The sequence below is a fragment of the Macaca fascicularis genome, chromosome 2, assembly GCF_037993035.2.
Source record: "Macaca fascicularis isolate 582-1 chromosome 2, T2T-MFA8v1.1".
Lineage (NCBI taxonomy): Eukaryota > Metazoa > Chordata > Mammalia > Primates > Cercopithecidae > Macaca > Macaca fascicularis.
The window spans coordinates 184,688,641-184,760,729 of NC_088376.1; the positions used below are offsets into that span (position 1 = coordinate 184,688,641).

At 36.6% G+C, this 72,089-nt stretch overlaps 4 protein-coding genes across 4 annotated transcripts; all 4 read right to left on the bottom strand.

Annotated features, from left to right (window-relative positions):
* Positions 1-755: 755 nt before the first annotated feature.
* On the bottom strand, positions 756-1,714 carry LOC107128878 (olfactory receptor 5H8). The gene is given in 2 exon segments (XM_045385245.2): positions 756-1,460; positions 1,463-1,714. Coding segments are annotated over 2 exon segments (951 nt in total). The 5' UTR covers positions 1,709-1,714.
* A 25,802-nt stretch (positions 1,715-27,516) lies between these two features.
* LOC102122984 (olfactory receptor 5H2) lies at positions 27,517-29,082 on the bottom strand. The gene has a single exon (XM_015445475.3). The coding sequence runs from the start codon at positions 28,715-28,717 to the stop codon at positions 27,755-27,757; it is 963 nt and encodes a 320-aa protein (XP_015300961.3). The 5' UTR covers positions 28,718-29,082; the 3' UTR covers positions 27,517-27,754.
* Positions 29,083-47,601: 18,519 nt separating this feature from the next.
* Positions 47,602-48,713, bottom strand: LOC107128879 (olfactory receptor 5H14-like). Its single transcript, XM_045385244.2, has one exon. It carries the CDS (start codon positions 48,623-48,625, stop codon positions 47,696-47,698), a length of 930 nt encoding a protein of 309 aa, XP_045241179.2. The 5' UTR covers positions 48,626-48,713; the 3' UTR covers positions 47,602-47,695.
* A 16,804-nt stretch (positions 48,714-65,517) lies between these two features.
* Positions 65,518-66,461, bottom strand: LOC107129003 (olfactory receptor 5H14). The gene is given in 2 exon segments (XM_065539333.1): positions 65,518-66,144; positions 66,147-66,461. Coding segments are annotated over 2 exon segments (927 nt in total). The 5' UTR covers positions 66,447-66,461.
* Positions 66,462-72,089: the final 5,628 nt, after the last annotated feature.

Genomic DNA, 72,089 nt, shown 5'->3' on the forward strand with positions numbered 1-72,089 from the left:
TGCCACTTCTATTTTATTTATTTCTCTGCACTCATCTCAACTTAATTATTTAGTCTCATCCGTTAGCACTCCAAATTAGTAAAGGTTTTCAGATTGCCAACAAACATATAAATACAGTTGGAAAGTTTCTTAGAAGGCATCACAAACACGGAGAGGCAACTGCCTCTCCTCACAGAAGCACACTGAACTAAGAGAATCCTCTCATAGTTTCCTATTTCTGTTCATTTCCGTCTATAATATGTGAATTGAATCTCTACAAGAAAAGAAATTAACCATTTCCCAATAAAGTGGAAAAAAACACTTCATGATGGTTAGCCGAATTCGTGAGATTTGCTTGGGTTCATGCAAACACAAACTTGTTCTATGGAGGAAGTGTGCTATGAATCTCCAGTTTATAAACCTGTATTAGTAACAAAGACATCATACTCAAGTTGTTATTAGAAGACCTACTATTGTAGCACTTGATCCATTTATAAAGCCACATTGAAGAACAAGAAACATGTAAAATGCTTTTATTTTTTTCTGCTCTAATTATTCTAGTATGTCATGAACAGCTGACAAAATTTTCTTGTGTGCTTTTCAATAATATGTACAAATATCTTAAGGAATTTATTAGATACTAATGACTTGAATCATTAAAAAGTTAGGACAATTGTAATTGCAAAAAACTTTAAACATACACGAACATATACTGACATCTAGCCTGCATGATTATGTGACTTTAAATAAAAAGAGAACACATTCCAGTATGAGATCTAAACACTTCCTTTTAATGTTTTTGTCAGTGAATCTATGACTTGCTTATTTCTCAGGCTGTAGATAATGGGATTTAAGAAAGGAACTATGACAGTGTAAAATAGAGACTCCACCATATCTTGAACATCTGCTTGTGGAGATGCAGGGCCCACATACATGAAAAGAAGGGGGCCATAGTATAAACAGACAGAGAAGAGATGGGCTCCACAGGTGGAAAAGGCTTTCCTTATGCCTTTGACTGACTTTTTTTTTAAGATTGTAAAGAGGACAAATGCATAAGAGACAAGAATAGTCAAAATAGTGAATACCTGTATTGAACCAGACAAAATAAAAAGCATTAAAAAATTAATAGAAGGGTCAGTACAGGAAATTGTTAACAATGGGATGTCACAGTAAAAGTGATGTATTATGTTAGAATTACAGAAGGTTAATCTGAATAAAATGCCTTCATGAATTAAGGCATGAAGAAAGCCACCTACAAATGACAAGACTAATAGCCGGATGCACAGTCCATTGGTCATAATCACTGGATAAAGTAAAGGTTTGCATATGGCTACATAGAGATCATATGCCATTGTTGCCAAGAGAAAACATTCTGTGGTTGCACTGATTACAAAGGAAAAAAATTGTATCTTGCATTCAGAGAGAGAAATCGTAATACTCTTAGTGAAGAAGCTGATCAGCATCTTATGGGTCACTGAGGATGGGTCACTGAATGGGTCACTGAGGATGATAACCAAGCATCTGCAAAGGCTAAACTCCCAAGGAATAAGTACATTGGAATGTGAAGGTGTGAGTCTTTCCAGATGACAGCAATCAGACCAAGATTTCCCATGATGGTGATGAGATATATTATCAAGAATGCCAGGAACAGGGGTATTTTCCACTCTGATTGATAGGTAAGTCCTGTGAGAAGAAACTTTGTCAGCAATGTTGCATTTTCCTCATCCATGTCCTCATTGGATGTACCCTGAATGAACTGAAATAAACATAAGAAGAATATTCAATAAGGATTTATAAAGTGAATACTAGAGGAGAGGAGTTAAAATAAAATCATACACGCATCAGAATGTCCTCTTCGTGTATTTATTACACTGTGCTGATGAAAACCATAGTAGGGGAATTGAAGAGGTGGAAAAATGCAATTATTTGAGTTTATAGAATGTGCATGAATAAACATATTTAAGCAAAAAGAAAGGCATTCTATGGATGTGATTAATTTATGTGGACACTGGAGTACGGTACAAAATTTCTGTGTCTGAGACATGGATACAAGGTCAAAGGAAAAGATCTTTGTAAGGTCAGAAACACAAAATGAGTTAAAAGCCATGTGAAGGACTTTGAACTGTATTCTTCAGGAAATAGTCATGAATTTAAAATTTTAAGACAGATGGTGGCATGTAAGACATATTTTAAGTTAAATAATTGGTGTTATAGAAAACCGGCTGCAAGGAAGGGAACCTGCAGTCAGAGATACTAATCAGGAAACTGTTTCTGTTGCAAAGGAATCCCAAGCCAGATTACATATCAGAATTGTCTGGGGGAACTTTCTTACCAAAATACAGAATATGAGGAATTACTATTAAATTCTGTAGTTCAAGAATGAGGTCTAGGAATATGTATTGTTAAGAAAATGCTATTCATGTGATTAAAATGAATGCAAAGTACCTACTTCATGTGTGATAAGGAAGTGATGAGGAAGACAAAGAAATAGATTGAAAAGAATTCAGAATGTAGAGTCACCAGGGCTCCATGACATATTAGATGGGAAGAGTGTAGTCACTGAAATTAAGAGGAGTCATTTGGTGATTCTAAATGAGATTGAGAACTCAGGTTCGTTGGCAGATATGGGGAAGGGGCATTCTCTGAACATCCAGGTGAGATGTACTTAGAGATGTGACTCTACTAGAACTTAATAAAAATAATGATATGAGAGGCATTGGGGGTAGTTTAAGGCATAGTTATAGATGTCCTATGCATTGGAGAGTGTATCAAACATAAAAGAGGAACAGAGAGGCAATACAATTAAAATTATATTAAACAGGTTATAAAGTGTATCCACTTTACAGGTCATTTATTAGATGGCCAGCCCCTGGTCCTCTTTTCTACCACATTAATCTTGGTGGCCGAGAGAGAATACTACCCATTCTAGAGTTAGAAACTTACTTTTCCATCCTTCTTGCACCTAGAATGAGGCTACTTGACTAGGTTTGGCCAGCCAAACCCACCAACATAGATTTGGAATTTGGAAGGTGGAAAACAAAGGAACAGTGATCAAAGAGAACTTTTGATGCAAAAGCAGCCAAAGCAGCAATATCAAGACCCTTACAAAAGCATCCACACACAACAATGGAACTGACAGTGTGAGCTGTGACATTTGAAATTTCAACCATGACAGCAGGAGCTTTTGTTGAGCTAGTGTTGGGACATGATTTGGGCTGTTGACTAGCTGTCTTACTTCATTCTGTTCCTGCCCATTTTTACAGCTCATTCTTCCAACTTTCCTGGCATTTCTCTTTTAGATAGCTTTCCATTCAATAAACTCATTGCCCAATGCAACCAAGAGTCCTGGCTCAAACAAAGAGACAAGGGTGATATCAGAAAAAAATATTGAGCAGAGTGATCAAAGAAGCAGGAGGGAAACTGGAGAGCTGAATGTTGTAGACATAAAGAGAGGAAATATACTCAAGAAGGACAAAGTACAGGGCAAAATGCCAAAAGAAATGCTCTGGTTGAACTAAATATGAAGAGAGATCACTGATTGTGGAAATTAGAGATTTTTAGTGGCTTCAGTGAAAGCAGTTTGCATTTGCTGATAGAATTAAAGCCAGAAAAAAATAAGAAGTGAATGGGAAACAAATGGCACAACAGTGAGGGGAATGAACTACAGCACTCCAAGTAATGCAAACAACATTTGCCATTTGCCTACTGTTGGAGAAATGTAAGTAAGTTAGTCCAACCATTGTTGAAGACATAGTGGTGATTCCTCAAAAACCTAAAGACAGAAATACCATTTGACCTAACAATCCCATTACTGGGTATATACCCAAAGGAATATAAATTATTCTACTATAAAGATACATGCATATGTATGTTCACTGCAGCATTGTTCACAATATCAAAGACATGGAATCAATGATAGAATCCAGCCCATCAATGATAGACTGGATAAAGAAAATATGATACATATACATGATGGAATACTATGCAGCCATGAAAAAGAAGGAGATCATGTCCTTTGCAGTGACATGGATGGAAATGGAGGCCATTATCCTTAGTAAACTAACACAGGAACCAAAAACCAAATACTGCATATTCTCACATATAAGTGGGAGCTAATTCGTGAGAACACATGGACACATAGAGGGGAACAACACACACTGTGGCCTGTTGGAGGGTGGAGGGTTAGAAGAGGGAGAGGATCTGGAAAAATATAATAACTAATGGGTACTAGGCTTAATACCTGGGCAATTAAATAATCTCTACAACAAACCTAAATGACACAAATTTACCTATGTAACAAACCTGCACATGTACCCCTGAACTTAAAAACAGACGTTTTCTGTAAGCCTTTTTAATAAAAGTTTTCAAAAGTAAGGAGAAGAAAGGAAGGCAGGGAGAGGAGGAAAGGAAGCAGAGAAGTGGAAAAGAAAATCTAGGTAGTGAAAAGAAAATAAAAGAGAGAACAGTAGAGAACAAAAAAGGCATATATGAATAAATGTAGAAAAGAGAAGCAGAAAAGATACCGGAAAGCTGAGTGTTGGAAAGCCAAATAATAGGAAGAGAGGAAGTATCAGAGAAAGACAGAGGATTGGGGATAAATAGATGTTTTAACCCTAAAGTTCATTAAAAGATGTGAATTAGATGTGAATTCTAGAAAACTTTTCTTTACTGTTACTCAAAATTAGAACTTTAGTTTCCTATGGACTTTTTGTATGAAAACAAGATCCAATTTTAAATTTTACTTACAAACTTTGTGTTGTTCATAGATACACTAGCACTGTCTAAAAGTTCTTTCCATATACAAGTTACTTTGTCTTTGTTATTCTAGTGGTTAGAACTGACTTTAGGAATTCTGCTGCCTTTACTTGAGATCTCTTTCTTCTCCAACAATTTTTTTGTAGCAAGATAATATTGAGCCAAGAGTGCAACCTGAAACAGGTTATATACATAGCCAACAACAATAATTTCAGATGTATTTTAATTTGGAATTAATTAAATTAAATTGGGCTCCGTTCACGCAATCTCAATAGAAAAATAATTGAAAATCTCAGATTCCATTTGTGTGTGTATACTTTTTAAGTCATAAATGTGGAAAAAGCATTGGAGGGACATTTTTCTGCATTTATATGTATTTTCTGCATATATATAAATATAAATACTCAATGAAATTATTTTCAAAAGTGGGTAAAAAGCTAAGTATTTAAGTGACACCTTAAAAGTTTTAATCATATGTATTTAATTAAACAATAGATTATTTTATCAGAATCAACAAAACGATATCTTGTATAGTGATCATTATAATTGATTCTTTAAACTCAGTTTTAAGTTGTTCTGGTTCACCAAAACTTACCTTACAAAGTCACTATAGTGAGGTTAACAAGGTAATAAAACATCATTGAAGGGAGCAAATCAGTATTACAGCTATTTTGCTTGTTCAGGCTTTATTATTATTTTTATTTTCTAACTACTAGAGAAGTAGGGAACAGACTTTAATTGTAAAAATAATGTATGCAGATAATTCACTAATACTTTCCGTATCTGCCTATTCTAACATCTTGTAAACCTAATCTTAAATTATCAAACAAGTTTTAAACTTTCTACCCAAAGAATAATACTATAGAAAACATTTTACTCTTACCCATACCTTGGAAGAAATTGTGGAGATCCTTTAAAAGTGTTAGGTTTTCTAAAGTAGAAATAAACACAATTATAGCACTAAAATGACAAAAACATAGGTAGCAATCCTGGCACATTGATTCATTTCAGAGGCTTCATTTCCTAAGTTGAAGAAACATGTGTATAAATTTTCCTTGAACACCAGAGTCAACTAATTGTACAACTGTGCACTTTTGCCAAAACAGGAAAAAGTGGAGAACCGAAAATTGCCCCAGGAGAGCTTGAGGATCCCCTTAAGGACAAAGTTAGCGGTTCTACTGGGCATTGTAGGGTTGGACATGTATGAAAAGTTCAAATTATTCCACAGGGGATTACAAACTTCAGAATCATAAACATCAAGTTATTGTAGACAGTTCTAGTTTTAAGAATTGAAATTATACTTTATGCTATTATTATTATTATTATTATTATTTTTACCACAGATGACACTACTGACATATTTGCACGAACTTTGGTTTACTTACATAATTTGATGGTCTGAGTTCTTTGGTTAGTATGGTCTCATCTGAGTTAATGAAAACATGATTTTAATAAAACCAAAGAGCTAAATTCCTTTCAGAAGCAAACACGAATTGTCCTCTTCATGCAAACTGTAGCTCAAATTCCAGATATATACCTAGCTCCCCAAATTTAATATAAAGTCTGAGGAGAAATTTTTCTAGGCAAAAGTTAGGGGGAGGAGCAAAGAAAATAAAAGGCAAAGGACCTCTGTGGAGCGGGCGTAGATCTGTGCTTCCCAAATTTCAAGGCCTATGAATTTCCTGGAGACATTGTTAAAATGCAGATTCTGTTTCAGTAGTTCTGAGGTGGGGCTCATGAGTCATCCTGTTTAGGCCTGTGCAGTGACTCACGCCTGTAATCCCAGCACTTTGGGAGGCCGAGGCGGAGGGATCATTTGAGGCCATATGAGACTAGCCTGGCCAACATGGTGAAACTCCCGTCTTTACTAAAAATACCAAAAAAAAAAAAAAAAAAAAAAAAAGGCGGGGCATCGTGGCTCAGTCTGTAATTCCAGCACTTTGGGAGGCCAAGGTGGGTGGATCACCTGAGGTCAGGAAATGGAGACAAGCCTGACCAACATGGCGAAACCCCGTCTGTAATAAAAATGCAAAAAAGTAGCCAGGCGTGGTGACGCATGCCTGTAATCCCAGCTACTCGGGGGGCTGAGGCAGGAGAATCAATTGAACCCGGGAGGCGGAGGTTGTGGTGAGCCGAGACTGCGCCATTGCACTCCAGCCTGGGCAACCAGAGCGAAACTCTGTCTCAAAAAATAAATGAATGAATAAATAAATAAATAAATAAAACAGCTGGGTGTGATAGTCCATGCCTGTAATTCCAGCTACTTGAGAGGCTGAGACACAAGAATTGCTTGAATCCAGGAGGCGGAGGTTGCAGTGAGCCCAGACGGTCTGGGCTACAGAGTGAGACCCTGTCTCAAAAGAAAGAAAGAAAAAAAAAAAAAAAAGCAGTCTTCCTGTCTAACAGAGTGATGCCTGTGGACACTTGCCTTCCACACAACGTTCATCATTGAAGGGCTTAGATGATAAGAGAACCTAGATCCCAGGATAAACAAAAAATGGCAAATGTGACTGGCAATCAAAGAGAGAAGCAAGAAGGAGCCAAATGTGGCCAAAGGAGCAGTATGAGTATGAGTGGGTTTGGAAACTAAGTCACAGACTTTGTTCTTTAATCCCAATTTGGAAGAAAACTATGGAGAGATTGTGATTGTGGTAGTAATATATTCAGATTTTGTTTTTGAGAATTAACATAGAAACTTCTCAATGAGCATTTGTTCAGGAAAGTAAAAATGTCCTTATTTTTGGCATTTAGATTTGATATCTGAATATTGATAAGTAACTACCTACACATCAACTTTTTTAAAACTTTAATCTCCACTAGCAAGATGGGAGAAAGCAAAGGGCATATCTTTTGGCAGATTTATTAATCAATTATCTGACTTTCTTAGAATTTTTCTAGTGAAAAAGAAATATACAGAAGAAAATTGCGTATATAAAAGCAAAGTAACTGTGAATGCGCCGCAGAAAGGTGGTGTCAACAATATAATGTGCCGAATTAGCTTTTCACCCAACCAAAACTTGACTTAAATTGACTACCCCTTTAAATTTTAGGTAATTATCTTCTAACTTGTTGCCTAGTTTTTACTACCAAAGGTCTCCATCATTGTTTTCAGTATAAATAATCTTTTCAATTCTGTTTACTTAAATATGTAGCTCATAGCATCACACTGAGGTTTTAATTTGCATTTCCATGATGACTAATGATCCAGCATGTATTTATGACCTTATTTGACACATCTGTATTATTTTTGGTGAAGTTTCTCCTGTTAAAATATTTTGCTTATTTAATAAAATTGGGTTATTAGGTTTCTTTCCATTGATTTTGAGAACTTGGTATATATTCCAGATACAATTCTTTTGTCAGATATATGAGTTGCAAATATTCGGGACCTTGATCCTCTTTCTTTTCCGCAAGATATTCCACTGATGATATACTGATGACATTGTGCTGATTATTCTGATGACATGCTGATTGTGCCATTAAGCAAGAAGTAGTAACTACTCAAGACTTGTTGGTAACACATTTGCATGCCAGAGGGTCAGAAATACATTTCACAAATATTCAGGGACTTTCTATTTCAGTGAAATATCTAGGGGTCCAGTGGTGTGGGGCATGTTGAGCTATCCCTTCTAAAGTGAACGAAAAGTTGTTCCATCGAACCTATCCTGCAGGCTAGAAAGAGGGATAACGCCTTAATAGGTTCTTTGAATTTTGGAGACAACGTGTTCCTAATTGGAGTGTATTACTCTGGCCCATTTAACCAATAACCCAATAAGATGCTGGTTTTGATTGAGGCTCAGAATACAAGAAGGTTCTGAAACATGTCTAGGGTGTTGTGCAAATTATCTAGAAGGATAAAGGGGGATATCATGATGTTACCGTTACGTATAGCCCTCAAGTAAGTCTCATGTAGAAGGTACTTTATTAAATGTGGTAAATATCACACAATTGTAGCAAGTGCACATCTTATAGATGAACTTTTTTTAAAATTTAAAATAATTTTGTGGGTACATAGTAGGTGGTATATATTTATGGTGTATATGAGATATTAATAGAGGCATACAATTCATAATAATCAGATCAGGGTAAATGGGTTATCAATTGCCTCAAGCATTTATTCTTTGTGTTACAAACAATGCAATTATACTTTTTGTTATTTTTAAATGTACAGTAAGTTATTGTTGACTGTAGTCACAATACTACATCGTGTTCATTCTACTTAACTATATTTTTGTACCCATTAACCATAACCACTCCTTCCTGCCTACTATCCTTACCAACCTCTGGTAACCATTCTTCTACTCTATCTCCATGAGTTCAATGTTTTGATTTTTAACTCCCACAAATAAGTGAAAACATGCAAAGTTTGTCTTTTGTCTTTCTGTGCCTGACTTATTTTACTTAACATAATGACCTCCAGTTTCACCCATGCTGTTGCAAATGAAAGGAGCATACTTTTTAATGGCTGATTAGTACTCCATTGTGTATATGTAGCACATTTGCTTTATCCATTGTCTGTGGATGGACACTTAGATTGCAAATCTTGGCTATTGTGAATAGTGCTGCAGTAAACATGGGAGTGCAGATCTCTCTTCTATACACTGGTTTTCTTTTCTTTCTTTCTTTCTTTCTTTCTTTCTTTCTTTCTTTCTTTCCTTCTTTTCTTTTCTTTTCTTTTTCTTTTCTTTTCTTTTCTTTTCTTTTCTTTTCTTTTCTTTTCTTTTCTTTTCTTTCTTTCTTTCTTTCTTTCTTTCTTTCTTTCTTTCTTTCTTTCTTTCCTTTTCTTTTTTCTTTTCTTTTTTTTTTTTCTATATACCTAGCAGTGGGATTGCTGGGTCATATGGTAGTTCTATTTTTAGTTTCTTGAGGAACCTCCAAGCTGTCTCACAGTGCTTGTACTAATTTACATTCCCAACAACAGTATATGACGGTTTCCTTTTCTACACACCCTAACCAGCATTTCTTACTGCCTATCTTTTGGATATAAGCCATTTTAACTAGGGTAAGATGTTATCTCATTGTAGTTTTGATTTGCATTTCTCTGATGATCATTGATATTGATCATCTTTTCATATACCTGTTAGTGATTGTATGTCTTCTTTTGAGAAATGTCTATCATATCTTTTGCCGATTTTTAATTAGGTTATTAGATTTTTTTCCTACTAGTTGTTTGTGTTTCTTATGTATTCTGATTATTAATACATTGTCAGATGGGTAGTTTGCAAATATTTTCTCCCATTCTGTGGGTTGTCTCTTCACTTTGTTGATTGTGTGCGGTGCAGAAGCTTTCTAACTTCATATGATTCTACTTGTCCATTTTTGCTTTGATTGCCTCTGCTTTTGGGGTATTACTCAAGAACTCTTTGCCCAGACCAATGTGCTGCCCAGTGTTTTCTTGTAATAGTTTCATAGTTTCAAGTATTCTAGTTCAGTCTTCCGTTCATTTTGATTTTTGTATATGGTGAGAGACAGGGATCTAGTTTCAATCTTCTGCATATGAATATCCAGTTTTCCCAGCACCATTTATTGAAGAGACTATCCTTTCCTCAATGTACATGTTTGGCATTTTTGTTGAAAATGAGTTCACTGAATGTAGATGTATGAATTTGTTTCTGGGTTCTCTAGTCTGTTCCATTGGTCTATGTAGGTATTTTTATGCTAGCACCATACTGTTTTGGTTATTATAGTTCTGTAGTATAATTTGAAGTCAGTTACTGTGATTCTTCCAGTTTTGTTCTTTTTACTCAGGATAGCTTTGTATATTCTGAGTCTTTTGTGGTTCCATTCAAATATTAGGATAGATTTTTTCTATTCCTGTGAAGAATGTCATTGGTATCTTGATAGGCATTGCATCGAAGTTGTAGATTGCTTTAGGTAGTATAAACAATTTTAACAATATTGATTCTTCCAATCCATGAACATGGACTATATTTCAATTTTTTGGTGTAATCTTCAATTTCTTTCATCAGTGTTTTATAGTTTTCATTACAGAGATCTTTCACTTTTTTGGTGAAGTTAATTCCTAGGTATTAAATTTTATGTGTGGCTATTGTAAATGGAATTAATTTTTTCATTTCTTTTTCAGATTGATCACTGTTGGTATATAGAAATGCTACTGATTTTTGTATGTTGATTTTATACCCTGCAACTTTATTGAATTTGTTGACCAGTTCTCATAGTTTTTTGGCGGAGTCTTTAGGTTCATCCAAATATAAGATCATATCATCTGCAAACAAGAATAATTTGACTTCTTCCTTTCCAATTTGGATACCCTGTATTTCTTTCTCCTGTCTGATTGCTCTAGCTAGGACTTCTAGTACTATGTTGACTAAAAGTGGTGAAAGTGGATATCCCTGTCATTTTACAGATATTACAAAAAGGGTTTTAGTTATTCCCCATTTAGTATGATACTAGCTGTGGGTCTTTCATCTATGGTTTTTATTATGTTGAGGTATGTTTCTTCTATAACCAGTTTTTTGAGAGTTTTTTTCATAAAGAGGTATTGAATTTTATCAAATGTTTTTTCTGCATCAATTCAAATGATCATATGGGCTTTGTCTTTTATTCTGTTGATATGATGTATCACATCAATTGATATGCATATGCCCAACGATCCTTACATCCCTGGAATAAATCCAATTTGGTCATGATGAATGATCTTTTTAATGTGATGTTGAATTTGGTTTGCTACTATTTTGTGGATTTTTACATGAATGTTCATCAGGAATATTGGCCTGTAGTCTTCTTTTTTGGATATCTTTGTCTGGCTTTGGTAGCAAAGTAATACTGGCCTTGTAGAATGAAGTTGGAAGTATTCCTACCAGCTCTATTTTTGGGGGTAGTTTTAGGAGGATTGATGTTAAGTTCTTCTTTAGATATTTGGTAAAATTCAGGAATGAAGCCACTGGGTCCAGGGATTTTCTTTGCTTGGAGACTTCTTATTACAGCTTTAATCTCCTTACTTGCTATTGGTCTGTTCAGGTTTTGGATTTCTGTATGGTTCAATCTTGGTAGGTTGTTTGTGTCTAGGATTTTATCCATTTCTTCTACATTTTCAAATTTATTTACATATGCTTACTCATAGTAGTCCCTAATAATCATTTGCATTTCTGTGGTATCAGTTGTAATGTCTCCTTTTTTCATCTCTGATTTTATTTATTTGGGTTTTCTGTCTTTTTTTCTTAGGTAGTCTGGCCAGTGGTTTTTCAATTTTGTTTATCCTTCCAGAAAACCAACTTTTCATTTCCTTGATTTTTACATTGTTTTCCTTTTTTCTGTTTCATTTATTTCTGCTCTAATTTTTATTGTTTATTTCCTTCTACTAATTTTGGATTTGGTTTGCTCTTGCTTTTCTAATTCTTTAGGATACATTTTTAGGTTGTTTATTAGAAGTTTATCTATGTTTTTGTAGGTAGACACTTATGACTATAAACTTTCTTAGTACCAATTTTGCTTCATCTCATAGGTTTTGGTATGTTGTGTTTTCATTTTTACTTGTTTCAAGAAAATTTTCAATTTTGTTCATTGACTTTCTGGTCATTCATATACATATTGTTTAATTTCAATGTGTTTGTATAGTTTCCAAAGTTCCTCTTGTTATTGATTTCTAGTTTTATTCCATTACATTAAGAGATGATACTTGATATTATTTCTTTTTTAAAAAATTCTTTGAGACTTGTTTTTTGCCATAATATATAGTCTATCCTTGAGAGTGATCCATGTGCATAGGAGAATAATGTGTATTCTGCAACTGTTGGATGAAATGTTCTGTACATATCTGTTAGGTCCATTTGTTCTATAGTGCAAATCACATTTAATGTTTCTTTGTTAATTTTCTGTCTGAAAGATCTGTCCAATGCTGAAAGTGCAATGTTGAAGTCTCCAGTTATGATTGTATTGGGGTCTATCTCTCCCTTCAGCTCTAGTAATATTTGCTTTATATATCTGGGTGCTCTAGTGTTGACTGCATATGTATTTACAGTAATTATATCTTCTTGCTGAGTTGACCTCTTTATCATTACATAATAACTTTCTTAGTACCCTTTTACACTTTTTGCCTTAAAATCTATGTTGCCTGATGTAAGTATAGCTATTCCTCCTTTTTTGTTTCCATTTCATGCAGTGTCTTTTTCCATCCCATTAGTTTCAGTCTATGTGTGTCTTTATAGGTGAAGTGTGTTCCCTGTAAGCAACAGATCATTGGGTCTTTTTAAAAAAAAATCTATTCAGCCACTATATATCCTTTGATTGGAGAGGTTAGTCTATTTATATTCAATGTTATTATTCATAAGTAAGGTCTTAATCTTGCCATTTTGTTATTTGTTTTCTGTTTTTTTTTTTTTTTTTTTGGTGGTCTTCTTTTCTTCCTTCTTGTTTTCCACTTAGTGAAGGTGAGTTTTCTTTGGTGGCATGTTTTAATTTCTTGATTTTTACTTTTTTGTGTATCTTGTATAGGTTTTGTGATTTGAGGTTGCCATGAAGCTTGCCAATACTATCTTATAACCCATTACTTTAAACTAATGATAAATTAACACTGATCGCATAGGCAAACAAATAAATCATCAAAGATAAATACAATTCTACACTTTAACTTCATATCTCCACTTTTCAACTTTTTGTTTTTTCTATTTATATCTTATTATACTGTCTATGTCTTGAAAAGTTATAGTTATGATTATTAATCACTTCATATTTAGTCTTTCTATTCAAGATGTGTGTAGTTTATATGCCACAATTACAGTGCTGTTCTATGTTTCTCTGTGTACTTACTATTACTAGTGAGTCTTGTATCTTCACATGATTTATTATTGCTCATTAGTGTTCTTTTCTGTCAGATTGAAGAACTCCCTTTAGCATTTATTATAGGATAGGTCTGATGTTGGTGAACTCCCTCAACTTTTGTTTGTCTGAGAAAATCTTTATTTCTCCTTCATGTTTGAAGGCTATCTTCATTGTTTACATTATTCTAAGATAAAAGTTTTTTCTTCAGCATTTCAAATATGTCATGCCACTCTCTCTGGCCTGTAAGGTTTCTACTGAAAAAGTCTGCTGCAGGACATATCGGACCTCCATTGTATGTTATTTGTTTCTTTTCTCTTGCTGCTTTTAGAATTTTTTCTTTCTTCTTGACCTTAGGGAGTTTGATTGTTAAATGCCTTTAGGTAGGCTTCTTTAGGTTAAATCTATTTGGTGTTCTATAACCTTCTTGTACTTGGATATTGATATCTTTCTGTGGGTTTGAGATGTTCTCTGTTATTATCCCTTTGAATAAACTTTCTACCCCTATCTCTCTTTTTACCTACTCCTTAAGGCCAATACCTCTTAGATTTGCTCTTTTAAGGCTGTTTTCTAGATCTTTTAGGCATGCTTCATTCTTTTGTATTTTTTTTTTCATTTCATCTCCTCTGACTATGTATTTTCAAACATCCTGTCTTCAAGCTCAGTAATACTTTCTTATGCTCGATCAGTTCTGCTATTAAGAGATTCTGATGTAATCTTTATTATTTCAGTTGCATTTTTCAGCTCCAGAATTTCTGCTTGATTCTTTTAAATTATTTCAATCTCTTTGTTAAATTTATCTAACAGGATTCTGAGTCCTTTTTTTGAGAGTTTTCTTGAAAATCATGGAGTTTCCTTAAAGCAGCTATTTTGAATTCACTGCTTGAAAGGTCACATATCTCTGCTTCTCCTGGATGGATTCCCGGTGCCTTACTTAGTTCATTTGGTCGGTCATGTTTTTCTGGATTGTCTTGAAGCTTGTGGATGTCTTTCAATGTCTGGTATTTATTATTGTTTTTGCAGTCTGGGCTTATTTGCACCCATCCTTCTTGGGAAGACTTTATGGGTATTTGAAGGAACTTGGGTGTTTTAATCTAAGTTTTTGGTCACTATAGCCATATCTGTATTAGGAGGCAATCCAAGCAAAGTAACACTGTGATTGTCACAGACTCAAAGAGGTAACACCTTAGTGGTCTTGGATAAGATCTGGAAGAATTCCCTGGATTATCTGGTGGAGACTCTTGTTCTCTTCCCTTACTTTCTCCCAAACAAATGACGTCTCTGTCACTGTGCTGAGCTGCCTGAAGCTGAGGTTTGGGTGACATACACCACTGGGTCTGTGCAGGGTTAGACCTGAAGCCAGCACAGCACTGGGTCATACCCAAGGCCCATGGTAACCACTACCTGTCTACTGCCTATGTTCACTCAAGACCTTAGGGCTTTGCAGTGAGCAGGTGGCAAAGCCCTCCGGTATTCTTTCCTTCCCTTCAGAGCAGCAAATTTCCCTCATCCACAGGTGGATTCACAGATGCTGTGTGGGAGCCAGGACCTAGAGTCAGAAACCTTAAGAATTTACCTGGTTCTCTGTTCTTCTGTGGCTGAGCTTGCACCCGAGCCACAAGACAAAGTCTTTCTCACTATTTTCTCTCCTTTTACAATCAGAGAGGTCTCTCCTCATGGCTACTAGTGCCCCAGTCCCATGATGAGTACTGCCTGGCTACTGCTAATGTTCAATCCAAACCGAAAGGCTCATTAGTCAGCTTGTAGTGAATGCTCCCAAGTCTGGGACTCTCCTTCAGGGCAGTGGGTATCCGTCTGGCCGATAAAGGACCAGAAATGCCATCCAAGAGTCAAAGTCTAGACTCAGAGACCACAAGATCCTGCTTAGTACTGTATCCTGCTGTGGCCAAACGGGTACCTAAGTTGCAAGACAAAGTCCACTTTATTCTTCCTTTTTTTTCTCAAGCAGAAGGAGTGTACCACTGTAGCCACCACAGCTGTGAATGTAATGGATCACACCTGAAACCAGCACATCTCTGAGTCTTACCCAAGGCCCATGGTGAGTACTGCCTGGGTACCACTGATGACTATTCAGGGCTCAAGAGCACTTTAGATAGCAAGGGAAGAATTCTGCCAGGACTGGGTTCTTCCCTTCAAGGCAGCAGGTTCCTTTCTGGCCCAGGGTGTATCTAGAAATGTTATCCAGGAGCTGGGCCTGGAATTGGGGCCTCCTGGTGCCCTATCCTACTCTGATTGAGCTGGTATCCAAGTTGCAGATCAAAGTCCTGTTTACTTTTTCCTTTCTGCTCCTCAAGTGGAAGGAAGGAGTCATTCCTGGATTTGCAGTCATTCCTGGATCTGCAAGATCTGCAAGAATGTTTAACCTGGGGTCGGGGGAGGAGTGCCACAAGCACTTGCTTGGTCACCCCAGCTGGTGTCTCACTAGGTTGCATGCCCCTCAGGTCCATTGGCTCTTAGCCTAACACAGCAGTAGGACTTGCCCAGAAATTATGGTCCTTGTGGCCTAGACTGCCTCTCAAGTTTATTTAAGATAACAGAGCACTTTAGACTGTAGTGTCGAGGCTTGCCAGAACTCAGGTACCAACTGTTGGGATGAGCAATTCCCTGCTGGCTATGACTGGTCTAAATGTTTCCTCTGTGGGCACTCAGTTCTGCCTGGTGTTGCTTTGCCCTCTGACAGGCCAGCCCAGAGTTCCAGTGAAAAGTCCCACAATCAGTGTTCTCTCCCTCCCCTAAGCACATGTATCCTCTCTCCTTGTATGTGAGGGGTGATATCAGCAATTCAAAACTGCGTTTTCTACCCTCCTTAGCGTGTCTTTCAATGATATGAAGTTGTAACTAGATACTATGTTTACTCACCAGAATTTTGGTTCTTATGAAGGTGCTTTTCTGTTTTGTTTTGTTTTTTCTTTTTTTGAGATGGAGTCTCGCTCTGTCACCCAGGATGGAGTGCAGTGGTGCGATCTCGGCTCACTGCCAGCTCTGCCTCCCGGGTTCACACCATCCTCCTGCCTCAGCCTCCCGAGTAGCTGGAACTACAGGTGCCTACCACCACGCCCGGCTAATTTTTTTTGTATCTTTATTAGAGATGGAATTTCGCCATGTTAGCCAGGATGGTCTCGACCTCCTGACCTCATAATCCGCCTACTCGGCCTCCCAAAGTGCTGGGATTACAGGCGTGACCCACTGCGCCCAGCCTGACGATGTCTTTTTAAAGTGGATAGTTGTTCAATTTGGTGTTCCTTTTGAGAGAATGATCACTGGAGGCTCATATTCAGCCATCTTGCTTCACCTCCTCCACAGGTGAAATGTTTTGAGAAAATTCTTCCAAAGCTTGATTCCAGCTATACAATTTTTTTTCTGATAAACATAGATCCTTCTTGTTAACCTTACTGAAATGAGGCAATAGAGTTTTGATTGGCTATCATCAGTTGGTAGTAATTCCCAAGAAAAAGTATTTTTAAAATACCACAATACTTCATCCTTTGCAACAGATGTCCTATTGAATTTTACATGTAACTGTCAAAATAGTGAGGAAAGGAAAAAGCAGAGGCTGGAAATTCCAAATTCCCAGGCTTAGAACAATGCTGTTGTTCTAGTTTTTATTGCTGTTTGCATTTACCTAAATTCTAATAATATTGTTTCTTTGCGCACAGTATAGGATAATTTTGTCAGCAGTCTCATGAACAGTAGAAGATATTATAAGATGATAAGTAAATAAATATATATAAGAGAGAGACACAGAGAGAATATATATATATATAATATAAACATATATATAGAAAACTATGAATACTTAAATATCAAGATTAAGTAAAAAATACCTCTTCATATAATAGAGAGGATTTCTATTGCTATTAGTAGTTCCATGGGGTGCTTTCAACCCAACATGAGCGGTGTTATAGGCAATTGAATGAAATTTCAATGTGATATTATTCTTTATGTCTAAATACTCATTAAATAATACATAAATATTTCTTTAATTTCTTTATAAAAATTCAGAAGAATGTCTTGTCCAAAATGGGGAGGGGGTTTCCCAAGTACATAATTTGCCTATTTTCTAATATTCCACTAAATACAAAAATAATGTGCTAAAAGGAATAAATCTATAACAGAAATGAGAATGAGATTATATCAGTGGACTAGCAATTTTGGTGAATTTCTTGAGGGCATAAAATAGTTGGGATTATATCTGAAGGACATACCAGAGCAGATACATTTTTTAACTAGAAATGTACAGGACAAAGCTGCAGAGAAAGTCTGGGCTCTTCAGAGCTCTCAATTGCCTGTTCCATTCCTCCAACCGCCACCCCACCTAAAATAAGACTTGAGATGCTATATGCCCTGTCCATGTATTCGTAGTTTGTTTTCTACCTTCCCATTCAAAGAAAAGGCCAACTGGGTAACTAGACCTTTAAAATGGCAGAAGAGACACGAGATGCTTGTATTAATATTACCAATCTTGTCTTTGGGTCATAACAGTGAACAAACAAGCAAAATATAGATAATTGACTGAAAACCATAAGTACAATAAAATGTTATAGAGCAATAAAAATCAATAAACTATAAATATATACAATAACATGGATTCTCTGGGGAGTAAAAATAAAAGCAGCTATACTGTAATCCATTAGCTCTGTTTCCTGCTACTTAGCAGGTACCTCTCTGGGGAACAAAAAGAGGGCAAATGATCTGGTCTACTTTTGTGAGTGGAGCTCTGCAAATATGAAATAATGAATTTTGTTTTAAATATTTATATGTTTTGTATCCTTCAATTTTTAAGATTGAATAGCTTCTCCATGATATTTTGTCATATTCTATACAAAGAGCCAATCCTCATGAAAAAGAAAGCAAGAACAATTCACTGTATTCTACGCATTTGTACTGTTGGTTTCTATTTGATTTCACAAATATTTCACAAGTACTTATTTTGGGCTTTCATGTATGTAAGCCATTGAGCCTCCCATAGCAAAAGAAAGAAAGCACAGTAGGACTTCTGATTTGTAATGTAAAAGATCTTTAAGACAATACATAGAAAGCCAAATGTAGCTTAGGAAGATTAAATAAGGAAGGGACCAAGGTGGCAGATTAGAAGCAGCTACAGTGTGTTCCAGTCACGGAGAGGAATGAAAGAGCCAAGTGAATATAGCACCTTCAACTGGAATATTCAGGTACTTGCACTAGGACTGATCAGCGAAACAACTCAACCCACAAAGAATAAAGAAAAGCTGGGCAGGGTGATGGCCTTCCCAGGAGTGACAGTGACATGGCACTAAGGGAACACCCACCTCCCAACCAAGGGAAGCAGTGAGTGAATGTGCAACCCTGGGAAGTCACACTGCAACCTTCGGATCAGGAGATCTGCTTGTGAGCCCACTCCACCAGGGTCTTGAGTCCGACACCCAGGGCTGTGTAGAGTCTCAGCAGAGCACCCGCTCAGGCACACACAGAGACCCAGGAGCTTTACATACAATGGCTCTGAGATCTCCAACTGCAACTCAGGCAAGGTGGAGGTCCATACGTATCCCTAGAAAGGGAGCTGAATCCAGGGGGCCAATCAGCATCAGCATGTGGGCCCTACTTCCATGGCACTTCACAAGATAAGACTAGCTTGGAATTCCAGCCAGCCACTGGCAACACAGTAGAGCCTGACCAAGACAGGACAGAGTCCCCAGAGGAAGGGAACTCCACCATCTTTGCTGTTTGGACAACTCAGCCATTCCAGCCTGCAGGCTTTGGAGAATCCAAAGGGTCCAGACAAGGAAGAGACTGCCCAGCACAGCACAGCTTCTTTAATAAAACACAGCCAGACTATTTCTTTAAGTGGGACCCCGATCCATTACACCTCACTGGGTGGAACCTCTCAGCCAGGGCCTCAAGCCATGCCTCCCCATATTCTTTGGACAGAGCTCTGATCCCTCCCTGGTATAGACTGCCTGGGTGGAGGGGCAGGCTGTCACCTTTGTTTTGACAACTTGCTCATTCCAGCCTGTGGGCTTTGGAAAGTCTAAGCTGATCAAGGCAGATGCAGTTCTCTGGCATGACACAGCTGTTCTGTTGCGGTGTGGCCATACTGCTTCTTTAAATGAGACCCTGATCCATTCCTCTTCACTGGGTGGATCCTCCCAGCCTGGGCCTTGAGTCACCCCTGCCCATGTTCTATGGGGCAAGGCAAGCCAATGCCTTTGCTGTTTGGGCATTTCACCCAGTCCAGCTTGCAGGCCTTGGAGAGCCCAAACTGATCAGGGGCTGAAGGGATCCCCAACACAGCACAGCTGCTCTGCTAAAACGCAGCCAGACTGCTTCTTTAAGCAGGTCCCTGATCCTGTTCCTCCTGACTGGGTGAGACCTCTCAACTGGAGTCTCCAGTCACCTCCTACAGGTGCATTCAGGTTGGCAACATGTCAGTATTCCCTGGGATGGAGCTCCCAGAGGAAGGGGCAGGTTGCCATTTTTGCTATTTTGCAGCCTTCACTGGTGATACCTCCAGGTACTAGAAAATCTGTGGTAACTAGGGTCTGGAGTAGAACCCCCAGCAAACTGCAGCAATCCTAAAGAAGAATGGCCAGACTGTTAAAAGTTAACAACAACAACAAAAACAACAACAAAACACAAAAATCCCATCCAAAGGTCAGCAGCCTCTAATAGTGAAGTTAGATAAGCCCACAATGATGAGAAAGAATCAGCACAGAAACACTGAAAACTGAAGAAGCTAGAGAGCCCCCTTTCCTCCAAATGACTCCAGCAAGGATTTGGAACTGGGCTGAGGCTGAGATGGTGGAAATGACAGAAGAAGGCTTCAGAATGTAGATAAAAATGAACTTCACTGAGCTAAAGGAGCACATTGTAGCCCAATGCAAGAAAGCTAAGAATCATAATAAAATGATGCAGCTGGTGACAGGCAAAATAGCCAGTACAAAGAGAAATAGAACTGACTGGATATAGCTGAAAAACACACTACAAGAGCTTCATAATGCAATCACAAGCATTAATAGCAGAATAGACCAAGTGGAGAAAAAAATCTCAGAGCTCAAAGACTATCTTTCTGAAATAAAATAGGCAGACAGACAAGAATAGAGAAAAAAGAATGAAAAGGAATGAACAAAACCTCCAAGAAATGTGGGATAGAATTATGTAAGGGACTGAATCTATGCCTGATTGGGGTACCCAAAAGAGATGCAGAGAATGGAACCAACTCAGAAAACATATTTTAGAATATCATCCAGAAAAACTTCCCCAACCTAGCTAGACAGGCCAACATTCAAATTCAGTAAATGCAGAGAACCCTAGTAAGATACTGCATGAGAAGATCATCCCTAACACACATAATCATCAGATTCTCCAAAGTCAAAATGAAAGAAAAAATGTTAAAGGCAGACAATGAGAAAGGTTACGTCACTTACAAAGGAAAGCCCATCAGACTAACAGTGGATCGCTCAGTGGAAACGATACTAGGTGGAAGAGATAGGGGCCAATATTCAACATTCTTAAGGAAAAGAAATTCCAACCCAGAATTTCATATCCAGCCAAACTAAGATTAATCAGTGAAGAAGAAATAAGATCCTTTTCAAAGAAGCAAATGCTGAGGGATTCATTTCCACCAGACCAGCCTTACAAGAGCTCCTGAAGGAAGCACTAAATATGGAAAGAAAAAACTGTTACCAGCCACTACAAAAAACACACTGAAGTACACAGACCAGTGACACTATGAAGCAACCACATAAACAAGCCTGTAAAACACCAAGCTAGCATCATGATGACAGAATCAAACCCAAACATAACAATACTAACCTTAAATGTAAAGAGACTAAATGGCCCAATTAAAAGACACAGAATGGCAAACTAGATAAAGAACCAAGATCCATTAGTATGTTGTCTTCAGGAGACCCATCTCACATGCAAAGATACACATAGTCTCACAATCAAGGGATGGAGGAAATTTTACCAAGCAAATGAAAAAGAGAACAAACCAGGGATGGCAATCCTAGTTTCTCACAAGAAAGACTTTAAACCAACAAAGATCAAAGAAAATAAAGAAAGCCATATATAATAGTAAAACGTTCAATTCAACAAGAAGAGCTATCGTAAATATATATGCACTCAATACAGGAGCACTCAGATTCATAAAGCAAGTTCTTAGAGACCTTCAAGGAGACTTAGACTCCCACACAAAAATAGTGGGAGACTTTAACACCCCATACTAGACAGATGATTCTGACAGAAAATTAACAAAGATATTCAGGACCTGAACTCAGCTTTGGATCAAGTGGACCTAATAGATATCTACAGAACTATCCATCCCAAAACAACAAAATATACATTCTTCTTATTGCCACATGACACTTACTCTAAAATTGATCACATAATTGGAAGCAAAACATTCCTCAGCAAATGCAAAAGAACTGAAATCGTAACAGTCTCTCAGACAATAATGCTGTTAAATTAGAATTCAAGCTTCAGAAATTCACTCAAAATCATACAACTACAAGGAAACTAAACAACCTGCTCCTGAATCACCTTTGAGTAAACAATGAAATTAAGGCAGAAATCAAGAAGTTCTTTGAAACTAATGAGGACAAAGATACAATGTACCAGAATCTCTGGGATGAAATTAAAGCAGATTTAAGTGGGAAATTTATAGCACTAAATGCCCACATCAAAAAGCTAGAATGATCTCAAGTTAACAACCTAATATCACAACTAAAACAACTAGAGAACCAAGAGCAAATAAACCCCAAAGCTGGCAGAGAGAAGAAATAACCAAGACAAGAGCAGAACTGAAGGAGATAGAGACATGAAAAACCCTTCAAAAGATTAACAAATCCGAGAGCTGATTTTTTGAGAAAATTAACAAAATAGAGAGACCATTAGCCAGACTAATAAAGAAGAAAAGAGAGAAGATTCAAATAAACAAAATCAGAAATGAAAAAGCGGATATTACCACTGACCCCACAGAAATACAAACAACCATCAGAGAATATTATGAACACCTCTATGGACATAGATGAGAAAATCTAGAGGAAATGGATATATTCCTGGACATCTGCACACTTACGAGACTGAACCAGGAAGAAATTGGATCCATGAATAGACCAATACTGAGTTCTAAAATTGAGTCAGTAATAAATACCCTACCAACCAAAAAAATTACCAGGACCAGACAGATTCACAGCTGAATTCTACCAGAGGTAAAAAAAAAAAAAAAAAAAAAAAAAAAAAAAGGCAGTACCATTCCTACTGAAACTATTTAAAAAAAAAAAAAAAAAAGTGAAGAAGGGCCGCAGTGGCTGACACCTGTAATCCCTGCACTTTGGGAGGTCAAGACAGGCAGATCACAGGGTCAGGAGTTCGAGACCAGCCTGACCAACATGATGAAACCCTGTATCTACTAAAAATACAAAAATTAGCTGGGCATGGTGGCAGGCACCTGTAATCCCACCTGTTCGGGGGACTGAGGCAGGAGAATCATTTGAACCTGGGAGGCAGAGTTTGCAGTGAGCCGAGATTGTGCCTTTGCACTCCAGCCTGGGTGATAGTGCGAGACTCCATCTCAAAAAGAAAAAAAAAAAAAGAAGAAGAGACTGCTCCCTAACTCATTCTATGAGACCAGCATCATTCTGATACCAAAACCTGGAAGAGATACAACAACAAAGAAAACTTCAGGCCAATATCCTTGATGAACATCAATGTAAAAATTCTCAACAAAATACTGGCAAACTGAATCCAGCAGCACATCTAAAAGTTTATTCACCACTATCAAGTAGGCTTTAACCCCAGGATGTAAGGTTGGTTAAACACAGGCAAATCGAAACATGTGATTCATCACATAAATGAACTGAAGACAAAAACTACATGATTATCTCAATAGATGCAGAAAAAGCCTTCAATAAATTTCAACATCATTTAATGTTAAAAACTCTCAATAAGCTAAGTATTGAAGAATCAATCCTTAAAATAATAAGAGCCATATATGACAAACCCACAGTCAATATCATACTGAGTGGATAAAACCTGAAAGCATTCCCCTTGAACACTGGCACAAGACAAGGTTGGCCTCTCTCTCCACTGCTATTCAACAAAATATTGAAAGTTCTGGCCAGGGTAATCAGTCAAGAGAAAGAAATAAAGGTATTCAGATAGGAAGAGAGGAAGTCAAACTATCTTTGTTTGCAGATAATATGATCCTATATCTAGCAAACCCATTGTCTCAGCCCAAAAGCTTCTTAAGCTGACAAGCAACTTCAGCAAATTCTCAGGATACAAAATCAATGTGCAGCAATCACTAGCATTCCTATACACCAACAGACAAGCCTAGAGCCAAGTTGCAAATGCACTTCCATTCACAATTGCCACAAAAAGAATAGTATACATAAAAATACAGCTAACCAGGGAGGTGAAAGATCTCTACAAGAAGAACTACCAAATACCTCTCAAGGAAATCAGAGATGACACAAAAAAATGGAAAGACATTCCATGCTCATGGATAGAAAGAACCAGTATCATTAAAATGGCCATACTGCTCAAAGCAACTTATAGATTCAATGCTATTCCTATCATTAGATTCTTCACATAACTAGAAAAAACTTTTAAAATTCATATGGAACTAAAAAAGGACCTGAATAGCCAAGGCAATCCCAAGCAAAAAGAACAAAGCTGGAGGCATCATGCTACCCTACTTCAAACTATACTACAGGTCTACATTAACCAAAACAGCATAGTACTGGTACAAGAGCACATACATAGACCAGTGGAATAGAATAGAGAACCTAGAAGTAAGACCACAAACCTACAACAATCTGGTCTTCCACAAATATGACAAAAACGAGCAACAGGGAAAGTATTCTTTATTTAATAAGTGGTGTTAAGAGTACAAACCAGCCATATGCAGAAAATTGAAACTGGACTCCTTGTTTACACCATATACAAAAATCAAATCAAGATGGATTAAAGTCTTAAATGTAAAACCCCAAACTATAAAAACCCTAGAAGAATACCTAGGCAATACCATTCACAACATAGGCATGGGCAAAGATTTTATGATGAAGACTCCAAAAGCAATTGCTGCAAAAGCAAAAATTGACAAATAAGATCTAATTGAACTAAAGAGCTTCTGCACAGCAAAAGAAACTATCAACACAGGGTAAATAGACCACCTAAGAATGAGAAAATTTTTGCAATGTGTGCATCTGATAAAGGTCTAATATCCAACATCTATAAGGAACTTAAACATGATGTTGGGGTCCGCGTGTTTCCTAAACAAAGGAATGAACACACAAGACAACACAAGACAAGACAAACATGGCGGCCGCCCCGAATGGCACGCTCTGCTTTCTTTTATACAGTCGTTTGTGGAATGTTACCAAGTCACAAGACACATTGTTGTTTTTCTGACCTTTCCCTGACTTGGTTTGCAAGAGCAGGACTTACGGGGAACGCCCTGCTTCGTTTGCGAGAGCAGGACTTATCGGGAACACCCTGTTTGTGAGCACATAGTCCTCTACACATATTTACAAGAAAAAAACAAACAACCCCATTAAAAAATGGACAAAGGGCATGAACACACAATTCTCAAAAGACGTACGTGCAACCAACAAATATATGAAGAAAAACTCGATGTCACTGATCATTAGAGAAATGCAAATCAAAATCACAATGACATACCATCTTGTATCAGTCAGAATGGCTATTATTAAAAGGTCAATAAAAACACCAGATGCTGGTGAGGTTGTGGAGAAAAAGGAATGCTTATACACTGTTGGTGGGAGTGTAAATTAGTTCAACTATTGTAGAAGACAGTGTGGAAATTTCTTAGAGACCTAGAGATAGAAGTACCATTCAACCCAGCAATCGCATTACTGTGTATATACCCAAAGGAATGTAAATCATTCTATTATAAAGACACATGCACATGTATGTTCACTGCAGCATTATTCACAGTAGCAAAGACATAGAATCAACCTAAATGCTCATCAATGATAGACTGGATAAAGAAAATGTGGTATGTATTTATCATGGAATACTATATAACCATAAAAAGGAATGGGATCTTGTCATTTGCAGGGACGTGGATGGAGCTGGAGGCTATTATTCTTTGCAAACTAGCACAGGACCAGAAAACCAAATACTGCATGTTCTCACTTATAAGTGAAAGCTGAATAATGAGAATACATGGACACATGGCGGGGAACAACACACACTGGGTCCTGTTGAAGAGTGGTTGGTGGGAGGAGGGAGAGAGTCAGGAAGAATAGCTAATGGATGCTGGGCTTAATACCTGGGTGATGGGATGATCTGTACAGCAAACCACCACGGCACACATTTACCTACGTAACAAACCTGCACATCCTGCACCCCTGAATTTAAAAGTTGAAAAATTTAAAAAAAAAGAAGTATAAATGAAGTGCTCATTGTTTTAAGTGAGTGAGCATTCCAATCCTCTTCCAGGTAAACAGAAAAAGCTTTGCGGATGAAAACTTTATGAAATGGTAACATTTCATACACACCTTGAAGAAAGTTATTATTCCAATTGCAAATGATTTAGAGGTGAGTTGCAGTAGTAGGGGATTCTCTGTGGAGAGAGCTATATTAACAAAAACATGCACCTGACAGAGTAAGGAGTGCACAGAAGTCTCCTGGTAACTCACTTTGGCTGCAACACAGGTTCCATTAAGAGAATCATGGAAGAAGAGTCTCCAGAATTAAACCAAGAAGTTTTTTTGCAAAATATCTCAAATAATTCCGGGTGAATAAATACTAGTTGAGGAACATATATGCATATTATACAATCTGTACAGACATATAAACAAACATATCCATATGTATATATTCATATCTAGATATATGTACCACATATGTATATAATCTGCTAGCAATGACAATCCATTAAAAGTTAATTAAGTAGGATATGACTTAATTAAACTTAAATGCACAAATTATCTGACAGCATCGTTTAGGAAATAAGAGACTGTAAAAGGATAAGGGAGATACTAACTAGAGCCTTGCAAAACAGACAGGTGAGTTGTTTTAGGTTGGGGACCTGGGTGATATAAACAGGAATGTAGATGAAATGATATAAATAGGAATATAGATGAAATTTTAGTGATGAAAGAGTAAGAGTGGGGGTGACCTGACGATGGATCACTCATAATACAGCAAGAGGATGTAGTGTGAGGAAAGCTAAAATTTAAAGAATTTTGAGTCACAAAACATCCATATTCTTGCTTATTTTGACACACTTCCTAGCCACTCACTGGACACAATGAGATCATATCGTTTTAGCATTATTTGATCTTTGGTAGCATGCATTTAAGGCCACTTTTTATCCATAACAAATGCCAACAATTATGGAAATATTACTGATTTCCTTTTCTCATTGCTTTCATTTTTTTAATTCTAGAAAAATTGATATCATTTACTTTCTCCTCTGGCATTTTTCTTCTCTACATCCACGCTAACTTAACTTTTAAATTATCTGGTAGCTTTCTGAATTCGTTAGCAATGTGAATCTTTTCACGTTTTCCAGTATCATACAAATACAACTGTAATAGGCCTCTGAAGGCATCATAAGTAAAGAGAGGCAACTTGCCTCTTCTTATTACTAATAGAAATGAATAGAGGTAAAAGTATCCTTTTAGAGTTTGGCCTTGCTTGGCAGTTTTAACTCACTTCTTATTTTATGATTGCATTTTCCATTCTATTTATTGCTTCAAGTGATATATGAGTTAAATTCCTATAAGAAGTGAAATTCACCATTTCCAATAGTCTGCAGTAAAAGACCTTTTGAGGGATAGCGGATTCCTGAGATCTTGATCAGCTCAACTAAACACAAACCTGCCACCACAATGCAGTTAAATGTGATGTGTTTCCAGACCATACCATTCTGTCACCTGTATTATATCTCCTACTCAAATACTTTTGAGAGGAACTACAGTGCTTTAACATTTAATGCATTTGTAAAGCCACATGAAGGGTATTTAAACCCGTAAACGTTTTCATTTGTTTTCTGTTTTAATAATCTAATATGACATGAACACCTCGTTAAAATTCCTTGAATGCTTTTGAATAACATATATAAATATTTCAAGGAGTTTATTAGGTATAAAACCTTAAGTCACTCAAATGCTAAAACAATTATAATTACAATAACTTTGAATACTTAACAAAACACCTTATCTAACTGCAAAATTCTTTTTACTAAACATGAGAGATATTACTATGAGATCTAAACATTTCTTTTTACCATTTTTGTGAATGAATCTATTACTTGCTTATTTCTCAGACTGTAGATAATGGGATTTAGCAAAGGAATTACAATTGTATAAAATACAGAGTCTATCATATCTTGGTCATCTGCTTGTGGAGATACAGGGTGCACATACATGAAGAGAAGTGGGCCATAATATAAAGAGACAGATAAGAGATGGGCTCCACAGGTGGAAAAGGCTTTCCTTATGCCTCTGACAGACTTCTTTTTTAGGACTGTGAAAAGAGCAAATGTGTAAGAGTTAAGAACTGTCACAATGGTGAATACCTGAATTGAGCCAGACAAAATAAAAACCATCAGAAAATTAATAGAAGGATCAGTACAGGAAATCATAAACAATGGTATAATATCACAGTAAAAATGATGTATTATGTTGGAATTGCAGAAGGTTAATCTGAATATAAGGACTTCATGAATTAAGACATGGAGGAAGCCACCTAAAAATGAGAAGGCTACCAGCCGTACGCATAGCGAATTGTTCATAATCACTGGATATAGTAAAGGTTTGCATATGGCTACATAGCGATCATATGCCATTGTTGCCAAGAGAAAACATTCTGTAGTTCCACCAAATGCAAAGGAAAAAAATTGAATCATGCATTCAGACAGAGATATCATCCTGTTTTTGGCCAAGAAATTAACCAACATTTTGGGAGTTACTGTGGAAGATATCCAAGCATCAACAAAGGCTAAACTCCCAAGAAATAAGTACATGGGGATGTGAAGTTGTGGATCATTCCAGATAAGAGTAATCAGACCAAGGTTCCACACCATAGTGATGAGATAGATCACCAAGAACACCAAGAACAGGGGTATTTTCCACTCTGGTTGGTATGTAAGTCCTGTGAGAACAAACTCTGTCAGCAATGTTGCATTATCCTGTTCCATGTCCTCATTCGACATCCCTGAAATGAAATGCATTAAATGTAAAAGAGCACTCACTAAGACTTATAAAGCAAATAGTGAGGGAGGGAAGTTGATAGAAAAACATACTCTTATTATGATACCCTTTTAATTTTCTTTCAGATTCCTGTAATAGATGGAAACTGTTTTGAGAAATAGAAGAAATCAAAATAAATGCAATTATTTTAATTCTAAAAATGTGATCAAATAATCTACTTTTAAAACACAGGTGACAGAAAGGCATGTAATGTGTGTTAACTGAAGAAAATCACTATTGGTAAGTTTAGAAAAGGAGAGAAGACTTATTTCTTATAAGGGGTTATAGCCTGCAAGGTGGCCATCAAGTAGGCTGGGAAGCATGCCTCTGGCCAAGACCAGAGACAGGCACATCAAAGGAGAAGGGCTTGAGGTAGGAGCTTTAGGCTAAATAAGTTGGCTAAATATACATATTCAACAGGTTACAGGAGGATCTATGAGTATTCATGAAAGTGGTCTTGGCACATGCATATTGAACAAACATGTATGTAACATACAACCCATGTTCACATTGGAGTGGAGAGTTAACATTTAAATGTGTAAGAGTTAGGCTCTATACATCAAAAGGTCTTCTCAGGACATGAAGGCACATAAATGCACTGTCTCTGTAAACCAGCCAGAACCAGTCCGTGGTCAGTTTTCTTCTGATCTGGAGAAAGTTACTGAAATCAGTCTCTTGTCCAATCAAAGCTGTAGTTATGTCTGTTAGCAGGGGGTTCAGTTACTGAGCATCTGGTGCAGCTGCAAATTGTTTTAATCTTGCTTATCTTGAGGCCAGTGCCTGTTTAGCTGCTAGAGAAAAAGAAAAAATCCTTCTGGCAGTTAGAACACAGTTTATTCTTTAAGTGTAGAGGTGCCTGACTTAAACCTTGCCTGGTGTGGCCTTAAGTTCTGTTTATAATTTGGAATCTTATTGTCATAAAGAGTATGTTCTGTCAGTCTTATAATCTCTATCTTAACTTAATACCGGTCAGTTATCGTGTTTAAACTGCAAAAGAGAGGAAGTATAACAAGGCACATCTGACTTCCCACCCAGTCATGACTGGGAACTGTTTTTACAATTTTTCTGGAGACCCTTTGGCCAAGAGGGTGTTTGTTCTGTTGATGGGGGGCTTAGGATTTTATTAAGTGTACAAGTGCCTAGTCCATGTGTATTATACTCTTGCAAATAATGAGGATGAAGAAATAGATTCTAAAGCATTCGGAAAGCAGTGGCACTAGTCACATATTTGATAGAAAAGTATATTCAGTGAAGGAAAAAGGAGTCACTTTGTGAGTAGACAGATTGTCATTCAAAATAGACTGAGAACTCAGATGCATTGACAAGTTTGCAGTGTGCGCATGCTTTGAACATGTAAGTGAGATGTTTAGTATTACTAATACAATTCTACTAGAGTGATAGATAGTGGGAGTCATTGGAGTAGTTGAAGGCGTAGTAATGGATGTCTTATCTATTGGAGAGTACATTAAGAAAGAAAAGCACAACACCGAAAACCCTTGATAGTATAACGACCTAATTTCCTTTGCGTATATACCCAGTAATGGGACTGTTGGGTCAAATGGTAGCTTTGTTTCAAGTTTTTGAGAAAGCTCCAGGCTGCTTTCCACAGTGGCTTAAACTAACGTATTTCCATCAACAGTGTATAAGCATTTCCTTTTCTCCACAGCCTCGTCAGCATGTTTTGTTTTTTTAATAATCGCCATTATGACTGGTGTGAAATGGTATCTCATTGTGATTTTGATTTGCATTCTTCTGATGATTAATGATGAGCATTTGGATTTTTTTCATGTGTGTTGACAGCCTGTGTGTCTTCTTTGGAGAAGGATCTGTTCATGTCCTTTGCTTAATTGTTAATGGGGTTAAACTTTTTTGCTTGTTTATCTGTTTAAGTTCCTTATACATTCTGGATATTAGACCTTTATTGGATGCATAGTTTGCAAATATTTTCTGTCATTCTGCAGATTGTCTGTGTACTCTATTGATGGTTTCTTTTGTTGTGCAGAAGTTCTTTAGTTTAATTAGGTCACACTTGTCAATTTTTGTTTCCATGGCAATTGCTTTTGAGGACTTAGTCAAAAATTCTTTGCTAAGGCCAATGTTGAGAAGAATATTTCCTAGGTTTTCATCTAGGATTTTTACATCTTGAGGTTTTACATTTAAATATTTAATCCATCTTGAATGAATTTTTGTATATGGTGAAAGGAAAGGGTTCAGTTTCATTCTTCCACATGTGGCTAGCCAGTCATCCCAGCACCATTTACTGAATAAGGGATCCTTTCTCTATTGCTTGGTTTTTGTCAGCCTTGTTGAAAATCAGATTTTTGCAAGCGTGTGGCTTAATTTCTGAGTTTGTTACTCTGTCCATTGGTCTATGTGTCTGTTTTTGTACTAATGCCATGCCGTTTTGGTTGTTAAAGTCACAGCACTCCTATGTTCATTGCTACACTAGTCACAAGGGTAAACACATGGAATCATTTTAGGTGCCCAGCAGGGGTGGACTGGATTTTTTAAATGTGATACATATATAACATGGAATACCACACAGCCATAACAAAGAATGAAATCATGTACTTTGCAGCAGCATTGTTGCAGCTGGAGGCCATAATCCAAAGCAAACCAACAACACAGGAGCAGAAAACCAAATGCCACATGTTTTCATTTACAAGTGAGAGCTAAACATTGAACACACACGGACATAAACAAGAGAACAATCGACACTTTGGACTAGTACATGGGAGAGGGAGGGGAGGATGGGTGGAAAACCATCTATTGGGTACTATGCTCACTACCTCCCTGCAGTATACCCATGTAACAAGCCTGCATATATACCCTTTATATCTAAAATAAAAATTGAAATTTCCAAAAAAAGGGAAAATATACTTGAGAAGTTACATTGAAAGGTAGTGTAGGGAATGGATGTCATTTATTGGATGGTCAACATCTGATACTTTTTCTCCCACATGGATCTTAGTGGCAGACAAAGGATTTGACCTTGATATGTATAATCAAACCCACTCAACCTAGATTTGGATACAGAGAGATGGAGACAAAGGTACATGGACAATTAAAAAATTAATACAAAGGCAGTTGTATTATATGCAAAAATATCAAGATCTCAGGACATGCATCCTGCATTTGAAAAACAATGGTGCAGATAATATAAGCTGTGTCATTGGCAGTTCAGCGGCAGAAACAACCACACTCATGAAGCTACTGCTGGAACAGGATTTGGCTGTTGACTGGCTGCCTTGCTTCCTTCTGTTCCTGCCATTGTTTTCCAGTGAATTTCTCCAACTTTCCTAGCATTTCTATGTTAAACTCAATATCCATTCAATAACTTATTTCCTGTTACAGTCCCCAAAAACTTGGATGTTCAAAAGAGAGATGAGGGAGAGAGCAGAAAATGATATTGAGCAGAACGATCAAGGGAAGAAGCTGGAGGGGAACTAGAGAGCTAAGTGTTGGGGACATAAAGGGAGGAAAAATACAAAGAATGACAAAGTGAAGTACTGGGCCAAATGCCACAATAAATGGTGTAGTAGGACAAGAAGTGATGGAAAATCACTTTTGTGTTTGAGAAAGTACGTGATTTTTGGTGGTTTTAGTGAGAACAGTTTCCCTTATGTAATTGAATAAAGGTCAGCAAATAAGAAGTGAATGGGAAACAAGTGGCAAAACAGTGAGGTTATGAAATAGAGCACTCTATGAAATGTGGAGACTGGTTAGCATTTGTCTGCTGCTCATAGACTAGTTTAATATTTTTTCTTCTGTAGAATATTTAAGAAAAGTTCTCAAAAGAAAATATAGATGAGAAAGAGGACAGCAAAATATTTAAAGGAAAAAAGGGACAGAAAAAGTGGAAAGAGAAATTTGTGTGGGTGAAAATAAAATAAGAAGGAGAAAGAAAAATAGGTAGAGAATAATCATGCCATATAGGGGTAAGTGCAAAAAAGACAAGCCAAAAAAGAGATGGAGAGGAAGTCTCAGAGACACATGGAGGCAAATAAAGGGAAAAGCTCGGAAACTTGGGTTGAATATGTGCATTAACTCTGACGTTCACAAATGTGACAGAGAGCTCGGAGAGTATTTTCACTTTCTTGTTTAAAAAATTCAGTTTTTTTCCTTTGGAATTTGTGTATGATGAAGAGACTTTTACTTAAAATTTTACCAAAAAATGTTCCACTGTTCGTGACTATATTGGCACTGTCTGAAATTTTATTCCATATTCAAATGTAGCTGTATCTTTATTATTATGGAGCTTAAAATGAAATTTCTCAAGAAATCTTGCTGATATTGAGAGCACTTTATTCTCCATCAGCACTTTGATTGCTTGTTTTTCAGCAGAATTAAATAAACCAAAGACTACATCCTGAGACAGACTATATAAAGAACAAAGGGCAGTAATTCCACTTGTTAAGTAAATTTTTATAGAATTGGTTTATTCCATTCAAACCCAATTAACAATATAATCAAACATTCTCAAAGTCAATTTATACGGGTACTTTTTAAAATTATAAATGTCAAAAAAGGTAGGGGAAGTATATTTGCTGCATATTTTCTGAGATGTATATATATGAATTAGTATTACTAGTATTATTTATAAATAAAATACTCAATAAAATATATTTATTTCTATGTACTAATTCTATATATTATTTATATGCCTATATTTAATATGATCGATGAAATTATTGCCACAGGTGCTGATGATATAGAGGAGTTAATATTTAATTAACAGATCTTAAAATTTTTAATCAGAAATGTGACTACACAGAATAAACCTTTATGTCAGAATCATCAGAAAGATTTCTTATATAAGAATAGAAGTGAATTAAAGCTTTAAACCCAGTTTTAAAGCATTTAATATTCTAGTTATCCAGAATTTATCTTACATAGTCATTAGAGTTGGATTTAAAAGATAATATATCAGGGTTCAAAATTTTATTTTATAGTTATTTTGCTTATCTAGATTTTAGATAAGATTTTAGATGTAGATTTTAGCTATTTTATCTAGATAATAAAATAGGAAGATTATTCACTTCTTCTGTTCCATTTGCCCCTGACAATTTTGGTATGCTGTAAACCAAATACAAAATTCTTATACGTTAAATAGCATTTTAGACTTTCATTAAAAATAATAATATGAAAAAATAATTTCTCTCTTACCAATATTATAAGAAATTACGGAGATCCCTCGTAAGTGTTAGACTGTCTAATGCGTAGAAAAATGCATAATAGAACAGAAATGACAATAACACAGGTAGAAATTCTTTGCACACTGATTCATTATGGAGGCTTCATTTTCAATCTTAGGAAAATGTTGTTAACATAAATTAGCTTTTAATACAAGGGTTCACCAATTGTATCTCTTTATTTTTTGCCAGGAGAGGATGGTGTGGAGAACTGAAATTCCCCTAAGAACAGTTTAGGATTCCCTATAGGATAAAGTGAAGATCTTCAACTGGGCATTGTGGATTTAGATGTGTATGAGAAATCCAGATTATCCTACAGGGTATTACAAAGCTCAGAATGGTAAACTTTAAGTCACTATAGCTAGTTCTGATTTTTACAATTGAAATTACACTTGATGCCACTATTTTCCACAAGTGGTACTTCTGACATTTTACACAAACTTCAGTTTATATATAAAATTGGATGCTCTGAATGCTTTGATTAGCATGGTCTTACCTGAGCTAGTTAAAACATGATTTTAATAAGGCCAAAGATCAAGATTTCCTTCAGAAGCTGACTCCAAGTGAAGTCGTCCTCCTCATGCAAACTACAGCTTAAATTCCAGACATAACAGCTTAGCTTCCAGACGAGCTGATATCTGATGAAAAATTTTACTAGGCAAAGCAATCTTGCAATTTATCGCCACCCAGCTCATGCTGTAGGTATGTTTTATAATAAAAATGTTATCATAGGAGCAACTGGGGGAGGTTAGGAACCTTGTAGTGTCTGGCTGCAAGACTCCTGTGCCGTAATTTCTAACTTTGTGGTGATTAGGTCCATGACTATGCTAAATGTCATGCCCAGGGTTAGGTTCCAGCCCATGCTGAGGTCCGAGGGGATTGGGTTGGTGGCAGATAGCTGAAAGACACTTGGCGGGGTGGTGTAGGCAGGTGAAATGTAGTTTTATTCAGCAGGTCTCTGATCAGCAGCTCTCTTACACTGTCTTTCGTTATGTCAGCTGTCTGCTCCGGCTCTGCATCTCCTACCACTCCTGTGCCTGCAGCTGCACTCCCTGGCCTACAAGCTGCACTCCCCAGCCTCTCTCCTTATGGGGAGAGCAGCTTAACTCTTTCACTCTGGGCACAAGCTGGTTCCTAGTTCCCTCCTGTCAACCTTCAAGGCAACTGGCTCTCCCTTACAGGGGTCAGTAGCGTTACTCTCTCTCTGGGTGCATGCAAGCTGAGCCTGTGCAGTGTCAGCAGGGCAGTTATACCTTTTTCAAATAATAGTGGCTCCAAGCCAAGTATGAGCTTATACCAACAGGTTATATAACAAGTAGAATTATGTGCCTGTGCTCCAAACTCATGCAGGCCTAGATGTCTGCCTTGGCTTAATTCCATGTGCCTTACGTTGGCTAACTGGTTGGTTTTACAAAGGTGGCTTTATTCCCAAGGAAGAAGGGGGTTTTTGTGAGGCGTGATTATCATCTTTGTTGAAACCATAAACTAGTTCAACTTAAACTAAATTGATCCCAAAGTTAGTTCAGCCTACATGCAGGAATGAAGAAGGGTAGCTTGGAGGTTAGATGCAGTGTCTCATTTTCTTACATCAGATTCACTATCATAATTTTCCTATGTGAGATTTTTCACATTGTCATAATTTTTGCAAATATAGTTTCATCTATATTGCAGGGGATTATCCCTTACCTCATAACCCTGAATCTACTAAACCTTTTGCTCAGTTATATTTTCACTCCTAATGATAAGAAGAATCTAGACGAATGCCTTATAAAGTCAGTTTCTCAGATCAACCAGTCCTGCTTGCCTTTTTTTTTTTTTTGAAACAGTCTCACTCTCTTACCCAGGCTGGAGTCCAGTGGTACAGTCTCGGCTTACTGCAACCTCCACCTCCCGGATTCGAGCAATTCTCCTGCCTCAGTTTCCTGAGTAGCTGGAATTACAGGCGTGCATCACCACACCTGGCTATTTTTTTTTGTATTTTTAGTAGAGGCGGAATTTCTCCATTTTGGCCAGGCTGGTCTTGAACCCCTAACCTCAGGTGATCTGCTCACCTTGGCCTCCCAAAGTGCTGGGATTACAGGCTTGAGCCACTGCACCGTCCCAGGCCTGCCTTCTTTAACTGCTTTTACATGTTGGTCAAAATCTGGCTCAGAGCAATAGTGAAAAATGTCCCTGTGATGCAGGATTGTTTTCACTGTCACGTCACCAGCCAGAGACCTCTGCAGCCAGTGACATCCATGCCTGGGCCTCACTTGGGTCCTGGGCTTGCTGCAGGAGACATCCCACTCACTCAGCCTGGTGGGCTGTGCTTGCCTTGCCCTCCTGCCTGGATCCTGCACTCACCGCAGAATCTGTGCTTAGCTTGCAGCTGGGCCAGGTGTGCTGTGACCTGCGTGCACATTGGGAGCCAGCATCTGGACAAGGGGAATGTGATGGCACCTGAACAGAGATTCCCTGAAGCCCCAGAGGAGGTGTGAAAGCATGCTAACAACTCTTCTAGTCCTGCTGTCCACATCCCAACAAACGGGGCATGATAACAGGTCTGTCAGTTTCATTGCCCTGCTCTGGCCTGCAGCCCTGGGGCTGGGTCCGGCCCTGCCTCTGCTTCCTGTTGCATGAGGCAGCCACTGAGTGCTGGCAGGGGCAGAGGATATAGTCTTACAGGCTTTTTCATGCCTGCATTCAGAGAGTCCCTAGTTCTTGTCCCACATCCAAGAAGAATGAGGTTATGCTGACAGCTGGTGGGTGAATAAGGTGAAGAGTTTTATTGAATGACAAACAGCTGTTAATGAAGGGGGGACCTGAGTTGGGCAGCCCCCTTACCTGAAGTCAGGTGGTCTCTCTTCTCTCACCCAAAGGTGGGTAGTCCCTAAGTGTAGCTGAGTCCAGGTCTTTTATGGGCTCAGAATGGGGGAGTGCATGCTGATTGGTTTGTGAGTATGCAAAAAAGGCTAAAGTCACCACTGAAAAGTGGGCATGACAGTGTAAAACACCAATTAGGAAAGGGTAGTTATTTGTAAAATAGGTGAAGGGTGAGGATCAATCAGAGGAAAGTGTGCCAAATGGGAAGAGAGTCTCTCAATCCAGTCTGTGGATGTATCCTAGACTGTAGCATGGATTTCAGGCTTTAATATGTCTTTGGTTTGAAGTGGAGTTTCATCAATGACCTTCCCTTGTCTGCCTATGAATTTGTCTGCTTCCTGCTGCTATCACCTGTTCTAAACAAAAGCCCCAGAAAATTTCTGTGAAATTTTGAATTCTTCTTGGATTACATGATCTGAGACTCCCTGATCTTCACTAATTTATTCAAATGATACTAGAAGCTGGTGAAGCTGATAGCAGAAGCAAAATGTGTGGTACCTAAGATATATAGCAAAGATCTATTTCTCAATCTTCCAAAGAAAGACAAAAAGTGCTGGGAAAATAACAAACAACCCCTTAGAATCCACCCTCAAATTATTTCCTCAACAACTCACTGGTCTGTCATGCAATCTTGTAAAGAAATAAGGATGAACTAGTCTTTGACTCTAAGGAAAGATTAGAAATACTATTTGTAAAACGTTCTGGTCAATCCATGTTGAGTGCCGGCACAGAAAATACTTGTCCTATTTATTAATGGGATCCATGCTGAATTCATTGATCTAGTTACTAAACAAAGCTGGATTGGGAAGCTAATGATCTGGCCAAATTAATACCCAAAATATTTTGCCTTTCTGGCATAAAGACTATTTCAAACTGGTTATTTTAAGATTGCATTAGAAGATAAATTTAAAGGAATTTCCATTTTTAAGATGTCTCCCTTTCTGGTCCAGAAAGAGATGGAGAACTAAATCACTAAATAATGGAGAAAGAATTGATTCAATCTACATCACAAACCTGACCTTTGTTTAAGGTGTTTATCTTACTTATTTTATCTTAACTGGATTTTTACTAACACATTTTTAATTTGTTTGTTTTCACAGATGACTGTACTTAAGCCTGAATTCTAAGCATTGTGCCTTTGTTATATAAATCTTCTAGCTTGTCTGTGCTAGGGCATGAGGGTAAACAGGTTAAAAATCTATATGCAAATTTCAAGAAGATGACACATTTGAAAGAAAAAAGAGGTATTTGTAAATTGGGCAAGTGAAAAATAGTAAAAGTATTTGTATTCTCCACAAATATTAGTAAAAAGCTTTAGTCAACTGGGCAAGACATTTTAACTTGTTCCAACTACCAGAAACACAATTCAAGTCTAGGTATTCTTTTATAAACTAGTGAATTCAGTATTATTATACCTGACACATGGCTACAATTTTAGGATAAACACTATAAGGTGTGATTCTTTCTGTATATTTATGTATGTCTATATATGTTTGTATGTGTGACACTTTTCTAACTCTAGATGATACTGCCAAAATTAAATTGTATTTGAACTCTATTTAACTAGCTTGTAGAATAATATATACTTATATAAATTAAGAATTCCTTAAACTCTTAGAACAACAAAAACTAACCAAAATATGTTTCAAGTCTGCATGACCCAGGATAATCTCTGGTAAATAAAAGCTATTTTAAGTTTGTTAGTTTAATTAAAATATACATCTTTTTAGAGTTTTTAGCATTACATATAATACAAGAATACAACTACCATTCAACATGGGTTTACTAGTCAAATAAGTTTAGGTTATCTTTATTTGATGTTCAGCCTAAGGCAAAATGTGAAATTTTGTGTTTACTTCATATAAATCAAGCACATCAGTAAAACAAAAAACTCATATACTTGACTTTTAGGTTTTTGGCTTTATGACTTACATGCGTGTGCTGTGAATATAATTAGCAAAAATAATGTGAGATGTTGGCTCACTATGTCTACTGTCTCATGGAATTTTTATGACTGATGCACACACAGTTATTAAGAACAAGTGAATTAGGACTAGCAAGTGGAGCAAGATGGCAGAATAAAAGGCTCCACTGACTGTCCCCTCACAAGGACCTCAATTTAACAACTATCTACACAAGAAAACACCTTCATAAGAACCAAAAATCAGGTGAGTACCACAGTACCTGGTTTTAACCTTGTATCACTGAAAGAGGCACTGAATAAGTAAAAAAAAAAAGTCTTGAATCTCCAAAATTACCCCTCCCCAACCCCTCAGCACTGTCAGCCTGGTGCAGAAAGTGTTTCTGTGTGCTGGGGGAGGGAGAGCACAGCAATTGTTGAACTCAATGCTGTCCTATTAGAGCTGAAAACGGAACCAAACTCAGGTGATGCCTCCTTACAGAGAAAACATTTAAACCAGCCCTAGCCAGAGGGAAATTGCTGATCCCAGAGGTTAGAATTTGAGTGCCTGCAATCCTAGCCACCACAAGCTAAAGTGCTCTGGGGCACTAAATAAATTTGACAGGAATTCTAGGCCACAAGCACTGAAGATCCTAGGCAAGTCTTAGTGCTGACTGGGTCCAGAGTCAGTAGAGTGGGGAGACATATCACCTACTGAGACATCAGCCAGGGTGGGAAAGGGGTAAGGGAGTGTCAGCCTTGCCCCTACACTAACCCCAGGTTGCACAGCTTGTGCATCCAAAAGAGATTTTTTCCTTCCACCTGAGAAGAGGAGAGGTAAAAGTGAGGAGGACTGTGTCGTGCATCTTGGATACTAGCTCAGCCACAGAAAGATAGGGCACCAGTAAGAGTTGCTGGCCCCCCTTTCCAGGCCCGAGCTCCCAGATGAAATTTCTAGACATACCATTGGCCAGAAGAAAATCCGCTGCCCTGAAGGGAGGAACCCAGTCCTGACAGGACTCCATCACCTGCTAACAGAAAAGCCCTTGGGCTATAAATAACCAGCATCAATACCCACGTAATATACTGAGGGCCTTGGGAGAGACTCTGAGACTTGCTGGCTTCAGGTGGGACTTAGCACATTCCAAGTTGTGGTGGTTATGGGATGAGACTCCCTCTGTTTGAAAAAAGCATGGGGAAAAGTAAAGGGGATTTGGATTGCACCTTAGTCACTGGTTCAGCCATGGGGGTCAAGCACCCAAGTAGGTTATGGGGTTTCCCGATTCCAGGACTTGGCTCCTGGACAGGATTTCTGGATAATCCCTGGCCTGAAGAGGAGCTCACTGCCCTGAAGGGTAAATCTCAGGGCAGGCAGCACTCACCACAGCTGATTATTTATTTATCTATTTCAACATGGAGTTTCACTCTTGTTGCCCAGGCTAGAGCGCAGTGGCACGATCTCAACTCACTGCAACTTCTGCCTCCTGGGTTCAACTCATTCTCCTGCCTCAGCCTCCCGAGTAGCTGGGATAACAGGCACTCACCACCATGCCTGGCTAGTTTTTGTATTTTTAGTAGAGACAGGGTTTCACCATGTTGGTAAGGCTGGTCTCGAACTCTTGACTTTAGGCCATGGTCCACACCTGTAATCCCACCACTTTGGGAGGCCGAGGTGGGTGAATTACCTAAACACACAGCTGACTTAAAAGCCCTTAGGCCTTAAGGGAATGTTGGCAGTAATCTGCTAGTACTGCCTATGAGCCTGTAGTTTTGGTCAGAGGTGAGGTTATTCTGCCTTTGGAAAGGGCAGAGAAAAGTGGGAAGGACTGTGTCTTGTGGTTTAAATACCAGCTCAGTCACATACAATAGAACAGCAGGTAGACTTTTAAGATTTTTGCCTCTAGTACCTGGCTTCTGGATGGCAACTGTGGACCCTCCCAGGACCTGGGGGAACTCGACACCCTGAAGGGAAGGACACAAGCCTGAGTGGATTTACCACCTGCTGATTGAACAGCCCCAGTACCTTGAGGGAACATAGGTGGTAGCAAAGGAGTAATTAAAGAAGGCCTTGGGTGAGACCTGGCACTGTGCTGGCTTCAGGTCTCACATAGTGCAGTCCTAAATGTGGTGGCCACAGGAGTGCTTGGGTCACTCCACCCCCAACTACAAATGTCTCAGGAGAGAGAGGGAGAGAGAGATAGAGATAGAGAGAGAGACCTTTGGTTTGGGAGAAAGTAAGGGAAGAGAACAAGAGTTTCTGCCTGGTAATCCAGTAAATTATCCCAAATCTTGTTCAAGACCCTCAAGGTGGTACCTTTACAAGACCGCAAGAACCACAGTGTTACTGGGCTTGAGATGCCCCCTAAAACAGATATAGCTTAGATCACAACAATTCAAATGTTTTCAAACATTGAGAAAGCCTCCCCAAGAAGAATGGGTACAAAGAAGCCCAGACAATGAAGATAACAATAAATACCTAACTCTTCAATGCCCAGAGACCAAAGAACATCTACTAGCATGAACACTAATAAGGAAAACATGACCTCACCAAATGATCCAAATAAGGCACCAGAGAACCAATCCTGCAGAAATACAGATATGGAACCTCTCAAACAGAGAATTCAAAATAACTGTGTTGAGGAAACTCAAAATAACACAAAGAAGGCATTCAGAATCATATCAGTGAAATTTAACAAAGAGATTGAAAGAAGTAAAAATAACCAGACAGAAAATCTGGAGCTGAAAAATGCAATTGGCATACTGAAGAATGCATCAGAGCCCTTTAATAGCAAAATGGATTGAGCAGAAAAAAGAATTGAAAACAGGCTATTTGAAAATACATTCGGTGGTCAGACTTGGTGGCTCATGCTTGTCATCCCAGCACTTTGGAAGGCCTAGTGGGTGGATCGCTTGTTGTCAGGAGTTCGAGACCAGCTTGGCCAACATGGTGAAACCCTGTCTCCACTAAAAATACAAAATTAGCCAGGTGTGGTAGTGCATGCCTGTGATCCCAGATACTCAGAAAGGCAAGGCAGGAGAATCACTTGAACCTGGAGGGTGGTGGCTACAGTGAGCTGAGATCATTCTACTGCATTCCAGCCTGGGCAACAGAGCAAGACTCCATATCAAAAAGAAAAAAAAAATACACCATCAGAGGAGACAAAAGAAAAAAACAATGAATCACACTGACAGGATCTAGAAAACATCACCAAAAGGGAAAATGTGTTATTAGCCTAAAAAGGAGGTAGAGAAAGAGATAGGACTAGAAAGTTAACTCAGAGAGATAATAATAGAGAACTTCCCAAACCTAGAGGAAGATATCAATATTCAAGTATAAGAAAGTTATAGAACAACAAGCAGATTTAGCCCAAAGATGACTGCTTCAAGGCGTTTAATAATCAAATACTCAAAAATCAAGAATAAAAAAAGGATCCTAAAAGCAGCAAGAGAAAAGAAACAAATAACATACAATGGAGCTCCAATATATCTGGCAGCAAACTTTTCAGTGGGAATCTTACACCCAGGAGACAGTGGCATCATACATTGAAAGTACTGAAGGAAAAATAGAATAGTTTATCTGGTGAAAACATCCTTCAAGAATGAAGGAGAAATAAAGACTTTCCTAGACAAACAAAATATTTCATCAATACTGGGCCCATCCTACAAGAAATGCTAAAGGGAGTATTTCAATTAGAAAGAAAAGAACATTAATGTTCTTCAGGTGAATAATCACCTGAAGGTACAAAACTTACCGGTAATGGTAAGTACACAGAAAAACACAGACTAGGATAACACTGTAACTATGGTGTTTAAACAACTCTAATCCTAAACAGAAAGACTTAACAATGAACCAATCAAAAATAATAACTACATCAACTTTTCAATACATAGTACAGTAAGATATAAATGGAAACAACAAAATGTTAAAAGGCAGAGACATGAAGTTAAGGCATAGAGTTCTTACTAGCTTTCTTCTTGTTTGTTTGTTTGCTTACATGAAATATGCTGTTATCAGCTTAAAATAATGGGTTATAAGCTAGTGGTTGCAAGACTTATGTTAACCTCAAACCAAAAACATACAATAGATACACCAAAAATAAGAGGCAAGAATATAAATCATATCACCAGAGAAAATCACCTACACTAAAGGAAGACAAGAAGGAAGAGAAGACAACAAAACAACCAAAAAACAAATAAGATGGCTGAGGTAGGTCCTTACTTATCAATAACATTGAATGTAAATGAACTAAACTCTCCGATCAAAAGACATGAAGTAGATGAATGGATAAAGAAACAAGACCCATTGATCTGCTGCCTGCAAAACACACACCTTACCTACAAAGACACACATAGACTAAAAACAAATAGATGAACAAAGACACTTCATCCACCCCTGAAACAACAAAAAAGAGCAGGAGTATCTATACTTATATCAGACAAAATAGATTTTAAGACAACACTACATGAAGAGACGAAGAGGGTTACTATATAGTGATATAAGGGTCAATTCATCAAGAAGATATAACAATTTTAAATATATATGCACCCAATAGAAGAGACCCACATATACAAAGCAAAAAATATTAAAGAAAGAGCTAGGCCCCAATACAATAATAGCTGGAGATTATAATACTCCACTTCCAGCATTGGACATATTTTCCAGACAGAACATCAACAAAAAAACATTGAGGTTAATCTGCACTATAGATCAAATGGATCTAATAGATATTTACAGAACATTTCAGAACCTAACAGCTACAGAATATATGTTCTTTCCTCACCACATACATTATTGTCAAGGATAGACCATATGTTAGGTTACAAAGCATGTTTTAAAATATTCAAAAAATTGAAATAATATTAAGTATCTAATCTAATCTAATCTAACCACTATGGAGTAAAACTAAAACTTAAATATCAGGAGGAATTTTGGAAACTATATAATCACATGGAAAAGAAACAATATGCTCCTGAGTGACCAGTGAGTCAATGCAGAAATTAAGAAGGAAATCACAAAATTTCTTGAAACCAATAATGGAAACACAACATACCAAAACCTATCTGACATACCAAATGCAGTACTAAGAAGGAAGATTATCACTATGATTGCATGCATCAAATAAGAGAAAAACTTCAAATAAACAATCTAATGATGCATCTTAAAGAACTGGAAAAGCAAGAGCAAACCAAACCCAAAATTAATAGAAGAAAAGAAATGATAAAGATTAGAGCAGAAATAAAGGAAATTGAAATGCAAAAAATACAAAAGACTAATGAAACAAAAAGTTGTTTTTTAAAAAAACTTAAAATTTACAAACCTTTAGCCAAGCTAAGGAAAAAAGAGAGAAGATTCAAATAAATAAAGTCAGAAATGAAAAAGGACATATTGTAACTGATATTGCAGAAATGCAAAGGATTATTAGTGCCTACTATGAGCAACTATATATATACCAATAAATTAGAAAACCTGGAAGAAATGAACAAATTCCTAGACATATACAACTTACCAAAATTGAACCAGGAAGAAATTCAAAATCTGAACAGACCTATAACAAGTAACAATATTGAAACCATAATACAAAGTCTTCCAGTAAAGAAAAGCTTGGGACCTGATGGCTTCACTGCCAAATTCTACCAAACATTTAAAGAGAACTAATACCAATCCTACTCAAACTATTTCAAAAAATAACGGAGGAAGGAATACTTCCAAACTAATTTGACAAGGCCAGTATTACCTTCATATCAAAACCAGACAAACAGACATTAAAAAACAAAAAACAAAAAAAAACCACCTTACAAGAGAATATCTCTGATGACTATTGATACAAACATTCTCAACAAAATACAAGCAAACCAAATTGAAAAATACATGGTAAAGATCATTCATCATGACCAAGTGGGATTTATCCCAGGGATGCAAAGGTTGTTCAGTATACACAAATCAATCAATGTGATACATCGTATCAACAGAATGAAGACAAAAACAGTATGATTATTTCAACTGATGCTGAAAAAATATTTAATAAAATAAAACATCCCTTTATGATAAAAACCTCATAAAACTGGATATAGAAGGAACATACCTCAATATAACAAAAACCATATACAACAGACCCACAGCTAGTGTCATACTGAATGGGGAATAAATAAAATGCTTTTCTCTCAGATGTTGAAAATGACAAGGATGTCCGCTTTTGCCACTGTTATGTAACAGTACTGGAAGTCCTAGCTAGAACAGATGAGAGAAAGAAATAAAGCGTATCCAAATTGAAAAGGAAGAAATCAAATTATCCTTGTTTTCAGTTGATATGATCTTTTATTTAAAAAGTCTAAACACTTGCCTTAAAAAAGCATGAGAACCCATAAAAATATTCAGTAGATTTTCAGGATACAAAATCCTAGAAAATAAAGTTACTGAGAATTGATAATTCTAGTTAATGTACGGTAATTAAAGCTGCTGAAGAACTTAAGAGAAACAACCCTGTATGCAAAGTAAGTAAGTAAATTAAGAAATGATTTTTATAAGAAAAGTCACCAGGTTTGAGGATATGTGGGTTTTTTTTTCAAAAAAAAACTGGAGTAATATTGTCTGGTTCAGATGGTAGCTAAAAGTTGTTTCAGAATAGATGATGAAAGACAAAAATCAAATGGATGCAGAAAGTTGGAAGAGAAAGAGAATATTTTGCAGTTAAGTTGCCAGAATTCAAGTTATTATGAGTTTTTAAAATGTGTCTTAATATTAAAACTAAACTAATCAAAACTATAATTTGGTCTTTTCAGTTAAAATCACAGTTTTAACAACGTGTTGCTCTGCTCTTATTAGACACTGGTTAAGTTTTCTCTTGGTCCTTTAAATACTTGGCCTATGAAACAAAAAGATTTTATGTTTTATCAAGATGATGTTCTGTGATTCATATTGTCTTTAGCCAGTATTTGATTACTTAAGAAAACTGAGTTTTCTCAGTATTAAAAGAGCTAACTTTTTTATTTTTTCACAATAACATCACTTTTTCTATTTGCCTTTGAAATCTTTGTCATTTTGGTATTCTTTCAATTTGTGACTGTATTTAACCAATTATTTAAGTCATTTGGTATTTTTAACAAACTCCTCCAAATAAAATTCTAAATTGAGTTCTTTTTGACCTCAACTGACTTTGGGATTTCCTGGATGAGCCCCTAGAATAGCTAAAGAGAATTTGTTTTATCTTTTTTAAAAAAAGAGATGTTAAGCTAATGAGGCTTATTTGATACGCAAAATTGAAGGAGACATATTGTCCAATAAAAGCAATGTTTACATTCTTTGTTATACTTTTAGAAATATGTATGATTAATATACATATTCTAGAATTTTATTATTTTTCTAGAACTCTGATATGCACTAAAATATTGTGATCAGTTATAATTCTAATTATTATCTCATTATGTTATATGGAACACAATGACAAAATTCTATGTAAATAGCATTGTAATAAACTCTTAACAAACTCTTAACAAATCCGTAAGCTTGGCCATTTAAACATTTTTTGTAATTCACTGAGAGTTTGTTGTTTTCTGCTGATGCTATCATAAAAGTTTTTGGAAGCAGCTGTGATATAAAATCTCAACACAAACATGGAAAAGACTCTGACAAGTGGAGAGAGATTTCTGATAACTATAAAATCACAATATTTAACAAGATTTAAATGAACTTTATTAGTAATTTGTTCAAGTACACCCTTTATAAATAGAATTAACATATTTACCTTTTTCTCCTTAGCTGATCTATCCTGAAATCAGAAACTATCACTAAATATTCTTATTTTCATGGCAATGGAGGTATTTGGAAAAGTTTATTAAGAATCTGTTCTCCTTATGACACAACACATTGGAAAACATTGGTTATGTTTCCAGAACTTTGACTGGAATGTCATATTTGAGAATGAGCATAGAATTAGAAATGACTGGACAGTTTTATGGAACTAGGAATTAACTTTATGGAGCAAATTAAGACCTGCCTTAGTCCATTTAGAGTTGCTATGAAGGAATACTTGAGGCTGGGTAATTCATATATAAAATAGAATTATTTGGCTCACAATTCTGCAGGCCGTACAAGGAGCAAAGTGCCAACATCAGCTACTGATGGGGGCTTCAGCTTGCTTCAGTCATAGCAGCAGGTGTCATGTGCAGTGATCACATGGTAAGAAAGGAAGCAAGAGAGAAGCAGGGAGATGCCAGGCTCTTTTTAATAACCAGCCATCAGGGAAACAAAGAATGTGAGAATTCATCCATACCATGAGAATTCCCTCCCTTGACCCATACACCTCCATTCTGTTTCACCTCCAACATTTCATTCAGACTTCAACATGAGATCTGGATTGGCCCATCAAATCAAACTATAGAAAGTTTCTCAAGAAAAACTGGCCTGATATCTGCTCACAGCTTTTCAGCCTTACCGGCTGAGAAGAAGGTCACTTTCTAGAAGGCCCAGGAAACTGAAAAATCTTTTCAGGACCTCTTTTGAGTACAGAAAAATTTACCTAAATCTATGAATATTGCAGGTCAAGACAAACGGTATGTTCTTAGCATGACATCACAGCCTCTCCAGGCTACGATGTCTAATTAAAGATTAAAGTCTAATATGAGATTATTTATTAAAGGTCCTAACACATCCAAATTAAAAAGAGGTCGGTCACTATTTTTACTGCACTTATACTCAAGTCCTTATTAGATGACCTAGACTATTTTAGCATTTAATGCATTTATAAAGCCACATTGAATAACATACAACACTGTAAAATGTTTTTATTTGTTTTCTGGTAACATTATTCAATGATGATGTGAACATGATTAAAATTTCTTAAATGCTATATTAGGAATATATTTATTAGTTTACTATATATTAAACCTTAGGTCATTAAAGTACTAGAATTTTGCAAAATCTTTGAGTGCTGGTAAGACATACACACGTCTAACTTGCACAATCTTGTGACAGCTTTAGTAAATACAGAAGAGAGATTGTATGAGATCTAAACATTTCTTTTGAAAATTTTTGTCAATGAATCTATTACTTGATTGTTTCTCAGGCTGTAGATCATGGGGTTTAATAAAGGAACTATGACAGTGTAAAATAGAGACTCCATCATATCTTGGTCATCAGCCTGTGGGGAAGCAGAGCCCACATACATGACGGCGAGGGGCCCATAGTATAAAGATACAGATAAGAGATGAGCTCCACAGGTGGAGACAGCTTTTTGCATCCCTTTGACAGACTTATTTTTTAAGATTATAAGGAGGACAAGTGTATAAGATATAAGAATAGTTCCAATGGTAAAAACTTGAATTGAACCTGCAAAAATAAAAACCATCAGAAAGTTAATAGAAGAATCAGTACAGGAAATCTTTAATAATGGGATAATGTCACAGTAAAAGTGTTGTATTATGTTGGAATTACAGAATGTTAATCTGAATAAAAAAATTTCATGGATTAAAGCATGAAGAAGGCCACCTAGAAACGACAAAACTAACAGCCGGATGCATAGTCCATTGGTCATAATGACTGGATAAAGTAAAGGTTTGCAAATGGCTACATAGCGATCATATGCTATTGATGCCAAGATAAAACATTCTGTGGTTACACCAATTGCAAAGGAAAAAAATTGTATCATGCATTCAGAGAGAGATATCATCTTACTCTTAGCTAAGAAGTTGATCAGCATCTTCGGAGTCACTGTGGATGATAACCAAGCATCCACAAAGGCCAAACTCCCAAGGAATAAGTACATTGGGATATGAAGGTGAGGGTCTTTCCAGATGATGACAATTAGACCAAGATTCCCCATGACGGTGATGAGATATATGACCAAGAATGCCAAGAACAGGGGTATTTTCCACTTTGGTTGATATAAAAATCCTGTGAGAACAAACTCTGTCAGCAATGTTGCATTTTCCTCTTCCATGTCCTCACTGCATGTCCTCTAAAAAATGAAATAAATGTAAAGGAACATTCGCAATGGAATTGTGAGTTGAAATTGGGGAAGAAGTGTTCAAATAAACCATGTAATTATCAGAGCCCTCTTAATTTTTTTTAATCAGCACTCTAATTGATGCACCCTATATTTGAGCATTTAAATACATGGGAAAAATAATACATTTTGGTTTGAAAATTGTGTAGGAATTAACAGATTGAGATTTAAAAAGATGCATCATCTAAATGTACTAAATTTTTGTGGACTCTACTGAATATAATAGGAAAACCTTCTGTCTGGGATATGGATGTAGGGTGAAGGAAAAAAGATATTTGAAAGGCCTGTATTAAAAATGGAATGAATGTAATGTGGAGAATCTCAAACTTTATTCTTCACATGATAAACATGCACCAAATATTTTAAAATGGGAAATGGCATTATATATATTATTATATATGCATATATGTGTATATATATTATTATATATGGCATTATATATATTATTTATATAATTTATATAATATATTTATATATTATATATTATAAATGGCATTATATATATTATATATGCATATATGTATGTATATATATAATATATACATACATATATACATATGTGTATATAATATTATATACACATATGTGTATATATGTATATAATATTATGTATACATAATATTATATATACACATATATGTATATATATTTTTGGAGGCAGAGCTTTGCTTTTGTTGCTCAGGCTGGAGTGCAATGGCACGATCTCAGCTCCTCATAAAGTGCTGGGATTACAGGTGTGAGCCACTGCTCCTGGCCCAGTATATTTTTAAAATAGTATATTTTTAAAATTTAGTTCTTGATAGTGTAAAAGTATGCTGCAGGAAGGAGAAGCTGATTCAGGAATCCTAATTAGAAACTTGATACTAAGGTCAAGGAGATCCCAAATTAGATTACACATGAGAATCATCTGGGAGACTTTTGTTCATGAAAAATGCAGATTATGAGGTTTTAATGTAGAAGTTGATTATTTCAGGAATGAGGTCTAGGAATCTGTATTTCGAAAATACCCTCAAGGTGATGGATATGCATGTGAAGAGTCTAGTCCCTGTGTGATATGATATTGGAAGGCATGGTAGGACAAATGAATAGATTCAAAAGAATTCAGAATGTAGAGTCTTTAATTTCTGTGACATATTTGGTATGAAATACGTCATCAGTGAAGGAGAGAGAAGTCACTTGGTGACCAGGTAGATGGATATTAAACATTGAGGATGGGAACTCGAATTGCTGACAAGTTTTTGGAGTGAGCATCACATCTGAGCAACTAGGTGAGATTCAATCAGTAATATGGGCCTATTCAAGCTTAATAGAAATAATTACTTGGAATCATTGTAGTATTTGAAAGCATCATTAGGAATGATGCACAAAGTGACTGTACATTCTTTATAAGATGGCCAAGATCTAATAGTCTTTTTTGCCACCCATGTCTTGGGGGCTGTCAGAAGGTTACCTACTACTATAGAAGCCAAAACAACTGGAAACTCATTTTCCCATTCTTCTTGCCTCTAGAGTGAAGAAACAATGATCTAGGATGGCAATGAAACACACTGATCCTACATTTTGAATATGGGTAAAAGAAGAAAAAAAAGACAGGATCAAAAGTGGACTTTAGTTGTAAACTCAGCCATGGCAGAAATACAATGAATCCACTGAATGCATCCTTCATTTGACAGTATGAGTTGTCACATTATACCCAGAAGTGGGGATAAGAATACAGGAGTTAATTTTTAAGTGACTGACCTTAAGAGTTTTAGTCTAAGAAAGTGATTAATTAGAAAGAATGAGTATTTCTGTCAGAATAATCCAAAATAATTTTTAGAATCACTATGATCAAAACCAGTTTCAATTGTTTAATGTCCTAGATCACCACAAGTTGTCATATAAAGTCATAATAAGGTTAACAACAAAATAAAATATCATTAAAAGAACAATGCTTTCTTATAACTATCCTATCCATATCATAATCATGAAACTAAAATATAGAGATAAGCCAGTAATAGTTATCTAATTTCAACCTGGCTATTTTGACAGCTTGTATACCCAATCTAAAATTATGGTAAGTTAACTAGCATTTTCAACATTTCTACGAAGCATAATGAAAATTATAGATATTTTTTCTTACCCATATTTTGAAAGAAATTTAGGATATCCTCTAAAACCATTAGGCTTTCTAAAACAGAAAAAAATACAATTGCACAGGAATGCTGATAACACAGGTAGCAATTCATTGCATATTCATTCTTTTGGGAGGCTTCTTTCTGCAAGCTCAGGAAACTACTGTTTACATAAATTTGGATTGAACAGAAGAGTCATTCAATTGTATAACTCTGTACTTTTGCCAGAAGATGATTGAATGGAAAACTGAAATTCTCATAAGAGTGCCAAGGGATTCCCTATGGAACAAACTGAAGCTGTTCTAGTGTGTATTGTGGATTTCGACATATATAAAAAGTCCAGATTGTCCCCAGTGGCATTTAACTTCTGGAATCATAAACACTTTTTCATGTGAACACTTCTAGTTTTAACAAATGAAATAATATTTTATATACTATTTACTGCTACAGATGACACTTCTGTCATGTTTGTATAAACTTTAGTTAAATGTGGAATTTACTCTTAGTGCTTTGATTAGTATAATCTTATCTGAGGTAATCAAAACATAATTTAATAAGGCCAAAGTTTCTGATTCCCTTTAGGAGACAAACCCGAATACGGTTGTCTTTCCCATGAAAACTGCAGCTCAAATTTTAGACATATACCTAGTTCCCCCATTTTGTGCTAAAATCTGATGGGAAATCCTATTAGACAAAGTCAGTGGATGAAACAATGAAAAATAAAGGCAAGGACTGCAGTGGGAAGTGCCCTGAATTTTTCTGACATAAAAAGAAACACATAGATCAATGGAACAGAATAAAGAACCAGAAACAAATCCACACATCTACAGTGAATTCATTTTTTAACAAAGGTTCCAAGAACATACATTGGGAAAAGACAGTCTCATCAATAAATGATGCTGAGAAAACTAGATATCCATATGCAAAAGAATAAAACTAGACCCCTATCTCTCACCATATCCAAAAATAAAATCAAAATGAATAAAAAGCTTCAATCTAATACCTCAGACTATGAAACTTCTACAAGAAAACATTGAGGGAAGTCTCCAGGACATTGTTCTGGGCAAAGATTTATTGAGCAATACCGTACAAGAATAGACAACCAAAGAAGACATGGACAAATGGGACTACATCAAGTTAAAAAGCTTCTGCACAACAAAGGATACAATCAACAAAATGAAGAGACAACCCACAGAATGGGAGAAAATAGTTGTAAACTACCCACCTGACAATGGATTAATAACCAGAATATATAAGGAACTCAAACCCCTTTATAGGAAAGAATCTAATAATCTGATCAAATACAGGGTAAAAGATTTGAATAGACATTTCTCAAAAGAAGACATACAAATGGTAAGCCCGCATATGAAAAGGTGGTCAACATCCCTGATCATTAGAGAAATGCAAATCAAAATGGCCTGGCATCTAGTGCCTGCCGTTTTTCCAGGCACACAGTGCAAGCTGTCAGTGGATCTACCATCCTGGCATCTGGAGGACAGTGGCCCTCTTCTCATAGCTCCACTAGGCAGTGGCCAGTGGGAACTCTGTGTGAGGGCTCCAACCTCACATTTCCCCTTCCCACAGCCCTAGTAGAGGTTCTCTGTGAGGTCTCCGCCCCTACAGCAGACTTCTTCCTGAACATCCAAGTGTTTCCATGCATCCTCTGAAATGAAGGCAGAGGTTCCCAAATTCTTGTCTTTTGCATACCCACAGGCCACAGGAAGGCCATCAAAGCCTGGGGCTTGCACCCTCTGAAGCAATGACTCAAGCTATACCTTGACCCCTTTTAGCTATGGCTGGAGCTGGAGCAGCTAGGGTGCAGGGTGCCAAGTCCCAAGGCTGCACAGAACAGCGGGGCCCTGGGCCCAGCCCATGAAACCACTTTCCCTCCTAGACTTCTTGGCCTGTGATGGGAGGAACTGTCATGAAGATCTCAGAAATGCCCTGCTGACATTTTCTGTATTGTCTTGGCTATTAATATTTGGATCCTTGTTACTCATGCAAATTTCTGCAACAGGTTTAAATTTCTCCCCAGAAAATGGATTTTTCTTTTCTGCCACATGGCCAGGCTACACATTTTTCGGACTTTTATGCTCTGCTTCTCTTTTAAAGATAAGTTCAAGTTTCAGAAAATCTCTCTGTTCACACATATAATCATACACCTTTAGAAACAACCAGGTAACAAAACATCTTTAATCCTTTGTTGCTTAGAAATTTCTTCTGCCAGATACCCTAAATCATCTCTCTCAAGTTCAAAGTTCCACAGATCTCTAGGATCTCAAGGGAAAAACGCCACCAGTCACTTTGCTAAAGCATAGCAAGATTGACTTTTACTCCAGTTCCTAATAAGTTTCTCATCTCCATCTGACTACCTCAGCCTGGATTTCATTGTCCACATCACTAAGAGCATTTTGGTCAAAACCATTCAACAAGTCTCTAGGAAATTCCAAGCTTTCCTTCATCTTACTGTCTTCTTCTGAGTCCTCCAAACTGTTACAACCTCTTCCTGTTACCCAGTTTCAAAGTTGCTTCCTCATTTTCAGGTATCTTTATAGCAGTGCCCCACTCTTCTGGTACTAAGTTTCTGTATTAGTTCATTCTTACACTGCTATAAAGAACTACCAGAGACTGAGTACTTTATGAAGAAAAGAGATTTAATTGACTCATAATTCCATAGGCTGCACAGGAAGCATGGTTAGGAGGCCCCAGGAAACTTACAATCTTGGAAGAAAGTGAAGGGGAAGCAAGCAAGTCTTACCATGGCAGAGAAGGAGAGAGAGTGAGCAAAGAGAGAAGTGCCACACACTTTTAAATCACTAGGTCTCATGAGAACTCACTCACTATCACAAGAACACTAAGGGGGAAATCCGCTCCCATGATCCAATCACCTCCTATCAGGCCCCTTCCCTGACACATGAAGATTACAATTTGATATGAGATTTGGGAGAGAACACAGAAACACAGAGCCAAACCATATCAATAAATAACACAGGAGTCACTGAAAACTCTTCAGAAGGGTGCACTGACATTACACAACATTAAATTATATTGCCGTGTACTTGTGTAACATAATGCTGGCAATAATGAGAAGGATGAAGAAAGAGATTTAAGGCATTCGGAATGTAGCATTACTAGGATATTGCAAGGCATTCAGAATGTAGTATCGCTAGAGTTCAAATATTTAGTCCCGTATTTGATGGGAAAGTAGTATTTACTGAAGGAAAATGGAGTCTCTTTATGAGTAGATGGATCGTCATCCAAAATAAAGACTGAGAATTCAGATGCATTGACAAGTGTGTGGTGTGAACATGCCTTGAACATCGGGACTAGCTGGTTAGTATTAGTAATATACTACTACTAGAGCAACAGAAATAAAAAAATAAGTTGGGTGTCATTGGAGTAGATGAGGGCATAGTTATGAATTACTTGTCAGAGAGTATACTGAGAAAAGAGAAGTATAGAAAGAAAAAAATGATGGTAGAATGAGCTAATTTTCTTTGGATATAGTAATAGGATTGCTAGTAATAGTATCACTGGGTCAAATGGCAGTTCTGTTTCAAGTTCTTTGAAAAATTTACAGACTGCTTTCCACAGTGGCTGAAGTAATTTACATTCCCACCAACAGTATATATATGTTCCCTTTCTCTGCAGCCTCTCCAACATCTGTTTGTTTTTTTTTTAACTTTTTTTTTGACTGGTGTGAGATGGTGTCTCATTGTGGTTTTGATTTGCATTTCTCTGATGACTAGTGATAATGAGTATTTTTTCATATGTTTGTTGACCACTTGTGTGTCTTCTTTTAAGAAGTGTCTGTTCATGTTTGCTCATTTGTTATGGGGTTATTTATTTATTTATTCTGGTTGAATTTTTTAAGTTCCTTATAGATTGTAGATATTAGACCTTTGTTGGATACATAGTTTGCAAGTATTTTCTCCCTTCATGTAGGTTGCTTTTAAACTCTACTGATAGTTTCTTTTGCTGTGCAAAAGTTCTTTCGTTAGGTCCCACTTGTCAATTTTTGTTTTTGTTGCAGTTGATTTTGTGGACTTAACAAAAAATTCTTTACCAAGGCCAACATCAAGAGGGATATTTCCTAGGGCTTCTTCTAGGATATTTATAGTATGAGGTCTTACATTTAAAAATTTAATCCACCTTGAGTAAGTTTTTGTATATGTTGAAAGGTAAGGGTTCAGTTTTGTTCTTCTGCTTCAGGCTAGCCAGTTATCCTATCACCATTTATTGACTATGGAATTCTTTAACCACTGCATGTTTATGTTGAACTTGAAAGTCAGATGGTTGTAAGTGTGTGACTATCTTTCTGAGTTTTCTCCTCTTTTCCATTGGTCTATGTGTCTAATTTTGTACAAGTACTATACTGGCTTAATGAAAATCACTGTGTGTAGAAATTAAGCAATTTTTAATGGCTTTAGTGAGAGCAATTTTCCTTACGTAATAGAATAAACGTCATCAAATAAGAAGTGAATGGGAAACAAGTAGCACAACAGTGAGGGTATGAGATAGAGCACTCAAAGAAATGTGAACACTTAGCATTTGTCTGCTGCTCACAACTAATTTAATAGTTTTTCTCCCATAGAATAAAGAAAAGTTCTCAAGAGAAAAGATAGACAGATTGAGAGGAGATAAGAGGAAGATGTTGAGAGGAGAAAAGGGACAGTAAAAGCGGAAATGGAGATTTGTGTGGGTGAAATAAAACAGGAAGGAGGAAGGAAAGATAGGTAGGGAATAATGAAGTCATAGACGGGTAAGTGCAAAAAAGACAAGCCACAAGATAGAAAGAGAGGAAGTATCGGAGATTCATTAAGGCAAAACAGAGGCAAAGACTCAGAAGTTTCGTTTGGATGTGTGCATTGACACTAGTATTCAACAATACCAGCTAGAGCTCTGAGAGTCTTTTATTTTCTTTTATAAAAAATTCAAAGTTTATTTTTCCTGTGGAATTTGTGTATGATAGTCATTGACTTGAACTTTTACTCACAAATTTACCACCGTTCATGAAAATATTGAAACTGACAGTTTAGTTCATATTTAAATTTTGATCTTCCTTTGTTATTAAAGTAATTAAAACTAAATTTCTCAAGAAACCATGATGGTTTTGAGAGCACTTCATTCTCCATCAGTATTTTTTAATAGCAGAAGGAAATCAGTCAAAGACTGAATCCTGATACAGATAATATAAAGAACAAATTGCAGTAATTCCATTCTTAAGTAAATTTTTACGTGGAAACCATTTCCTTCCACAAATCACAAAATAATGAAATCCTAAATCCTAAATCACAAAATAATGAAAAATTCTCAGAAGTTTTTACTGGAGTCCTTTTAAATTTATAAATGCTGAATAAGTTAGGAAAAGTATTTTTCTGATATATACATACATGTATTACTATTCACATAAAATGCTGAATAAAAATATATGTATCTCTACATACTGCTATGTATATTTATGTATCTATATATAAAATATTTAAATTATTGTCAGAAGTTATAGAGAAGTTAATGTTTAATAGACAGATCTTAAAATTTTAATCAGAATGTGTGATTACACAGAATGTACATTTATATTAGAATCATCAGAAAGGTTTCTTGTATAAGAACCATAATGAAAGAAAAGTTTAAACTGAGCTTTAAAGCATATACCATTCTACTTAACCAGAACTTATCTTACAACGTCATTATAGTTGGGATGTAGTTGGAAAATCATCATTATAAAAACTCATTTATCAAGAATTTTGCTTATCTAGATTTTAATCATGATAATAAAACATGAAGATTATTTACTCTTTTAATCATTTTAATCATGATAATAAAACATGAAGATTATTTGCTTTTTTAATTTGTCCGTAATTTTAGCATGCTATATCAAATCTAAAATTATTGTGAATTACATTGCATTTTAAACTTTATTTAAAAAGAATAACAGATATAAAATCATTTCTCTTTTACCAATGTCATAAGAAATTATGGAGCTCCTTTGAAAGTGTTTGGCTTTCTAAAGCAGAGAAAAATACATAATAGAACAGAACTGATAGTAACACAGGTAGTAATTCTTTGTACACTGATTCATTTTGGAGGCTTAATTTCCAATCTCAGAAAAATGTTGACATAAACTTGGCTCTATGTCGGTTCAACACAAGGGTTCATCAGTTGTGTATATCCACTGTGCCGGGACAGGAAGGTGTAGAGAACTGGAACATCCCTAAGAGCACCTTAGGGTTCCATGTAGGACAAAGGGAAGATCTGCAACTGGGTATTGTGGATTTAGATGTGTATAAGAAATGCAGATCATCCTACAGTGTACTATGGACTTCAGAATCATAAATATTAAGTCACTGTAAGCCAATTCTTGCTTTTAACAATTGAAATTACACTTTATGCCACTATTATCCACAACACATCACACTTCTTACATTTTATACAAACTTCAGTTTATAAAATTGGATGCTGTGAATGCTGTGATCAGTATAATGCTATCTCAGCTAGTAAAAATATGGTTTTAATAACCCAAAGATCTAGATTCCCTTCAGAAGCCAACTCCAAGTAAAATTGTCCTCCTCATGCAAACTGAACCTCAAATTCCAGACATATATCTTCCAGGCAAACTTATATCTGAAGAGAAATAAGGGGTTTTACTAGAAAAAGTTCAGGGGGAAGAAAAAGGCAAAATAAAGACAATTTGGCAGTGTGTTGCCTCTTAGTTGGCGCTGTCACTATGTCTTCGTAATGCCATTCTATCATCCTATTCAATTAATATATATATTTTTTCCAGAGGCCAGGTGTAAGTCTTTGACAACTCCAACTGCTCCTTCTCTCTATGGAACCGCCCATTGGGATCTTCTTGCCTTCTACCCACATGGAGTCAATTATCAAGACAGAGGAATTATAAGCGAGAAAGAGTTTAATAGTCATAGAGCTGGCTAAATGGGAGACTAGAGTTTTATTATTACTCAAACAGCCTCTCCAAAAATTCAGAGGCTAGTATTTTTCAAAGACAGTTGTTAGTTTTTAAAGATAGTTGATCGCTTTAAAGACAGTTGTTGAGCAGGGGCAAGGAAATGGAAAATGATCATTGGTTGGTTTAGGGATGAAATTATAGGGAGTCAAAGCTGTCCTCTTGAGGTGAGTCCAGATGAGCCGGTTTACAAGTCAGAGTGGTGCCTCCTGGTTCATCAGAATACAAGGTCTAAAAATATGCCTCGAACACCAAACTCAGATTTGACAATAGTAATGATATCCATAGGAGTCATTGGACAGGTTAGGAATCCCGTGTCTTCCGGCTGCATAACTCTTGAGCTATAGTTTCTAATCTTGTAATAATTTGTTAGTTTTCCAATGTGGTCTGGTCCCCAAGGAAGGAGGGGTTTGTTTTTAGTAAGGACAGTTGTGCTCTTTGTTTCAAAGTCAAACTTAAATTAAATTTCTCTCAAAATTAGTTTGGCTTATACCCATGAATGAAGAAAGGCAGCTTGGATATTAGAAGCACTGTCTAATTATCCTATGTCAAATTCACTGTCATGATTTTCTCATGTGATAGTCATAGGTGGGTAAGCGTAAAAAGACAAGCCACAAAACAGGGAGAGAGGAAGTATCAGAGATGCACTAAGGCAAAATAGAGGGAAGGACTCAGAAGCTTATGTTGAAACTGTGCATTAACTCTGGTGTTCATGAATACCACAGAGAACTCCGAGAGTCTTTTCATTTTCTTTAAAAAGAATTCAAAGTTCACTTTCCTATGCAATTTGTGTATGACAAAGAGACTTTGAGTATAATTTTTGTCCATACATTTTGCACTGTTCATGAACATATCAGCATTTTCTGAAAGTTTACTCCATATTTAAATGTTGCTTTATCTTTGCTATTATAGTCATTAAAACTAAATTTCTCAAGAAATATTGCTGATTTGAGAACACTTTCTTCTCTGTCAGGTTTTTTTCTTTGATTATTTTTAGCAGAATCAACTAAGACAAAGACTGGATCCTAATACAAACATTGTAATAAATATAGGACAAGTAATTCTACTTGTAAAATTTTATAAGACAATCCCATGCAATCCCAAATTACAAAATTATGAAAAACTCTAAAATTCAATTTGTTTCAGGGTGCTTTCAAAAGCATAAATGCTAGTAAGGTTAGGGAAGTACATTTTCTGCATATTTTCTGAGATATATGCATAGATATACATACATTATAATTATTGCTAGTATTACCATGTGTATCTAATATGTTCAATATGAAAAATGGGTACTTCTATGGATTTTATTATTTATATGTTTATGCACCTTATATATGAAATAATCAATGAAATTATTGAGAGAAGTGGTGAAAGTATAGAGGAGAAAATATTTAATTGACAGATCCTAAAAGTTTTCATTGGAGAATGTGATTATACAGAATGAAACTACATCACAACCATCGGAAAAGTTTCTTACATAACAATCACAATGAATTGAAGATTTAAACCCAGCTTTAATAATTTTAACTTTCTAATTAGCCAGAACTTATAACATCATTACAGTCAGGTTAAAAAGATAATACATTATCATTTAAAATTTAAAAATTTATTATATAGGTATTTTGGTTATCAAGATTTTAGCCATAATAATGAGATATCAAGATTCTTCACTCTTTTTTTCCCAGCAATCTTGGCATGCTGCAAACCAAATACAAAATTATTATATATTAAATAGCATTTTAAAATTTCTTTAAAAATGATAATGGATATGATAAAACAATTTTCCTCTTACTAATTTCATAAGAAATTACAGAGATCCTTTAAAGTATTAGGCTTTCTAAAGCAGAGAAAAAATACATAATAGAACAGATCTGATAATAAGACAGGCAGCAATTCTATGCACACTGATGCATTTTGGAGGCTTCATTTCCAATCTCAGAAAAATATTGTTTATAAAAATTTGCTTTCAACACAAGTGTTGACCAATATTGTGTATCTGTTTTCACCAGGAGAGAAAGACGTAGAGAACTGAAATTCCCCTAAGAGCATCTTAGGATTCCCTGTAGGACAAAGTGAAAATCTTCAACTGGGTATTGTGGATTTAGATGTGTATGAGAAATACAGATTATCCTACAGGATACTGCAGAGTTTAGAACCATATACATTAAGTCACTGTACCCAGTTTGGGTTTTAACAATTGAAATTACACTTTATGCTGCTATTATCCACAACACCTAACACTTCAGACATTATATGCAAACTTCAGTTTCTACATAAAATAGGATTCTCTGAATGCTGTGATTAATATAGTCTCATCAGAGCTGGTGAAGACATGATTTTAATAAGGTCAAAGATCTAGGTTCCCTTCAGAAGCCAACCCCAAGTAAATTTGTAAAATTGTCCTCATTCAAACTGCAGCTCGAACTCCAGACATATATCTAACTTCCAGGCGAGCTGAAATCTGATAAGTGTTAATAGGCAAATGTCTGGGGGAGGAATAAAGAAAAGCAAAGACAATCTTGCAATGCATTGCCACCTAGTTGGTGCTGTCACTACAGCTTCATACTGGCATTCTATCTTTCTGTCCAATTAGTTTATATATAATTTCCAGAAAGTCTAGGTGTAGATCACTGACTGACTTAACTCAAACTGCTCCCTCTCTCTATGGAAACACCCAATGAGATCTTTTTGCCTGACACCTGGATAAAGCCCATTAGCAAGACAGAGGAATTGCAATAGAGAGTTTAATCCATATACAGCTGGCTAAATGGGAGATTAGATTCAAGTTTTATTATTGCTCAAATCACCCTTTCCAAAAATTCAGAGGCTAGGGTTTTTTAAACACAGTTCGTTGGGCAGGGGTCTAAGGAATGAGGAAAGCTGACTGGTTGGGATGAGGATACAATCATAGGGGTTGAAGCTGTCTTCTTGTGAATCCTGTGTGGGGGTCTCAAAACTAGAGGAGTCCTTTTACCATTCTGGGTGGTGCCAGCTGACTTATCAGAATTCAGGATCTATAAAACACCTGGAACACCAATCTTAGATTTCACAATAGGAATATTATCTGTAGGAGCGATTAGGAAGGTTAGAAATCTGTGGTCTCTAGTTGCATGATCAGGAGCCATAACTTCTAATTTTGTGATAATCTGAGTTTTACAAAGGTGGTCGGATTCACAAGCAAGGAGGAAGTTTGCTTTGAGGAGAGACTCTTACCATATTTGTTCCAAAGTCAAACTATAAATTCCTCCCAGAGGTGGTTGAACCTACACTCAGGAATGCAGAAGGGCAGCTTGGAGATGAGACGCACTGCCTGATTTTCTTATTGCAGATTCACTGTCATAATATTCCTATGTGAGATTTTTCTGTCATCGTTTTTGCAAAGGTGGTTTCAACTACATTTCACTCTATCATACTCCACTTTATAACTCTGAGTCTACTAAGCCTTTTTCTCGGTTACATTTTCACCCATTAAAATAAAGAAAACTAGATAAATGCCTTATAAAGTCACTTCCTCAGATCAACTAGGCCTGCCTTCTTTAACCACCTTTACACCTTGGTCAAAATCTGAGCTCAGAGCAATGGAGAAAAATATCTCTGTCCCAAGCAAAAGTGCCAGAAGTTTTCTGTGGAATTAGAATTCTTGCAGGATCATATAACCCAGGACTCCCTGATCTTTATCGATTTAATAACATGGTACTGTAAGCTGGTTAATCCTATAGCTGAAGCCAAACATGAAATACCTAAAATAGATAGCAAAGATCCAACAACTCAGTCTTCCAGAAAAGGAACGAAACGGGGTGGGAAAATAACAAATAATCCTCCAGCATCCATTCCCCAAGTATTCCTTCAAAAATTCACTCGTCTGACATGTAATCTTATAAATAAAACAGGAGGAACTAATCTCTGACTATAAGGCAAGATTAGAAGTGTGATTTGTAGAACATTCTGGTCAATTCATGTTGAGTTCAGCATAGAAAATACTTGTCCTATTCATCAGTGGGATCCACCTTCAACTCATTAACCTAATTACAAAACAAAAGCTATGTTGAGAAGCTGATGATCTACCAAATTAATACCCCAAAATATATTTCAGTAGAAAATCATAGTGCATCCGCTATTAAATTCAAGTTCTGTCTGTTGTCTTTGAGTTTTATTATCTACCTATAAATTGTCTTTTTCATGAAGCCCTATGAGCTTGGTGTGGGCAACTTGATATAAAGTTCAGAGGACAATCTTCATACATGCAGCTGAGTGGGCTGCTAAAAAGCTCACCAAAATATCCAATAACATAATCAGAGACATTCAGACTGCAAAACAGAAAAATCAACAATTGCAACTGCCCTTTTATTCCATCATCAAAAGATGCTTTGAGCTTAAAATCTAAATATCTCCTCAACTAACTGCCCTTTGGGTTCAGATACTAAGTTTACAGATTGTTATAACCATTAACCTTTTTTTTTTTTTCCTGAGACAGAGTCTCGCTCTGTTGCCCAGGCTGGAGTGCAGTAGCACCATCTCGGCTCACTGCAACCTCAGCCTCCTGGGTTCAAGCGATTCATCTGCCTCAGCCTCACAAGCAGCTGGGATCACAGGCACCTGCCACCACTCCCGGCTAATTTCTTGTATTTTTAGTACAGACAGGTTTCACCATGGTGGCGAGGCTGGTCTGGAACTCCTGACCTCAACTGATGCACCCACCTCGGCCTCCCAAAGTGCTGGGATTAGAGGCGTGAGCCACCATGCCTGGTCTATAACCATTAACTTTTTATTTGTCTTATTTCGTTCATGGGCGCTTTGGCTGTGGGGTAATTCCCAGTCCCTTGATGTTTTCCTCATGAGGGTCATCATTGTAATCTTCCTGGTATGCTGTATTTTCTCCAGTCTGAAATGCAAATTCACAGCCATCACAGTTATCAGATTTTCTCCATACGATTAAAATGGCATAAACAAAGTGTCCAATAAAAGAAACACTGCTTTAAGAGACTAGAAATTGTAACTTATGCTGAGACAAAGACAACCAGCTCTGGTGGTGAGAAAGTGCTCCGTGTGCCTGAGTGTTGGTCAATATCCCATAATTGAGAAGTGAAACAAAAGGGAGAAAATAGTTAAAATAATAAAATTGAAGTACATTAGGCTGAGGTGGCCCCAGCAAAATGGGCTTCTACCTAAGCACGCAGAAACCCAACTCATTGTAAATGGTAAAACAAAAGTTAGGTTTTTCTTTTTCTTTATACTTTAAGTTCTGGGGTACATGTGCAGATCGTGCAGGTTGTTACATATCTATACACGTACCATGGTGGTTTGCTGCACCCATCAACCTGCCATGTAGGTTTTAAGCCCCACATGCATTAGGTGTTTGTCCTAACGCTCTCCCTCCCCTTCCCTCCACCCCTGACAGGCCCCAGTGTATGACGTTCACCTCCTTGTGTCCATGTGTTCCCATTTTTCAACTCCCACTTATAAGTGAGAACATGTGTTTAGTTTTCTGTTCCTGTGTTAGTTTGCTGAGAATAATGGTTTCCAGCTTCATCCACGTCCCTGATAAGGACATGAACTCATTGTTTTTTATGGCTGCATAGTATTCCATGGTGTATATGGGCCACATTTTCTTTATCCAGTCTATCATTGGTGGGCTGCTGGGTTGGTTTGAAGTGCTTGCTATTGTGAATACTGCTGCAATAAACATATGTCTTCATGTGTCTTTACAACAGAATGATAGCTAAGTCTTTGGGTATATACTTAATAATGGGATTACTGGGTCAAATGGTATTTCTGGTTTCAGATCCTTGAGTAATAACCACACTGTCTTCTACAATGGTGAACTAATTACATGCCCACCAACAGTGTAAAAGCGTTCCCATTTCTCCACATCCTCTCCAGCATCTGTGGTTTCCTGACTTCTTAATGATCACCCTTCTAATGGTGTGAGGTGGTATCTCCTTGTGGTTTTGATTTGCATTTCTCTACTGACCAGTGATGACGAGCTGTTTTTCATATGTTTGTTGGTCGCATAAATGTCTTCTTTTGAGAAGTGTCTGTTCATATCCTTCACCCATGTTTTGATGGGGTGGTTTGTTTTTCCCTTGTAAATTTGTTTAAGTTTCTTGTAGATGCTGGATCTTAGCCCTTTGTCAGATGGAGAGATTGCAAAAATTTTCTCCCTTTCTGTTGGTTGCCTGTTCACTCTGATGATAGGTTCTTAACAAAAGTTTACTTTAACCAATCAGAAATGATCAACTCACCTCTACATAGGAACTTTCTACTGGAATAATCCAAATAATGCTACTGCTCCACTTTAGCCACAAAAGTTTCTGTTTGCCTTACTTCCACATTAAATCAATAAAAGCCTTTCTCTCCTCTCATGTATACATAAGTGTATGTATACATATACATTGACACCTAAAATACACACACACACACATATGTATACATATATATAAAATCAGGTAGCAATGATGATCCAACAAAAGAAATTGTAGGAATTGAATAAAACAATGTGACAGCAAAATGGGGAAATAAATTAGTGTAAGAAGGGTGGAGGAAATAACTAGAGGTTTGCAAAACAACATGTGAGTAATTTTTAGGGTAAGGGCCTTGGTATCAGTGACAAAGTGAAATGAATTTCAGTGTTGAAAGACAAAGGGCAGAGTGGAATGGTAGATGGATGACTCACATACTTCAAGAGTATGAAGTGAAAAGAAAGTTAACAAGGACTTTTTGAAGCAGAAAAATCCAAACTCTTCCTCATTTTCATATTTTTCTTCGCAATCACTGGACACTATGATGTCATGTCAACTTAAAATTCTTTGAACTTTGGTGATAAAGATTTAAAGTCCCTGGTTGTCAACAACACATTCCAATAATCATGTAACATCACTGACTTTTAAAACCTTAGTAGCTTCATTTATTTTTTCTAGGAAGATTAAGACCCTTTTCTTCCTACTATGTCATTTGTCTTTTCCTTTCTATGACTATTTCAAATTAAGTTCTGTTTATTCATTTAATTTTCTGATTTAGGGAAGCTTTTCAGATTGAAAATGAAATCACAGCTGCTAAGTCCCTTAGAAGCCATCTTAGAAAGTTAAAGGCTGCATGCTTCTTACTCATACAAGCACACAGCGTGAACAGCATCCTCTTGCCCTCTTGCATATTGGCAGTGCCTTCACTGTTAACCCCATCTCATTTTGTCCTCACTGCATTTCCATTTCTGTTACTTTATTTGATATGTAAGTTGGCTTCCTACAAGAAGTGAAATTCACTCTTTTACAGTAAGTGGACTGAAAGGCCTCTTGATGGCTAGTAGAATTCTTGAATCTACCTGTCTTCCCCTAGACACAAATCAACCGTCACTATGAAGATAAATGTGATAGACATCTCGGGTCATACAGTTGTGTTAGTATCAAAAACATCATACTTAAGTGCTTAACAGATGAACTAGACTATTTTGAATTTGATGTATTTATGAGACACATTGATTAACATGCCATACTGTACAATATTTTTATTTGCTTTATGCTATCATTATTCTATTATGAACAGTTGACTAAAATTTCTCAAATGCTTTTGAATAACAGTGGGATATTTTAATTAGTTAAATAGGTACTAATATCATAGGTCATTAAAGTGCTGGGAGAGTTATAATTGCAAAATCCTTTAGTGGTGGCAAAACATAGGTACCTCTAATTTGCACAATTTTGTGACTATTTTAGTAAATAGAAAAGAGAACTGAGTAAGAGATCTAAACATCATTTTCTTTTGACCATTTTTGTGAGTGAATCTATGACTTGCTTATTTCTCAGGCTGTAGATCATGGGGTTTAATAAAGGAACTATGACAGTGTCAAATAGAGACTCCATCATATCTTGGTCATCAGCCTGTGGGGAAGCAGAGCCCACATACATGAAGGCGAGGGGGCCATAGTATAAAGATACAGATAAGAGATGAGCTCCACAGGTGGAGAAGGCTTTTCTTATACCTTTCACAGACCTCTTTTTCAAGATTGTATAGAGGACAAATGTATAAGATATAAGAACAGTCCCAATGGTGAAAACTTGTATTGAACCTGAGAAAATAAAAACCATGAGAAAATTAATAGAAGAATCAGTGCAGGAAATTTTTAACAATGGGATAATGTCACAGTAAAAGTGATGTATTATGTTGGAATTACAGAAGGTTAATCTGTAAAAAAAACCTTCATGAATTACAGCATGAAGAAGGCCACCTAGAAATGACAAGACTAATAGCCGGATGCATAGTCTGTTGGTCATAATGACTGGATAAAGTAAAGGTTTGCATATGGCTACATAGCGATCATACGCCATTGTTGCCAAGAGAAAACATTCTGTGGTTACACCAATTGCAAAGGAAAAAAAAATTGTATCTTGCGTTCAGAGAGAGATATGATCTTACTCTTAGCTAAGAAGTTGATCAGCATCTTCGGAGTCACTGTGGATGATAACAAAGCATCCACAAAAGCCAAATTCCTGAGGAATAAGTACATTGGGATATGAAGGTGAGGGTCTTTCCAGATGACAGCAATCAGGCCAAGATTCCCCATAATGGTGATGAGATATGTTACTAAGAATGCCAGGAACAGGGGTATTTTCCACTTTGGTTGATATAAAAATCCTGTGAGAACAAACTCTGTCAGCAATGTTGCATTTTCCTCTTCCATGTCCTCACTGCATGTCCTCTAAAATAAAATGCAACAAATGAAAGGGAACATTTGCAATGGCATTACGAGCTGAAATTGGGGAAGAGGTGTTGCAATGAAGTGTGCAATTATCAGAGCCCTCTTAATTTTTTGATCATTATTATAAATAAGAAATCCTATATTTAAGGTGTTAATGAAATGAAAAAATCATATATTATTGTTTGAAAATTGGGTAGTAATATGCATTCTCTGGATTCACTAAATTTATGTGCACACTCTTGAATGTGGTAGAACATTCCTGTGTCTGGCACATGAATGGAGGTCCTGGAGAAAAGGTTTTTGAAAGGTCTGAATGAAAATCAATGAAATAAATGCCATGTGAAGAATCTTACACTTTTTCATTATATAACTATGTACCAAATACTTTAAGATGGGAAATAGCATCCTAAAACAGTTTCTAGATTTTTTGATAGTGTAGAAAATATGCTGCGGGATGGGGAAATTGGACTAAGGGGTACTAATTAGAAACTTGTTACTAAGGTCCCAGCAATCCCAAATCAAATCACAAATGAAAATTATCTGGAAAGTGTTTTATGAAAAATATAGATTGTGAGATTTTAATGTAGAAATTGATTATTTCAGAAATGAGTTCTAGAAATCTGTCTTTAAAAATACCCTCAAGGTGATTCAAATGAGTGCTAGGTGTCTAGTCCATGTGTGATATTACATTGGAAGAAATGGTAAGACAAAGAAATAGATTCCAAAGAATTCGGAATGTAGATTCTCTAGTATTCTATGACATATTTGGTGGGAAACAAAAGGTAATAAAGGAGGTAAGAGTCACTTGGTGACTGGGTAGTTGGTCATTAAATATTGAGGATGGGAACTCAGATGTGCTAGCAAGTTCTTGGAGTGAGCATCCTGCAGCCAACTAGGTAAATCCAATCAGTAATATGAGCCTGTTAGAGCTTAACAGAAATAATTACTTGGAATTATTGTGGTAGTCAAAGGCACAGTTAAGAATGATGTATCCATTGGAGAGTAACAAATAAACAAAAAGAGTGGCAAGAAAATCAACTGGAGCAAGTTATGTTAAAGAGGTAACAAAGTGGACATATGTCCCGTAAATAGCCAAGATGTGATCTTTTTTTGCCATCCATGTCTTGGCAGCTGTCAGAGGATACCTACTGCTCTACAAGCCAAAAGAGCTAGAAACTCATTTTCCCATTCTTCTTCCTTGTAGAGTGAAGGGACACGATCTAGGATGGCAAATGAAACACACTGATCTTACATTTGGAATACGGAGAGAGAGAGAAAGATTTTGGATTCAAAAGTAGCCAAGGCAGAATTACCAAGACTCCTCTTAATGCAACTTTTATTTACATCAATAACATTTATAGTGTGAGCTGAGAAATTATTGTCCAATGTGGGTGTAAGGATACAGGAATTTATCTGTAGGTAACTCACATTAAAAGTTTTAATCAGAGAATGTGGCGAATTAAAACGAATGGATATTTATATCAGAATAATTCCAAGAAATAATTCTAAGAATCATTATGATCTGAACCTTTAAACCAAGTTTTAATTGTTTAATGACCTAGGTCATATAAAGTTATTATAACAAGATTAACAAGATAATACAGTATCATTAAAGGAACAATTCAGTCTTATAACTATGTACCCTATCCATAGTATAGTTGTAAAACTGAAATCTAAAGACAGTACAGTAATAGTTATTCAACTTCCTTCTGGCTATTTTAATAGCTTGTATACCTGATCTAAAATTTCAATCAATTAAACAGCATTTCAACATTTCTATAAAACATAATGAAAATTTAAAAAATTATTTCCTCCTTACCCATATTTTTGAAAGAAATTGTGGATATCCTTTAAACGTGTTACACTGTATAAAACAGAAAAAAAAAAAAAAAAAAAAACCACAGTAGCACCGCGATGTTAATAGCACTGGTAGCATTTCACTGCATATTCATTCTTTTTGACACTTCATTTCCCAAGTTTAGAAAACTTTTGGTTATAAAACTTTGGTTTGAGCACATGACTGATCCAATTGTGCAGCTGGGTATTTTTTCCAGAAGATGAAGGAGTGAAAAACTGAAGTTCTCATAAGATTGCCAGAGGACTCCCTGTAGAACAGATTGAAGCAATTCTAGTGGGCATTGTGAATTCAGACACATATGAGAATCCAGGTTGGCCCAAAGGTCATTACAGACTCCCAGAACCATAAGCATCATTTCATTGTGGACACTTCTACTTTTAACAATTGAAATAACACTTTATGCCACTATTTACCACCACATATGACACTTCTGCCATATTTGTTCAAACTTTAGTATATATGTGAAATTTACTCTTAGGGCTTTGATTAGTATGGTCTTATCTGATGTAATCAAAGCATAATTTTAATAAGACCAAAATTTTAGATTCAATTCAGGAGCCAAAACCAAACAGAGCTGTGTTCCCCATTCAAATTTCAGCTTACATTTTAGACATATACCAAGTTCCTCCATTTGTAGCTAAAATCTGATGGGAAATTTCACTAGGAAGAGGACAAGGGAGGAGCCAATATAAAACAAAGCCAGGGACTGCAGTGGAAGGTGCCCTAATTCTGTGCTTCTCAAATGATAATGCCTATGACTTTCCTAGAGATCCTGTCAAAATGCAGATTCTCTTTCAGTAGTTCTTGTGTGGGTCTCTCAGGAGCCTTTATTTCTAACAAAGTGATAACTGTGGACATTTGCCATCCAACAGGCCTTCATCATGGGAGGACCTAGATTATCAAACAGCCTTGATCATTGGAAAACAATAAATGGTAAATGTGGCTGGTTTGAAAAGAGAGAAGCAAGGAAGGCCAGGTGCGTTCAGGGTGGCCAGCATGGGGAGGCTTCCAAGCGAATTCAGAGGGTAGTCAGTGGTTTTGTCTTTACCACAATTTACAGAACAATTATAGAAGTATTATTGCGGGAGTTTGAAAATGATGGCAACATATTCAGTACTTTCTTTAGAACATTAACTCAGCAACATATTAGTGAGCATTCTTTCTGAAACAAAATCTAATAGACTTATTTGTAATATTTACATTTTTGTATTTAAATAGTGATTTGTAACATTCTTGACAGTAAATGTATTCATTAAAGAAAAGTTAGTTGGAAAGTAAAAGCCATATTTTTTGGTAGATTCCCTAATCGCTTATCCTTTTTTCATAGAATGTTTTTTGAAAAAGACAAAGAAATAAGACAAATAATACATAGAATACACAGAAGTCACTGAAAACTCTTCAGTAGAGAGATGTAAGCAGTTTAACGTGCTGACGTAAGTACTGACATGACACGAACTTAAATCAAGTGGCTTCATCCTTGTATAATATAATGTTGGGAATAATGAAAAGGATGAAGAGATAGATTCTAAGGTATTCAGAATTTACTGTCACTTGAACTTAGTCCCGTATTTGACGGAAATGTAGTGGTCACTGAAGGAAAAAAGTATCACTCTGTGAGTAGGCAGATAGTCATCCAAAATAGAGACTGAGAACTCAGATGCATTGAGGAGTTTGCAGTATGAGCACGCTTTGAACAGCCAGGTGCAGGTAAGCTGTTTAGATTTAGCAATACAGTTCTACAAGAGCAATATAAATATTATTTTGGAAGTCATTTAAGCAGCTGAGGATATAGTTATGAATGTCATATCTATTGGAGAGTACACTAAAAAAAAAGAAGTATAACAAGAAAAAAAATTGACAGTATAATGATCTAATTTCCTTTGGGTATATATCCAGAAATGGAATTACTGAGTCAAATTGGAGCTCTGTTTCAAGTTCTTTGAGAAATCTGCAGACTGCGTTCCACAGTGGCTGAAGTAATTTGTATTCCCACCAATAGTGTATGTGTTCCCTTTTCTTGGTAGCCTCTCCAGCATCTGTTGTTTTTTGACTTTTTAATAATAGTCATTCTGACTGGTGTGAGATGATATTTCATTTTAGTTTTGATTTGCATTTCCCTGGTGACTAGTGATGATGAGCATTTTCGTATATGTCTCATGATCACTTGTGTAGTCTTTTTAGAAGTGTCTGTTCATGCACTTTGCTCTTTGGTAAATGGGTTATTTGGTTTTTGTTTGTTGATTTGTTAAATACCTTATTTATTCTGGATAGTAGACCTTTATTGAAAGCATAGTTTGGGAATATTTTCTCCCATTCTGTAAATTGCTTACACACTCTATCGATAGTTTATTTTGCTGTGCAGAAGCTCCTTGGTTTAATTAAGGATGATTTGTCATTTTTTGTTTTTGTTGCAATTGCTTTTGAGGACATAACCAAAATTCTTTTCCAATGCTGATATTGAGAAAGACCCTAGGGTATCTCCTAGGATGTTTACAGAGTAAGTTCTTACATTAAATGTTTAATCCAGCTCGGGTTAATTTTGGTATATGTGAAAGGTGTGGGACCAGAGATAAGACTCAAACCTAGGTCGTCTGGCTACAAATGCCATTCTTCTTCCACCACACAGCGCCTCATCTCAACTACATTCTGAATGAATTTGGATTTAATCACCTGGCTGTGCCAAGTTTGGTGGTAAACAGAACTGAGGAGCTGCCCCACCACGGATAGCCCCCATCCAGTTTCCCCTTGATGCAGGTTGTGGGGGCATTCATTCTTCTAAATATGGCTAGCCAGTTTCATTCTTCGTTTGGCTAGTCACTTATCCCAGCACCATTTATTGAGTAGACTATGCTTGCCCCATTGCATTTTTTTTTGGTCAGATTTGTTGAAGATCAGATGATTGTAAGTTTGTGGCTTGATTTCTGAGTGTTCTATTCTTTTCCAGTGTTCTATGCATCTGTTTTTGTACCAGAATTATGCTACTTTGTTTATAAAGACACATATACTCATATGTTCATTGCTGTGCTATTCACAATAGCAAAGACGTGGAATGAACCTAAGTGATCATCAGTGGTAGATTGGATAAATATAACGTGGTACATATAGATCACAGAATACTATGCAGCCATAAAAAGAACAAGATCATATCTTTTGCAGCAGCATAGGTGTGGTTGGAGGCTGTAATCTTAAATGAACCAATGAAGGAACAGAAAACCAAATACCACATGTTCTCACTTCTGAGTGGAAGCTAAACATTGAGAACACAGGACATAAACATGACTGTAATAGACTCTGTGGATTAATAGGTTGGGGAGGGAGGAGAGAAGGAATCAGTGATAAAACCACCTATTGGGTACTATGCCCGCTGCATGCATGCAATATACTCATGTAACGAAATAACAAAGCTGCCCGTGCACTCTTTATATCTAAAATAAAAGTTGAAATACAAAACTTTTTGAGAAACATACTAAAAGGTTATGAAGGCAATGGATGTCATTCGTTATATGGCCAACCCCTGGAATCCCTTTCTACCACATGGGTCTTGGTGGCAGACAAAGAATTTCACCTAGATTTGCCCAATCGAACCCACCCTACATAGAGTTGGATATAGAGAAATGGAGACAAATGTACATAGACAAAAAAAATTGTGCAAAGGCAGTTGAGGTAAAAACATAAGATTCCAGCATGTGTATCCTGTATGTACAACAATGTTGCTGAAAATATGAGCTGTGTTATTATCAGCAGAAACAGCCACATTCATGGAGTTA

What these genes read in the sequence shown, in the direction of transcription:
- LOC102122984 (XM_015445475.3), bottom strand. Translation starts at nt 28,717, where the DNA reads ATGCATTTCATTTCAGGGATGTCGAATGAGGACATGGAACAGGATAAT.
- LOC107128879 (XM_045385244.2), bottom strand. Translation starts at nt 48,625, where the DNA reads ATGGAAGAGGAAAATGCAACATTGCTGACAGAGTTTGTTCTCACAGGA.